The 71,113-nt window shown below is 48.9% G+C and overlaps 1 protein-coding gene across 2 annotated transcripts; it reads right to left on the bottom strand.

The window, feature by feature from the left end:
• Positions 1 to 12,882: 12,882 nt before the first annotated feature.
• ANXA6 (annexin A6) lies at positions 12,883 to 59,490 on the bottom strand. 2 transcript variants are annotated; one of them, XM_006041202.4, is made up of 26 exons: positions 59,342 to 59,490; positions 49,712 to 49,755; positions 44,737 to 44,827; positions 43,640 to 43,734; positions 43,030 to 43,143; positions 41,972 to 42,062; positions 40,977 to 41,056; positions 39,851 to 39,907; positions 38,968 to 39,061; positions 38,452 to 38,547; positions 37,140 to 37,198; positions 36,061 to 36,183; positions 34,682 to 34,740; positions 33,307 to 33,385; positions 31,538 to 31,619; positions 30,857 to 30,951; positions 30,273 to 30,386; positions 28,734 to 28,824; positions 27,862 to 27,941; positions 27,025 to 27,078; positions 22,517 to 22,534; positions 21,538 to 21,631; positions 20,321 to 20,416; positions 17,602 to 17,660; positions 16,151 to 16,273; positions 12,883 to 13,305 (listed from the first exon to the last, which is right to left on the bottom strand). In XM_006041202.4, the coding sequence occupies exons 2-26, from the start codon at positions 49,727 to 49,729 to the stop codon at positions 13,246 to 13,248; spliced, it is 2,022 nt and encodes a 673-aa protein (XP_006041264.1). In that variant the 5' UTR covers positions 49,730 to 49,755; positions 59,342 to 59,490; the 3' UTR covers positions 12,883 to 13,245. The 2 variants fall into 2 exon arrangements, with proteins under 2 accessions (XP_006041264.1, XP_006041265.1); XM_006041203.4 differs by lacking the exon at positions 22,517 to 22,534.
• Between the last annotated feature and the right edge of the window lie 11,623 nt (positions 59,491 to 71,113).

Here is a 71,113-nt window from a genome sequence, read left to right as displayed (position 1 = left end):
GATGACGGGGTCTGTGCAGCGGGGGCTGCCGCCTGAGAAGGCGCCTCGGCTCACTGTGCTTCTGCAGGAAGGAGAGCTGGGCCGGGCTGACTTTTAGGCAGGAGGGGAATTCCCCGAGATGGAGGCGCAGACAGCCCCACAAACTCAGCTGAGGCCCCATCCCGCCCCCTGGCAGAGCACAGGGCCCTCCTTTGTCAGTTCCCCACCTGTCACTTCCCAGACTGGCTGTCACTTGCTGTGAATTCCAGGGCGGGGAGGGGGCTCCGGGGGAGTGCCGGAAGCCTGATGATTCTGTGGCTGGGCCAGGAACAGGCATGGGGGCAGAGGCCACGGGGCCGGCCCACCCCGCCCCACCCCTGGGTTCTCCCAAGGATCTCGGTCTCTTCCTTTGCCTAAAATGGGGGATTCCAGTGCCCAGGGTCCTGAGGAAATCACCAGACACCCGACCCACATCCTCCTACCCACCCTCCAGCTCCCATCATCCCATCTGTTTCCACTCAGTTTCTGCGGCTTCTCCACAGGGAAGGGAAAAGCCCACTCCTTCCCTCTGGGCTGGATCTCACTGGGATGCTAAGTGGGGCCTTAGAGATCTACCCACCAATGAGCAACCCAGCTCTGCACTCAGTTATGAGACTCACTTCCCCATCTTGAGCCTCAGTGATCCTCTGCTATAAAACAGGATAATGAGTCCCACTTTGCCAGCCTCCTGCAATGGTAATTAAAATGAGAGTTTACAGACATTCTTTGTAAACTGTGTGACTACTTTACAAACACCACCCTTATGGCAGAAAGTGAAGAAGAACTAAAAAGTCTCTTGATGAAAGTGAAAGAGAAGAGTGAAAAAGTTGGCTTAAAACTCAACATGCAGAAAACTAAGATCATGGCATCCGGTCCCATCACTTCATGGCAAATAGATGGGGAAACAATGGAAACAGTGACAGAGTTTATTTTGGGGGGCTCCAAAATCCCTACAGATGGTGACTGCAGCCATGAAATTAAAAGATGCTTGCTCCTTGGAAGAAAAGATATGACCAACCTAGACAGCATATTAAAAAGCAGAGACATTACTTTGCCAACAAAGGTCTGTCTAGTCAAAGCTCTGGTTTTTCCAGTAGTCATGTATGGATATGAGAGTTGGACTATAAAGAAAGCTGAGCACTGAAGAATTGATGCTTTTGAACTGTGGTTTTGGAGAAGACTCTTGAGAGTCTCTTGGATTACAAGGAGATCCAACCAGTCAATCCTAAAGGAAATCAGTCCTGAATATTCATTGGAAGGACCAATGCTGAAGCTGAAACTCCAATACTTTGGCCACCTGATGCAAAGAACCGACTCATTGGAAAAGACCCTGATGCTGGGAAAGATTGAAGGCGGGAGGAGAAGGGGATGACAGAGGATGAGATGGCTGGATGGCATCACTGACTCTATGGACATGATTTTGAGTAAGTTCCAGGAGTTGGTGATGGACAGGGAAGCCTGGTGTGCTGAAGTTCATGGGGTCTCAAGGAACTGGACATGACCGAGTGACTGAACTGAACTGAACTTTACAAACAGGACGTCTCAGCTCATTATCTACTGAAAAGATGCCTGAGTGGGGGGATATTTGGGGACTGTCTGGATGAACTGACCTTTCTCCCAGTTCTGGAGTTTCTTCATTCTTATACAATATTCTAGACCACTGAAGACATAGGAATGGACAAGTCAGACCCACTTCCTGCCCACTCAGAGCTCACAGACTCTGGGCTGGCTGCCCTGTCCAGTACAATTGCCATTAACCATGCATAGCTGTTTAAATATAAATTAGTTGAAATTAATAAAATTAATAATCCTGTTCCTGCAATGTAGCACCAGCCACATTGTAGGTGTTCAGTAGCCATATATGGCCCCCACCTTAGACTGCACACGTATAGAACATTTCCATCATCATATGAAGTTCTACTGGATAGCATTGCTCTAGGGGCTGTAGGCAAATTAATAGGTAATTACAGTCAAGTGTGGTAGAGATGTATGTTGACAGGAGAAATACAGGGAGCTATATGAGCCTGGACAGTGGAGCATCTGGTCAGGATTTGGCATCTAGGAGGTCTTCTCAAAGGAAGGGACACCTTGGCTGAGGCCTAGAAGTAGCCAAGCAAGAGTATAAGGAAGGGTGTTCTCAGCAAAGAGAACAGAATATGCAAAGAGAAGAAAGAGAGTACATTCAGGGAACTGAAAATTGTTCACTCTCAGTGGAGTGAACCATTGTTGAAACCATGGAGTCTGAAGCATGCAAGGGGGATGTCACAGAGGTGGGTCTGGAGAAACACACAGGGCTGGATATCAGGGGGCCACGTCAGCCCTGGGCAGGGCACTGGGAGATGGGGGGACAGGGTGTGATGGAGTGGAGAGTCCACTGACTCTGATCCTCTACTGCTTCTGTGGCCTTCAGATTGGCACTGCCCAGGGAATGCCAGAGAGAACTCCTGGCCCAACAGCCTCACTTTACAGACGTGGAAGTAAAGAACAGACAAGGGGAAGTGATTTTCCATGTGAGTAAATCGAGGGACTTCCTGACTCCCAGTGCAGGACTCTTTCCCATACCACACTCAGGCTCCCACTTGCACAGGCCACGTTTTAAATATTTCAATAGCCACAGGTGGCAAGGAGCTACACTGACGAACCTCACAGAAAGTTCTACAGAATGAATGACACCAGTCCCTGAGCTAGGCTAGGCGCAAAGGATAATACGCTTGATATACATGAACTCTTTTCTCTTCGGGGAATAAAAATATACCTTCTCACGCCCTCGCTGTCAGATGCTCCATCTTTTCCCTCTGATACCAGATGGCAAGGCCTCCCTTACGTCCCCAACAGCTCAGGAACAAGCATTTGGGATGATGGCAGGACTCAGCATCAGGGAGAGAGATCTCCCTCGTGGCCTCCTTTATGAAGCCTGCTAGTGGCCCCGCATAAACCCCCTGAGTCAGCCAGAGCCTTCTGGGAACTTAGAGAATGTCCCTTCATCAAGGAAACGGAGTTTCAGATTCCTCATCAGGAGATTGTGTAATCCAGCCCTGATTCCTAGATTCTGATACTTCCCTCCTACATGGGATGTCCTCTACCAAGGCCGCAAAAATCATAGATCCTCTATGAATTCGCCCACCCAGGACTGGTTGGAGGGAACTTAAAGAGCTAACAAGGTTCAAGGAGCTAGACCCACCTGAGCTGGAATCTCCAATTTGAACACTTGGTTTGCACACCCTGTGGGAAGATTAGCTCTTGGCTTTCCCTGCCGAAATGCTGAAAGCAATCAGCTCCTCTCACCTTCTCTTCCCCATCTTCCTTCTTCCAGCCATAGATATCCTGAAATTGCCTTCTCTGTTTGGGTTAAGGGATAGACATTAAGGAAGAAGAGGCCCTGGGACTGGGCATCAGAAGACTTGAGTTTGAGTCCTGGCTCTGCTATGTGGCCTTGGGCAAATTCTATCACCTCTCTGGTCCTCAGCTTCCCCTCTCATAACAGGAAGGAATCAGATAGATGGTCACTAAGGGATCTTCCATTCTGATACTGTAAGGAAAGCTAAAAGTTCAGAGGAAGAAGAAATCAGAGCAGGCCAAGATAGTCAGGAAATAATAACACTAATTGCTAATACTTCAGATTAATGTGTACAGGCATGGTACTGCTGCTGCTGCTAAGTCGGTTCAGTCGTGTCTGACTCTGTGTGACCCCATAGACGGCAGCCCACCAGGCTCCCCCATCCCTGGGATTCTCCAGGCAAGAGCACTGGAGTGGGTTGCTGTTTCCTTCTCCAATGCATGAAAGTGAAAAGTGAAAGTGAAGTCGCTCAGTCGTGTCCGACTCCTAGCGACCCCATGGACTGCAGCCCACCAGGCTCTCAGTTCATGGGATTTTCCAGGCAAGAGTACTGGAGTGGGTTGCCATTGCCTTCTCCGAGGCATGGTACTAAGTGTTCTTAAATGCATTCCTCATCAGAACCCTGTGAGATTGGTACTGCTGTTTTACAAATGAGGAAACCGAGGCTTACAGTGGTCTAAGCCAACAGCTACTACATGGCATAGCTGGAGTTCAAACTCAGGTAATGAACATCTCCAGAGTTCACCTGAGGGAAATTAGACCTTTGCTGAACTTCAAAAGATGAGTGAAATGTGGGTATACAGGGGGATGCTCTCACAGAATAGGACGAATGACTTTGCTACTTAATTATCCCATGCCTCCCTCCTTAATTTCCTCTCCCGCCCTGACGTCTCTGGTCTGGTTGCTAATGTTGTGGGAATAGCATCGAGTCAGCCTCATACTTGTCAATCAGTATTTATTTAGAGAATGACTGGATTTGACTCTGTGGGTTTCCTGATTCACCAATTCTGTTGAAAGTTACCCCAATGCCATTGGAACCTAGCCCAGGACTTGGGGCAGATTTCTGGATCTCACCATGAACCTAAGATATCAGCCTCTCTGGGGGCTAGAGCCCTAGAGATGGCACTTTAAATAAGCTTTCAGGGGTGATCTTGGAACTTAGTAGAGTTTGAGAAGCCCAAGTTCCCTAAACTGGATCTTCCAACTCTGAAATGAGAATTGCCTGCTCAAATACAGGCAGCCAAGGAGAACTCACTGTCACAAACTAGTGGGAGGTACCAAGTGTGCGAGCACTTCTCTGGGTCACCCAGATGTCAAATCCATGACTTCTGCAAAAATGCTTTGAGTCCAGGGGCGCTCGGCATGGGCCTAGGATGCCAGGGGCGCTAGGCATCCACTAGGTGCTGGGCCCACTGCTGCTGCTGACTTGCTGTGTGACCACAGCAGACATTTCCTCTCTCTGTCTCTCACCTTCCTCATTTGGGAAAAGGAATCAATTCTCTTTGTCCACCTGTAACCCTGGGAAGAGCTGTGTGTATAGAAGGGGTGTCCATTAGGAGGATTTCATAAAGAATATCATAGGTCAGGGGTTTGTCAACTTGAGTGTCCGTCAGAATTATTTGGCCCATTTGGTCTTGGATGGGGGCTTCAGATCAGTCACTCTCAATCCAGGCAGTACATCAGAATCACCTTAGGAGCTTTGTGGAAATACAGATGTCCAGGCCCGACTTTACAGTAATAATAGAATCTCAGGGGGTGGGGTATGGCCTGGGATTGGTATTTTAATAGCTCCCCAGGTTAATCAAAGTCACAAGTTTGCCCACTGCTTTCAAGGGTCTTTTTTTTTAATATTCATTTATTTGGCTGTGGCTGTGTTTTTTTAAACATTCATTTATTTGGCTGCACCAGGTCTTAGTTGCAGCAGGCAGGATCTTCCATCTTTGTTGCAGCATGTGAGATCTAGTTCCCTTGACCAGGGATCAAACTCAGGCCCCCTGCATTGGGAGCATGGAGTCTTAGCCACAGGACCCCCAGGGAAGTCCCTCAAAGTTCTTTTCTAATGGCTGGTTCTGATGCAGGTGGTCGCAGGACCTCACTATTCCCCTTTCATGTATCAGGGAAGGTGTCTTTTCAGTGCCAGGGGGAGAGACCACAAGGAGGACGGGTCTGGAAGCTCTATTCCACTTCTGTGGGTCTCAGGACATCATACATGGTGAATGTGAAAGGAAACATTAAAACTCAAGCCAAGTCGGGGGAAGGAGGTGCATAGAATCCTGTAAACGTCTGAAAAATGGAATGTAGGGGTGTGTTTTGCAAAATTGTGTTTCCCAAGGAAACAGATACAGGGCAGTGTTGCAAGATTCAAGTCAAAGGAGGAAGATCCAAGGACAAATGTTGCAAGACTGTGCTGCTAAAGGAAGTGGCTTCTTAGCCTATCAGCTCTGGAACAAAGCTTTGAGATTATTCAGACCAACCCCCTGGCCGGAGAGAAGGAGAAACTAAGCCCCAGGTAGGGGAAGGCTTATGCCCAAAGTCACGTTAGCATTACAGTCCAGGTTTCCAGAATACCTCCTGCCTTTTGCCTTTTCCTGTATCCCTTGTAACTTGTTTTCATTCCAGATACCCAGCCCACCCTCTGCCCTCACACCCTCTTGGACACCACCCAGAATGAAAGGATGGGACTAAATCTGTGAGTCTGGATCTACAGCAGCCAGATAGAAGGGACCAAAGCCATCAGGAGGCTGGGGAGATCCGGAGAGGAAGAAGCGGGGTCTGATGATGCGGCCTGACCTCAGAAAGGAAGCCTGGTCACCAGGGGAATTTCCCCGGTGTGAGGTCTCATGTCTATGCAAATATTGCACTCCCATTAACCTGGACCCCAGGATGGGAGAAGGCCAGGGCAAGAGAAGGGACCCTGGGAGACGCAGGGAATTGGGAAGGCAGGCAATAGGGCCTGACCGTCCTGGGTACCTAGGCATTGTGCTAGGATCTGCGTGTACTTAATCTCATTTAGTTCCTGAAACATCCTCCTGAGGTCAGGAGCCTGAGACCCAGCAGGAGAAGTCACAAGCATACTCTCCAACCCCAGGAGGAGAGCAGGCTTCAGGCAGAGGGCACGATCATGCTGGATCTGGTACTGCAGCTGTTGACAAGGGTGACAGTAATGGGGCCCCAGGCCGGGAAGTCTGGCAAAGTTTCATTTTAGGTTTCCATCTCACTCACCTGGGGAGTTTTATCCTGGGAACAGCGAAAGGCATCAGGGCGAATCCCAGTGCTCAGGTTTTCCCAGGCCCAAGAGAAGGAGGTTGGGGAAGGGGGCAAGGGGCAGGTGGTGCTGTTAACCCTTTCACCACCAGCTTCTTCTAGAGCGGGCTAAGAAAAGTGAAGAACAGGATGGAGACTTTTGAAGGAAAATCTCTCTCTCTTCCTTCTGCAGCTTTATATTTCACTCACCTTGAGCCTCACTTCCTCCGGGAAAACTTCCCTGGGGATTCTCCTCCATTGCAAGGCTGATCCCCTTCCTCCAGGGAGCTCATCTTGCCTCCCCAGAGCTCAAGGCAGGGTGTGGTTAGGCCCAAAGTCTGTCCCCCAGACAGCCTGGCTGTTTCTCCTCCTATGGAGGAGTCTGTCCCCCAGACAGCCTGGCTGTTTCTCCTCCTATGGAGGAACAGAACAAAGAACATACACAGGAACAAGCAGGTCACAGGTTCCTAGAGTTGTGTGCTCTACACACAGGCTGGGTGCCAAGAAAAGTGTGAACTCATCTGTGCCCTAGCGAGAAATGTGTGTGAAAAGCAAGTGTGCCTACGTGCGTTAGGCCCTTCCCGGGTGGCCACCAGTGCGTCTATGGGCAGCGATGTCTGTCTTTCTGTTTGTGATCCTCTGTGGATTTGAGACCTAATTATTTTTCTCTCTGTGGTCAAGAATATGCATTTCTGAGTCTGGGTATACAGAGTGTGTACATCATGCGGCTATGCGTGGCTATGGTTTGGAATTGTGGTGGGGGGGTGGTTAGTAGTACTTATGAGCTTTGACTAGATGCCAGATGTAAGGGCAAGTGGAAGTGGAGATGGCTGGCCCAGCACAGGCTTGAGATTTCTGTCTCAGCCCCCACCCTCCTTGCTCTCCTGTCAGGCCCTCCCCTCCCTGCCCATGGCTGTCTCCAGGTCAAGGTCCATGGCATCTCAGTGGACTAGCCCCTCAGGGGTTCTGGTTACAGCTGGCAGCGTTGAGGGCAGGTGGTAGCTGGAGGAAGGAGTGGGACTATCCCACAGATGGAAGGAAGGGCCCGTTCCCAGATGGCTGTGGTCGAGGGCCTCTTCAGGCCTCACCTAGCTGAGAAGAGGGTGAAGGGATGGCTACACCAGGGTCCTTGGCTTCTTCTTGCCTTTAAAACACTTCCTGCTGCCTCTGGCTCCCAGGTGATGATGCCTGGCTTCACCTTGGCCTCCCTCTCTTGCTCCCCATAGCAGTTAGGGCAGTTTCCTTGGTTTCTTGCTCCCCCATGCATCCTTCTTTTCTCCATCTCTGCTTCCCCCATCCTGACTCGCATCCTCATCCCTCCACATCTGGGGAATTGCAAGCCTGTCCAATGGTCTTCCAGCTACCGGGCTGGTCTCCTCCTCCATGCTGATCTCCAGAAACAGTTTTCTAAGGATGTCTCTGATCTTACTACTCCCATCCCCAGTGCCTTCACGGGATGGCCAGGGCCCAGAGGGTACAGGCCAGACCCCAACCTGGAATCTCCATGACTCTCCTGAATGGTGTCCTCGTGCTGGGCGTGGGGCCAGGGCCCTCAGGAGCACACCCCACTGCCTCCACTTCCCACCTCTGTATCTTACCTCAAAGGACTCTCTCCTTCCTTCAATATCTTTTCTACCCATCTCTCGCCACCCCACCCCACCCCCTGCCCCCCTACCCCCAGCCATGCTACTTGGCTTTCGGGATGTTAGTTCCTCCGACCAGCAATCTAAGCTGCACCCCTTGCAGTGAAAGCTCAGCATCTGAATCACTGAATGGCCAGGGAATTCCCTCTCTATCCATCGAGGTGCTTCTCACATATCCACTTTCCAGGGAGTCTTTTTCTGGCCTGTCAGTGGTTCATCTGTGGCCTCTTGGTATCCCTTGCTACTGTGTGCCTGGTTGAATTCTTCATATAACATTTTCCCACTTAGCTTTCTCTGAGAGTAAGGAGCATAGTTGCAGGGACTCAGTGAATCATCAGAGGCTCTTGAAAGAGATTCCTTCTCTGTCTTTCTCTGCTCTGAAATGGAATCCAGCCTATTGATTAATAACAAAGAGTTGATATTTATTGAGTCCTTGCTGTGTCCCAGATAGTGTGCTCAGACATGCATTGTCTTATTTCATCTTCACAACAACCCCGTGAGATAGAAATCTTGGTCGTTCCCATTTTACAGATGAGGACGTCAAGACACAGAGAGGCCAAGTGACCTATCTACTTCCCAGTAGTTGGATGGCATTCAAATCCAGGCCGAACTGCTTGCCTCCGTCCATAGACCTGACTACTGAGTGGTGGACTCAGCAGAACCAGCATTTCCCACTCGTCTAAGTGCTGCTGTGAAGTGGGGGAAGTCTGACCTGGGAAACCTGAGGTCTGAAGGGTGCGGAGAGGCCCGTTGGAGTGGTGATTTACCGCTCTGGGTTCTGAACTGTGGGCCAGTCAACTCAACACTTCCCCATCTTGTTCTCAGCTCTGCTGTCAGCAGGAAGGGGAGTGTGCAGCAGAGAGAAGAGCCGGAATCAGGACAACTGGGCGCTGGTCACAGGGGTCACTCCAGGGCCGCAGTCCAGTTCTGGGGCCTCCATTTCCCAACTTGGGAAATAGGAGGGTTGGTTCGGACGATCTCGCAGACCATTTCCAGTTCAGTCCATCCATGACGTGTTGCCTCTGTCTTCAGATAATTTGCATCAGCACTTGGACTCCCGGTTAGTAGCATAGCTAGCCGTCTCGTTTGCCTAACAGCAGAGGACGACTGAGGAGGGGCTTCTCCAGTGGGATCACTCTGGCGGTGACTTGGCTCTCAGCAAAGCCGGCCACAGCAAATATCGGGGTCTTGTAAATAGCCCACACTTCCCACGGAGCTCTCCAACAGCAGGAAATAGGACAGTGGCAATCCCCAAGTCGTCACTCTCGGCTCAGGTCGAAAGGGCAATCTCCTGCCAACCAGCCACTTCCTTCACACACTTCCTTGTGGCCGTAAAGACTCGAGCACACCCCAGACCAGAGCTGCTGGGAAGTGTTTCTCTTGAGGGAAAAGGCAGGGGTCAGGCCTGGAGGGGACCAGTCGGGAGCTGGAGGGAGGCTGACTTTGGGCTGAAGCCCTCTAGGGAAGACTGAAGGAAGTGGAAGGACCTGCGGGGGTGTTGAGAAGTGCTGGACTGGGGTCAGGAGGCGCAGTTCCGGTTGTGTCTGCCACTGAAAGGCTCTGTGACCAAGGGCCTGTGAAGTGTCAGCTGTCTGTCTGGCTGAGAGGGAGGTGAGAATTTCTCAGGGCCCCTCCCACACTTAGGATGTCACGACCATCCTCCCGTGCTCCCACTTTGAGACAGCAGCGGTCTGGGTTCCGCTTTCTCTTTCCTTTCGTTTTTAATTTAGACCCCACCACTTCTCTCTGTTGAACTTTGGCCACAGAAACAAGCTCCAGTGTCGTGTGATACTATGTTTTGGAGAGAGGTGGGTGGGAGGGACACTGGAACAGAATCTCTTAAGGATGAGGACCACAAAGGTCTAACTTTTTTTATATCTTTAGTATCTTGCAAGTGGCATGGCACATAGGAGGCATTCGTAAGCACAAGCTGCATGAGTGGATGGTTGGATGAACGAGGTGTCTTGGATTCAGAACAGCGGTGACTCCTTCCTCTGTCACAGATCCGAGGAAAAAGCATGGTTTCTTCTGCAGGCACCTGGGACTTAGTGGGACTATTTTAATAGCCTTCCAACTGGTCTCTCTTCCTTCATAGCCTCTCCTTTTAAAAAAAAAAATTTTTTTTTTTGGCATGCTGTATGGCATGTGGGATCTTAGTTTCCCGAGCAGGGTTCGAACCCCTGCCCCCAACAGAGGAAGCACGGAGTCGTAACCACTGAACCACCAGAGAAGTCTCCCATAGGTTTTCCAAAGAACCTCCAAAGGCCAACCCTGGGTTATGATATAATCCTGACTTATAATCTCCTCTAATTGGATACCAATTCCCATTTCTAATCATGTCTGCTGCTGCTGCTAAGTCACTTCAGTCGTGTCCGACTCTGTGCGACCCCATAGACGCCAGGCCACCAGGCTCCCCCGTCCCTGGGATTCTCCAGGCAAGAACACTGGAGTGGGTTGCCGTTTCCTTCTCCAATACATGAAAGTGAAAAGTGAAAGTGAAGTGGCTTAGGCCTGTCCGACTCTGCGCGACCCCATGGACCGCAGCCTTCCAGGCCCCTCCATCCACGGGATTTTCCAGGCAAGAGTACTGGAGTGGGGTGCCATTGCCTTCTCCCCTCAAAACACTGAGAGGGGACTTTACTGATGGTCCAGTGGCTAAGACTCTGAAATCCCAATGCAGGGGGCCTGGGTTCTATTCCTGGTCAGGGAACTAGCTTCCACAAGCTGCCAACTAAGACCCTTTGCAGCCAAATAAATAAAACAAAAACAGCTGAGGGTCTCCCTCCTACTGCCGACCAATCTCAGAAGGCAACATCCCTTAACTGAGTAAACTGCTTGTCAAGAGTTTAGAGTGGTTAGTACACAGGTAGGACTTCCTGATTTCTAGGAATTCTAGAAATTCCTGGTTTCTCCACTTTTGTGTTCCTCCGGGCCTATGAGGCCTTCCAACATCTATTCCCTCAGACTCCATCACTCTTTCCCTTCCACCTCCAACCTATTCGTCCCTCAGTGCGTATTTTTAGGACCCTGTCGTATTTGTCTTGGGATGCCTCTGTGATCCACTGCTAACAAATTCTTGAAAGCAAAGCTCAGGAAACATCTTGGGAGCCGCCTCTCAGTTCTGACAGTGGCGCCTGGCTAAGGGTGGGTGGTCCCAGCCCCTTACTCTGGTCCAGGCAGCCCTGAACTTCCATAAACTATCTCATTTACTCCACAAAGGCTGTGCCGGAGGTAGGACTGGGCCCTGTCTTAGAGATGAGGCAACAGGCTCAGAGAGATAACATGCTCAGTCGGTGGCAAAGGTCTAACTCCACGGCTCTGAATCGCCGTGTTAATTTATCTATGGTAACAATTAAGTTGGGCAAATGCCCAAACAAGTCTCAGCTGACCCTCACAGGGTTTGGGCTCACAGCCTGGTGGAGGGAAGGAAGTGGGGAAGACACAAGGTAACTGCCTGACTTTCAGACTCATTACATTCAGATGGAGAGAGGGCTCTTCAAAACTGTTAGGTCCAACCCCTCACTGCACACATGAAGAGACCCAGAGAGGGCAGCGGCTGGTCCAAGGTCACACACAACCAGACCTGGGACTTCCCTGGTGGTCCAGGGGTTAAGACTCTGAGCTTTTGCTGCTGGGGGTACAGGTTCAATCCCTGATCACTGAACTAAGATTCCCCCATGCCACACAGTGCAGCTAGGAAAAAAAAAAAGACTAGACCAGCATGTTTCCCAACACCCCTCACCCCATTCCCTGATTAGTGAATAAACATACACTGAACTGCAGGAGAGGGCAGGTCAGCCGGGACAGGGAGCACAGCCCTCCAGCCCCTAGGCACCCACATGCCACAGTACTGGACAGTTTGAGATCTGAGTCCCAGAGCAGAGCCAGAGCTGAGGTAAGGGAGATGGAGAAAGTGCAGCTGACCTGTCGATCACTGATCTTCACAAAGAGGAAGCTTTGCACAGGCCTCCCCAGATCACGATCACATCTGGTGCCCCTGAAGAGTTCAAAAGAGGAAGTCTGGGCTCAGAGGTTAACAGATGAAGAGCTCACAGAGAAACATCCAGGCAGCAGAGGGGAGAGAAGGGACCTGAAACCTAGAGACAGCTGGGCCAGCCTTCCCAGTCTGGACCCAAGCTCTGACCCTCATTCGGGGTGGGAAGACAGAAGCCACTCCTGGGTAGCTTAACACCTTGGCTCTAATGGCGACAACTCAGGCTACAGGTTCTACATCAAAATCACAGATCCCCCTTGGAAATGCGATTATGCGCCTGTATGTGTCTGTTTATTTAAAGAGAGAAATGGAAAGGGAACGATTTGGAGGCACATCCTAGAATGTCAATGTTAGAAGAATAAGCCAAGATCTTTTTGTCGAACCCATATTTTGTGGATAAGAAAATAGAGACTCGGGGAGGGAAAGAGACTGGTGTAAGGTCACAAAGCAGGTGTGTGGCAGGTGCAAACTTGAACCCAGGTCTCCGTGCTCCTGGTTCAGTGCTCTAGCACCACAATCGGGATGAGGTGGCAGTGAAACAGTGGGAGGACTGCCAGCTGGCTCAGCACATTTCCTCCTCCCTCCCGCCCCCCAGAACTGGCACCTGCCACCACATCCCACCATAAAAGCACACACACATCACTCACTTCACAGACAGAGGCTCAGTATGTTTTTGGATTCGATAAAGCCCGGACCAGGGCAGGGGCTGTGACAAGAGATGGAAGCTGGGAAGGCGTGAGGAGGAGGAGGATGGGGAGTGGAGGTGGACGGGATCAATGGCTCCGGTTCTTCGGCCGCTCAGACGTGAGCAGGGGTGACCGTGCCGGGCCCTCAGTGGCTCATGGGAGTGGGAGTTTCCCCTAAACCCCAGCTGAAGACAAGCGCCCACCCTGACCCCTCCCCCCACCCTGTCCCTTCTTTAGTCTCTGAAGCTGGAGCATCAGGCTGGGTCGTGGCAGGTGGTGCTGCTGACCATCTCTCAGCAGAGGTGCCTGCGAGCACCAGTGGCCTCAGTCCTCGCCTCCACAGATGGCCAGCAAGGCCTTCAGGAAGTGCCCGGAGGTGTCACCCTGGCAGGGTCAGAGGGAGAGCAGAGTTGAGTGGAACAATACTGATGATCTCAAGGCCCCCTCCTCCCAGCTGCTCTCAGCCTGGATATCGCCCGCGACACATAAAGGCCCCCATGTCTCTTCTGTGGCTCCCCGTTATCCTCAGATGTCCAAGCTCTCAGCCTGGCCTCAAGGCCTTGTGTGGTCTGACCCTCATGAAGCTCTGTGGCTTCACCTCCCTCCTTTCCTTCTGGAAGCATCTTGAGCATCTTACTACCTAAACGCCTACCATTCCTCCATCCAGCATGCCCTCTGCACTGCCCCCAAATCCTGTCTGCCATCAGGTGCCCCCTCTGCTGTGATCACAGCCGTCTATTCTGGCCTCTTCCCTTGTACTCTGCTAATACTTTTCCCCCAAGATCATTAATACATGTGTTATGGGATTCCTTATTTGAACAAACATTATTGAGCACTTGCTGGGTACCAGCCCTTGCAGAAATTTATGTGAACATCATTAGGTTTATGTTGTATGTCTGGCATGTTAGGGAAATGGAAATGGAGGTAGCCTTATTTAGGCTTCAGAAGCAGGCCTCTGACTGACTCTGACCTTGCCTAGACTACGTGCCTGCCTGCAAGCACACAAGCAGCACTTTGGGTAAGAAAGGGGGTAGGTCTTGGAGGTTCTTGAGCCCCTGGAGGCCTGGCCAGCCCCCTAATATCGAAGAAGTCTTATGATCCACAAGGTGAAACAAAAAGCATTGTAAAAGTTATAGGAAAACCAGAGCTGCATGTTTGTGTACAAACTGATGATGTTACCAGTCTGTAGCCTGGGATTATAATCGGGAGCGCCCAGAGCTCACCTGTGGGGTGGATGCACCACCAGATACCTTTTTCCCATTGAGACTCCAGATAGCTTTTACTTGGAACTTTCAAGTAAAAGCGCTATTCAAGTCTGAATGTGGGTTTCGGCTCAGTTTGGTGATGTATATGCTATTAGCTTTCTCTATTGTTTCTATTTCTTTTCTTTTAATGACTGTACATGAAATTAAGTCAAATAATCCTCTATTAAATATTAAAATTGTTTATTGTGTGTGTAATGAGTGGTCTCTTTTGTTAATGAATCCTTCAAACCTAAAATGAAAGTAAAACTTTCAGCCAAACAGGCCATTATGGAAAAAGTATGGAGATTCCTCAAAAAATAAAAAATAGAACCACCATATGTTTTAGCGATTTCACTCCTGGGTGTTTATCCAAAGAAAACAAACATTACTTAGAAAAGATATATGCACCCCTATGTTCATAGCAGAATTATTTACAACAGCTAAGATGTGGAAGCAGCCCAAGTGCCCATCAACTGATGAGCAGATGAAGATGTGGTCTATACGTGCAATGGAATGTTACTCAGCCATAAAAATGAAATCTTGCCATTTGTAAGAATATAGGTGGCCCTAGAGATTATTGTGCTAAGTGAAATAAGTCAGAAAAATACTGTATAGTTTCATTTATACTCAGAATCTAACAAAATAAATGAACAAATGTAACAAAAAAGAAAGAGCTATAGATACAGAGAGCAAATACCAATTCCCAGAGGAAAGGGGATTGAGGGAGGAAAGAAAAAGGTGAGGGAGACTGGAGGTACAAACTTCTAGTTGCCAAATAAAATGAGTCATGGGTATGAAATGTACACTGTGGTCATTGACTGTAATACAGTCAATAACTAATACTTTTGTACGGTCACACATCGTAAGTAGACTTACTGTGGTGATCATTTTGAAATGTATAGAAAAAAAATCACTACATTGTATAATAGGAAACAACCCAGGGTTATAGATCAATTATAACTGAAAAACAAATAAACTCATAGAAACGGTTCAGATTTGTGGGTGGTGGGAGGAGGAACTGGATGATGTAGTCAAGAAGTACAAACTTCCAGTTATAAGTACTAGGGGTGCAACGTACAACGTGAAACATATAATTAACACTGCTGTAATATATAATATATAAAAATTATATAATAATATACAAAAGTTGAGAGTAAATCCTAAAAGTTCTCATTACATACACAAAACATTTTTCTACTTCTTTAATTTTGTTTCTATATAACATGATGGATGTTCACTAAAGTCATTGTGATAAGCATTTCCTGATTTTTATAAGTCAACCATTATGTTGTACCCTTAAACTTATATGGTGTTATATGTCAATTATATCTCAATAAAACTGGAAGAAAAAATAATAAAGATGTTCTACCAATTCACATCTCCACCAAGTCTGTATGAGACTGCCTGTGAGCCTCCCCATGGTCTTGTCAACCAAGTCCAGCATCAAGCTTTAAGATCTTGGTCAATCTCAATGTCAAAGAAATGGGCTTCATAAATGAAAAAAGTAGACATATTATACCTGATTCCATGTACATGAGATAATCAGAAAAGGCAAATTTTTAGAGACAGAAAGTCACTTGAAAGTTGTCTAGAGCCGGCAGTGGAGACAGGTACAAGGGACGGCAGTGGGGGGATGGAAACACTGAGCTGTGGAGAAGACTGTGCAATTTGTTCCATTTACTACAAACTACTGACTTATGCCCTTAAAACAGGTGAATTTTGTGGTCTGTAAATTATGATTCAATAAAATTGCTTTTAAAAAGCAAGAAAAGGGGCTCTTGTTTTATTTGGAAATCCTAAATTATAAGCCTGCGATCCATCTGGAATTTATTTTGGTATGAACAGTAAGTAAGGCGGATCTCCTCTCGTTTAGCAACGTCTTGGTTGTTCTAAGAGGTGACACTCTGGGAATAAAAAGAACTTCTATGTTGGAGCATCTGACACTGCCCCCTACCCCCTGACCTCTCATCCTGCTTGCCCCTCACCTCAATGGCTTGGTGGAGAGACTTGTCGTATTTCTCAACGAACTCCCGCCGGATGTTGAGCAGGTCGATCTCACTTCGTGAGACCATGATCCTGGTGAGGGTCTTCTCATCCGTGCCGGCACCCTGGTGGAGTCAGGTGACAGGGAGACACAGGCAGGAGAAGGAAGGGGCTAGGTCAGGTAGGAGCTCGTGGGTGTCCATCTATCTGCTCCGCTCCCTTTCCCCTGCAACCTGGGGTGGGACATCCTGCCTCTGTCTTCCATAAACATTCCTGACTCCAACTCCCCTGTGCCTAGCACTGGGCAGACAGAGGCAACAATTGCCTATTTGAGCTGAATAGCATGCTCCCTGAATTCATGTCCACCTGGAGCTTTACAAGGTGACCTACTTTGGAAATAGGGTCTTCGCACATGAAATTAGTAGAGGACATACTGCATTGGGGTGAGCCCAAGATCCAGTGACTGGTGTCCTTACATGAAGGACACGTGGACATACACACAGATAAAGGCAGAGACTGGAGGGACTCAGCCACAAGCCAGGAAACACGAGGGTTCCAGGCAACCATCGGAAGCTGGGGGAGAGGCATGGGAGAGCTTCTCCTTTAGGGCCTCCAGGAGGAACCCATCCTGCTAACACCTTCATTTTGGGCTCCTGGCCTCCAGAATCATGAAAGAATACACTGTTGTCACTCCATTTGTGACAGCAGCCCTGGGAAATTAATACAGGATCCAAGGAGCAGACACAGAACATGGAATAGATGGGCAGCCAAGGCCCACCTCTGCCCCCCAGGAAGCTCAGAACACCAGCTGAGGAGTCAGGGCTGCACATGGCCAGGGCTCAAGAGATGGTTGTCATGTTTGGGGACAGCAGGCTAAGAGGGGTCTCAGGCATGCTCCCACTAAACAGAATGTCCAGGCTCTGTCAGCAGCTGGGACTCCACTGTTGGGTTGGGAGGCTGGCCAGTGGCCTGGGTCTTCAGGAAGCCAGAGCTAGTCCCAGAGTTGAGCACTCGCTTCCTTTTGTGATCATTTGTCACAGGAGACTGTTTCACTTGCTAGAATGGGAGTGCCAAGGGGGCAGAGACTGTCCTTTTCAAGTTCCCAGAATAAGCTTGTCAACCTTGGCATCTGGGACCAGACCATTCTCTGCCGTGGGGGCTGTGTGAGCACTGGAGGATGTTCAGCAGCATTCCTGCTCTCTACCCACCAGATGCAAAAAGCAACACTCCCCAAGTTGTGACAACCAAATGCATCGAACATTGTCCAGTGTTCCCCAGGGGGCAACGTAACCCCTGGTGGAGAACTACTATCCTAGAACCAGACCTGGCACAAAGGCTGAGAAACATCAACCAGGTGGAAGCAACCCAATTCCTGACCCGGCGGGTGGTGCCCACCTGTGCACCAAAGTGGAAGTGCTCAAAGGGAAAGGAACACACAAGTAAGTTTTCTTACCTTCATGGATTTGTAAAGTTTGTCAGCAAAGAAGAGAGGCTTGTTCTTGACACTTTGAACTGGTAGGAAGAGGAAAGAGATGCAGGGTACTTGGTCAAAGGAGGTGTGGCCACACCATGGGCTGCTGATGCTGCTACTGAAGTAGCATATCCTATCCCAGCAACCTGTGCCCAAGGTCGTGGCCAAACCAGGCTCACCCCCAGGCCTGACACCTTCGCTCCCCCTTCCTGACACCTCCTCCTCTGTCTCATCCATGGACCTGGCTCTCACTCAGTTGCATCTCGTTTCCTGCTGAGGTGCTTGTAGCTAACCAAGGCTAGCAGAGGACTCAAAGGGAAGAAACCACTTGCGAAGCCACGGTACAGGGCCTCAGACTTCTAAGTGCAACAGAATCAAAGAACTTGAGGAAAACTCAGGTTTTAGGCTCCACCCTAGAGACTCAGATTCAAGAAATATTTCAAGCAGAGGTTCTCAAAGTTTAGTTCCTGGAAGTTGTCTGCATCATCTGGGAACCCAGTAGAAATGTGCGTTCTCGTGTCCCACCCCCGGGATGTGCTGAATCTGTACCTTGGAAGGTGGGTGACCAGCTCAGCCCACTTTGCCTGGGGCATTCCTGGTATTAGCACAAACCTGGCTGGTTGCCCACCTCACTGTGGCACAGCCTAATGTTTGAGAACTCCTGATTGAGAGAAACACCACACCAAAGAGAGACTGCCGGTGTAATTCAGGGCACTGACAATCCCTGGGGCTGGGTGTTGCCCCAGAGTCTGCGCATGTTTGCATCAACCTACCTAGCGCCACCCCAAATACTGCTTGCCTGATGTAACAACCTCCCACCTTCCAAGGCTGGGGAGGGTGGGTGGGTCTCTAGCCCTCAGCAGCTGCTGGATTCCAAGGCCCCAGAGCTCATAGGGATCAGAAGGGGTGTCTCAGGTAGCTTAAGGAGGAGGATTCAGATGCCAGAGCCAAAACGCTAGAATGACTCTGGATGTAAAAGTATCTCTGTGAGGAGGGCAGGGGCCGAGAGGCTGGAGCCGTGCATCCCAAGGGCACACTCATGCAGGAGACAGGCATATACCCTCCCCTGCAGCAGGTTCAGGACCCTGTGGGAAAGACTACATTATATACTGACCTTCCTGGGTCCTTATGTAGTTCCCTACCACCTCCTAAACAAAACCCAAACTCCTTCGACCTGAAAATCAAAGCTCCTGTCTCCCTTTGCTCTCTCATCTCTTCTGTTTCCCCAAGGTAAGGAGAAGTTTCCTGTCTGTCCTCCACTACTTTACCTCCCCAAATCTACATCCCCAGTCCTGTCACCTCCTCCAAGGAGACTGCCCTGACTGCAAGCGTGGGGCTCAGTCAGTGTGGTTAAGGAGGAGACTGGGCAGAAACTTCCATCCTCTATAACCAACCCAGAAAGCCTTGCCCGGAACCTGAAGCCCGCCCACCTGCCTCAGAGGACCCCGGGGCCTGCCATGGGATGGAGTGAAGTGGAGCGGAACATCTATGCACACACGTGCACATACACGTGTTCTAGGTGGGAAAAGGGGAAAGCGGGAGCAACATGGGCAGAGCAAAGTCTAGATGTGTCTCCACAGATCAGTTACTCTGGGATTAATACGAGTCTGGGCTTTGGGCTCAGATGGCCTCTGGTTCCAGCCCTGCTTCCACTACTGCTATGCAACCTTGCTGAACCCCAGCATCCCACTTTGTAAAATAAGCAGATAAAAGCACTCTGTGAGGATTCAAACAAAGCTGTGTGCAACTAACTTCACACAGGGCCTGACAGGAAATAACAATAGAAGCTAATATTTATCCAGTGCCTTTTATGTGCCAGGAGGCTGTTTTTTAAGTGTCGTATAATTAACTCCTTTAAATCTGGTACTATCATCACACCCCACTTTACAGAGGAGGACAACTGAGGCACAGGGTTCTCATGACCTGCGAAAGGATATAACTGCACAGCTGATAAGCAGCACAGATGGGACTCTACCTGGATTTACTACATTATTCTGTCTCCTAAGCGTTGCTCCCAGTTGGTAAAGATCCACTATAAATCAAATAATAACATCACGACAATAACACCTCTGCTTCCTATGTTCTAAAATAACTTTTCCTCGCATTTGAAGTCCCTAAAATCAACAGGCATCCTGTAATTGATGGCAATTATGTGAAAACCTTCCACTGATACCTCAAGGTAGGATTAAAAAAAAAAGTGCATCAATACAATGCATTGTATTGTAGTCATAAAATAAGATACTGCTAATCACTAACGCTAATAAAAACAAATCTGACCTTTGCTTGTATCTACTCAGTCATTTGTATACATGGAGAATTGAGATCCAAAAGGGGAGAGGTTTTTCAAAGGCAAGAGCTAATATTATGCAATAAGAGAGTAAAAAGAGATCCAGGTGCTGGGAGGAGGAAAAGGTGTGTGTGAATATACACATCCTAGACCTGCAGGACACTGCACCCTACCCAGCCCAGCCATCACCCCCCAGCCATGTCCCCAGAAAGAGCTCTTTCCTTACCCTACCCTGCCGCCTAGAACGAGTCCTCAGGTTACCCTGCCAATCACACGCTGATAGACCCCAAGAAGTGGCAGTGCTTATTTTCCAGAACTAGTAGTTTAAGAAGTTGCAAAGGCCACACTCATCCAGGGCCTCTGGACATGCTTCCTGTCCCTCCCCAGCCCTTGCTCTTGGTCCCCGCCAGTTACCAATGGCCACAAACACGTCTCGGACATCCCCAGACATCTCCTTCTTGATGGTGTGCTCCACGTCATAGTTGGTCATCTTGACGAACTCCTGGAAGACTGGCCCCCAGAGAAGCCCCCGAGGTGGGAGGTGAGCTCTGATGCGGGGTTTGGGGGGATATCATCCTTTCCCCTACCACCCAGCAGCAGCAGGCGTGGCTGCAGCCCAGACCTAAATCTACCGGGCAGGGCTGTTGTGGAAAGGACATTCTGACCTCAAGGCTGCCTTGAGCTCTGAGCCAAGCCTGTATCAAGTCAGACACTGCCCCAGAGCTTCAGGCAAGTTTCAGGAACTCAGGATGGGGTAGTAGAACGAGCATGCATGCTATTCACAGCTGTCCCCCAAGCTCACCGAAGGACCTTGGGTGAGCCCCTCTCCCTTTCTGGGCCCCCCTTTCCTCCCGAGTCAAGTTGGGATAGAGATTAATGCAAGTAATCACAATAATAACACTAAGAAGTTATCAGGTACCAAGCGCTTTGGTGCATTAATAATTATCTTTTGCATCCTCACAACAGTCATGTGAGGTAGAATTAAAATCCCGTATTTATAGGTAAGGGAACAAAGGCACAGATATTCAGTAACGTGCCCGGGGTCACATGACTGATAAGTGGGAGATTCGAATTAAGCCAGTCCAGCTCCCAAGTCCATTCTTTTAGTCACTGTGCTAAAGCCCCTTAAGTGCACATAAAAACGTCACTGTCTCAGTAGTCAGGGCCCCTCACAACCGCCTAATGTGAGGGTCGCCGCACACAGTGGCGCATGTGGCAGCCTGTGTGTGTCTAAGACATGCACGTGGTCTCTGTGTCATTACCACCCTTCACTGCCTTGCTCCTGGCAGATGTCACCAAAGAACCGTGACACAGAACCTTCAAATCCTTCTCAACACAGCATTCTAGGCAGCCACTACCAACCCCCTAGAGTTGGCCTTGGAGGCTAAAGCCACCTGCCATCCTTTTCCCAGGCATCACACGTGTTTGCCTAAGGAGGTGAGGCGAGTTGGCCCGAGGCTCAATGATGCCGTTAGCAGCACAGCCAGGACCAGACCCTGGGGTTCCTGAGTCCCCATCAGCCAACAAACTCCCTTGCTGGGGTAAGGGGCAGGTGGGTGGGCAGCTGGCTCCTCTTGTCAAGGGTTGGGGATCTTCCCACTGCCTTGGGAGGGGAGGGAGTTGGGTCTCACCTCTCCGGAGGTGCGGATAGCTCCGTGTGCAGAGGATCATCATGAATCGTGTCTCCAGGGAAGACTTGTCTCCGCTGGTTGTGTCTGCTATTTCCTGCAGAACCCATGTCGGGGCAGGAATGGGGAGGGGAGACACAAGAAAGCCTGGTTGTTTTTCACTTTCCTGTCTGCCTGGGTCGAGGGCGGTGAGAAGCTGGGCTAACCCAGCCACCCAAGGAGGCCCTTCCTCGGTCTCCACATCCCCTTTCCAGCTCCCAGGGACCGTGTGGACTCACCCAGAGGAGCTGAGCACAGAGCACTCCCACCTTAGCCTTGGGGACACAGGACTGGGCCCGGGGAAAGGGCAAGCGGGGACTGGGCATGGAGACTCAGATTCTTCTTTCATCTTTAAACCCCTCTGAAAGCCTCTCTGGGGAAGTGTCTGTGCATGTGTGCAAGGAAAAATGGCCTAGCCAGTGTTTCCCCAAGTGTGGTAAATAGGCAAATGTGTTTACACACCACATATTTATTTCCACAGTGATCTTTGGGTCAGTTCTATTTACATCAATATGAAATTTCCTTTAAAGTAACTCAATTTGGGACTTCCCTGGTGGTTCAGCAATCAAGACTCTGTGCTCCCACTGCAAGGGGCAAGGATTTGATCCCTGGCCAGGGAACTAGGATCCCACAGGCCACATGGTGCATCCAGAAAGTAAAAAATAAAACAACTCATTTGGGGTTAAAATGAGAGTCCATTTAAAGCACTATTCACAGTTGGTGGTATATAGCACCATTCTGGCAAGTGGTTGAGTGGTGAAGTTTGGGCAACACTTGCCCAGCCCATTTTTCATGCAGTGGGGTTCTTTGGAGGTCCTGAAGGGGAGAGAGAGAACCTGGGGGACAGGCCCCCAAATTGTGCCTGACTCTGCCCACTCAGCCCCACCCAGAGGCACAGCCAGACTCAGACCATTAAAATCCACGTGAAGAACAGGGCACTCACCAAGATCTCAGCAGCCACCTGAGAGCAGGGAGGAGAGAGAAGGGAGAGAGGGGAAGGCAAGAGTCAGAGGAGGCCCAGAGAGGGGGCCCTGGGGTGCAGGTGAGGTAGCCTGGATTGGCATCGGGGGACAGGGAGGGGCTGGGGAGACACCTTCCCCTGATCTCTGAGTTGGACTCAAAACGAGGACAGGTCTGAGAATTAACGATGGATGTGCTTACTGGAGGGATAACCAGAGGGTACAGGACAGGACCCCCTGCCCCTCACGCCTACCACCGAGAAGTTCAATGTGAGAAGTGCCCTGTTCCCTTCACCCTTTACCACGTCGGGGCTGAAGGGTCCTCCAGAGACCTGTCACCACCCTCTCGTGTTACAGACAGGACACAGGAAAGCTGAGGCCTGGGGGGTGGGGACATGCAGCCAATCAGGTGGGAAAATGCCAGCTGCCCCAGTCATCTTACAAGGGTGAACTTCCATCGTTGTATCATGCTGAGCACAAAGTTCTGAGGTTAGGACACTATTTTGTTAGGCAAATGGCTGTGACTTGCAGGGCCTGGGAACGAAATACAGTCAGCCCTGTGCACCCCCTGGATGGAGTTTTGCTTTTGTCTGTTTACCCAAAACTCTGCTGACTGATTTATTCTGTTGGGCAGACTGAAATCATCCTCTTTGTAAACTTCTCAATAGCCTTACTCTTTAGAAACCATTTTTGTTACATAAGTTTGGAATGTCTATCAAAATTCAAAATGCGCATGCCTTTGATCAAACAACTATGCTGCTAGGAATTTCTCTTGCAAATAAACTAGCCAACTATATCTTTGGAGATATACTACAAGGGTGCTCACTGGTAATAGAGAAAAACTGGAAACCATTACCAGATTGTTTGTTAATTGAGCTATGGTTCATTTAGCAATGGAAATCCACTCAGCTAGTAAAAAGAATGGGACTGGTACAGGACTGCTAAGGAGAGAGCTTCCATTTACATTAAGCAAGAAAGTACATTATGTTGCATATAAGTGTTTCTTTTACCTTGATAAGAAAAGATAAAGTGTGCCCACTCTTACATATTTACTGGGAAGTTGTGCTAGAGGGATAGTCAAGATACTGTTGACAGTGATTACCTTTAAAGAGAAGCACTGGGGGAAGAACTTTGGCATTGTATTTTTCCTGAAATTTTATGTTTATATTTTCTCAACATGCAAATACATTATTTTAATTTTTTAGAAAAAAGTTAAATAGGAGCTGTCAGAGCTACTAGGATTATGGGATGTTTCCGGGTTTTTTGTTGCTGTTTTGTTTGCTTTTTAAATTTATTTAGCTGCACCGTATCTTAGCTGTGGCATGTGGGATCTAGCTCTTTGACCAGGATGGAGCCCTGGCTCCCTGAATTGGGAGCATGGAGTCTCAGCCACTGGACCACCAGGGAAGTCCCTGCTTCCGGTTTTTATTTACACTTTCCCATATTAAAAACAACCTCGTTGGGACTTCCCTGACAGTCCAGTGGTTAGGACCCCTCGCTTCTACTGGAAGGAGCATGGGTCTGATCCCTAGTTGGGGAACTAGATCCTCCATGTGGAGCAGTACAGCCAAAATAGATAAATAAATAAAAGCTCTTAAAGAAAAAGATCTATTAAAAAAAAAACAAACCTGGTTGAACCTTGAAGACATTATGCTAAGTGAAATTAGTTAGAAAAGGACAAATACTATATGATTTCAAATATGTGAGGTACCTTGAGTAGTCAATTTCACGGAGATAAAAAGAACAGAACCTGTGGGGGCTGGGGGAAGAGAGGTTACTGTTTAATGAGTACAGACTTTGAGTTTTGTAGGATGAAGAGGTCAGTGGATGGATGGTGGAGATGGCTGCATAACAGCGTGAATGCACTTAACGCTGATGAACTACACTTTGAAAAGGTTAAGATGGTAAATTGTAAGATGTGTTAAATGTATTTTACCACAGTTTTTTCAAACGTTATGCAAAAAAGTCTAGGATTGCTATTTTAAAAAGAGGGAGATGTTTTAAAAAATTAAACAAAAAGGAACCTAAAGTGCCAAAGATTCTTCACTTTAGATCAGAGAACCCCCAGATGTATTTGTATTTTCAAAGCATGTTTAAGATCATAATATTTGTAATATGAGAAACGTAGCGAGCTACTATAATACTTTTCCAGATAGTCAACACAAGAGCTTTTCCCTATTAGCTCAGCTACTTCATGCCAAAATTAATCTGGGCGACTCCTCCAAAAGGTAAGCAGAGAGTTATCACACGACCCAGCAATGCTACTCCTGTACAACCAAGGGAAACGAAAGTATTCATGCACATACACACTTGTACATAAATGCTTATAGTAATATTCATAATTGTGAAAAGTAGAAACAACCCAAATATCTATTAGCTAATGGAGGTAAAATATATATATATATATATCCATGAAATGAAATATTATTTGGCAATGGAAAGGAATGAAGTATTGATATATGATATGATATGGATGAAAATATATAAAAATATTATAATAAAGTAAAAGAAGCTAGCCAGAAATGTCCAGAGTAGGCACATCTATATAAACAGACAGTAGATTAGTGGTTGCACAGGGCTGGGGGTTGGGAGGAAATGAAAAGGAACGCAATTTGTACAGGGTTTCTTTTTAGGGTGATGTAATGTTCTAAAATTACCACAGTGATGACTGCACAAGTCTGTGAAGATACAACCATTTAACTGTGTACTTTAAATGGGTCAGTAGTATGGTATGCAAATTATATTTCAATAAAGCTGTTGTATTAAAAAATAATCTGGAGATTGAATTATCTAAAAATGGCCACAACTCTTTATTTCACTCTGGGGCTATAATAATGAGATCATTTACATGATTTATTGCTCACATGGGAACACTAAGAGTAAAGAGGAAGCTATTTGCAATACTGTGGGGCAACAGGTAAACCCCGGACACATGTCACCTGATCATAACAGAGCCAGACTCCAAGAGCTTAGGCTGCTCTCAGTGTCCTGAGTGAGAGCATGGGAAGGAAGAGGTACAAAACCATCAAGCGTTAATGTCATTATTTTTCTGGGGAACCTTGGCTCTGCATATCAAATGCCTTCAATTTTTGTATACAATTTTCCTCTAGTATTCCCAACTCACCTCTAGAAATCTGTTCTAAGGAAAAAAAAAAAAATCATGAAGATGATGAGAGTTGGTTACTAGGGAAAGGGCTGGTTAAATAGTTCGGCAGATTCTTAGATGGAATAGTATTTAGCCATTAAATGATGCTGTTGATTTTTTAAAAATGACATATGGGATTTCCCTGACAGTCCAGCGGCTAAGATTCTGAACTTCTACTGCACAGGGCACAGGTCTGATGCCTGGTTGAGGAACTAAGATCCCACATGCTGTGTGGTGCAGCCAAAAAATAAAATTAAAAAAAAAAAAAAAAATGTAACCATATTCACAAAATATTCATTTTTTACTGTTATAAACCAGGAATCTATTTCTATAAATACATAAAGACAACTAGAATGATATGCTCCATTAACAATAGTTATTACTAGTAGCAGGTTATATAGGGTTTTGTTTTTGGTAGTTTCTAAAGTTTCTACAAAAGAATATGTATTACTTGAGAAACCAGTGTTTCTAGCTGTCAGACAGTGAGTCCACACTAAGATCAGGGTCCAGCATCTGTGAATCTGGAGAAGCAGCTGAGCTGGACAGGGCCTGGCTCTGGCTCCCTCAGTTGACTCCACCCAGGTTCTCTCTCCCGGCTTTTCTCCTGAAAAGGGGCTGCCAGGAAGGCCCACTATTGCCCCCTGCTGGCAGCAACTAGAAGCACAGCTTCCCAGGGAGACCCAAACCCCAAGCAGAATTCCCTGGAGGATGAATTTTGGGATAGAGGATGGATTTGGGGTGAGTTTTAAGGAGGAAGGGCTTCCCTGGTGGCTCAGGTGGTAAAGAATTTGCTTGCAATTCAGAAGACCTGGGTTGACCTTGATGAACTCCCTTTCGAGGGCTCCCAGGACATTCCCTTCGACCTGGATCCCATTTCAAAAATAATGACCCGAGACCTTTAGCACTCAAGCCCCCTTCCCAGTAAGCTCCAAGACCTGCTCAATCAGTGGCCCAATTCCACCTGGGCCACTGATTTGCTGTGTGAGTTTCAGGGGTCATTCACCCTCTCTGGGCCTCCATCTTCCAGTTATGAGTCTGACTCTGAGACACACCTTAAGTCCCTTCCAGATCTGAGGACCTAGGGCTCGAGTCCTCTTCTTCACACAGGAAACATCAGTAGAATGAGCACCACCCTCCCAGGTATCTCTCTGAAAGTTTTGGAAACTGTCAGTCTCACTTCTAAGAGTGGAGAGTTGCAAGGGGCCAAAAGTCTCAGTGTCAACCGGTCACACCAGCCCTGCCCTGCCAGGCACCCTCCTCACTCCCAGACAGCCAGGGCTGGCATGGACAAAAGCCAGCTGGAGTCACTGGGCAGGGGGAAGGGGGTGGTGGGATGGGGTGTCTCACCTGGGCATCTTCCCGGGCCCGTTCCCGATCTTCTCCTCCCTCCTCACGGTTCCCCTGCAGCAGGACCAGAGAGAAAGGTCAGCCTCCAAACATCCGCCCTCTCCATCCCTCAGCAGCCAGAGGGCAGTACTCAGCCACTCACCTCTCTGAACGCTCTCCCGCATCTGTAACACGGGGACAGCGATCCTGCCTCCCCAGGGTGGCAGTCTTGAACATGAACATGATCACTGGGAAGGCACTTAGCCCAAGGCCTGACTCACACACGGTGAGCTTGCCATAACTGTGCCTCAGGGTGTGGTACCCGGGTTGCGAGAATTCAAGAGATGGTAACAGCTGTTCCTTTTCCTCCCCTATTTATCTACTTTAATTTTTATTGGAGCATAGGTGCTTAGTTTCTACTGTACAGCAAAGTGAATCAGCTCTACATATACACGTATCCCTTCTTTTTTGGATTTCCTTCCCATTTAGGTCACCACAGAACACCAAGTAGAGTTCCCTGAACTATACAGTAGGTCCTCACTAACAGAAGCTCTTGGATGATGACACAGGGAAAGGTCACCCACAATGGCTCTGTCCTGTCAGCTGGGGGCCCAACAAGCCAGGCTAAGAGCAATCAGGGAGGGCTGCCTGGAGAAGGGGGCACTAAGTCAGCTTTGAAAAGTGAACAATGGAGAAGGTGTTGCCCAAGTAGCAACTGCCTCAGTGGTAAGAATCTTAGGAGGCAGCAGGGGAAGACATCCTCTTTTCATCAGGAGTGAACCCCCTGCCTCTTGTAGCAACCCTTATCCAACCTAGGGCCCCAGAGGGCCAAGCAGGTGGAGCCATGAATTCACCCACCGTGGCCAGAGAGATGAGGATCCTCTTGAAGTGGCCGGACGTGTCTGAGCTCAGAGCATCCTCCAGGGACTTGTGATAGTCTGAGACAGGAAAAAGAGGTGTGAGTGGCTGCTGGCCAAGAGTGGGGGAGGGGTCCAGGAAGCACAGATTTAAGCCAGAGCAGTGCTGGCAGGGTGGTGGGGATGAAGGAGTTTGTCGTTGGCCCCTGGGGGCCACCAGCCACCCTGCTGTTGATTTGCCATGGGTCCATCACCTCACTCTGCCCGTCCCTGCTGAGCGCTCAGTGCATCTCCCCTCTCCCAGACAACAGCCTCCCTGTCTTCACTCTCTCCTGCCTTCCCCACTGCACGGCAGTGGTTGAACCCAAAAGCACAGCTCTGATCAAGTCACTGCCCTGCTCAAAGACTCTACCATTTTAAAGCTGCTTAGAAGACAAAAACCTTAAACATTTTTGACTGATATTCAAGGTTCTTCAGACTAATACAGAAGCACTTATTGAAAAGTTATGAAGAATTGCAAGATGGTGATAGTTAAGCATGCAAACAGACACAGGGCCTTCTGAACACGGGGCCCTGTGTGAGTGCACAGGCCACACACCCGTGAAGCCGCCCTCCCCTCTCCAGGGGCCTGGGTGCTCTCTCTCCCACTCCCAGTCAAAACCCTCCTCTACCTCCAGGTCTTTGTCCTGCTGGGACTCTCTCTGGGGCACCTTCCCCAGACACAGGGCTGGGTGCACCCAGGGGGCTTATCACAGCCTTGTGGCCTGAGGTGGGCAGGCGGGGCAGGGCTAGAGGGTGAGGTCAGGAGCCGGGGGGCCTGGTTCTTCCCTGGGGCCTCCCTGCAGCACTGGGCCACAGGTCTCCCGCACTCACCCTCCTTGTAGGCCTCATTGATGGCCTGGATTTCGGCGTTGGTCCGAGTGGCCAGGATCTCGATGAGAGCCTTTTCATCTGTGCCAGCTCCCTAGAAGATCAAGGCAAAGAGGATCTGAAGCACAGCCCTGATGCCTGTGGAGAGGCCCAAGGGGCCCAGGTCAAGGAGACTCCTGTTCCAGGACACTGCAGGTCAACACTCAGATCAAGCCTCCCTCATGTCCTCTTTACCCCCTGACCAGCCCTTGGCACAATCAAAGGATTCCACCAGCTTGTAAAGATTTCCAGAACCTCCCATGAGAATTGCTTTGGACCAAAAATGTTTAAAAGCAAAGAATATAGCGTATATGGGTGTGTGTGTATAAAAACGCTTATATGCGCATATCTCAATATAAATACATAAAAAGGACAGAGGATACGCACCACAGTGTAACAGTGACCGTGGTCTCTGGGTGCATGAGGGAATCACAGATGATTTCAACATTCTTTTTTGCTCTGCTATATTTTCTCAGGTTTTCATGGTAAACACATATTTGTCAGAAGGAAAAAAGATGTTCTGTGCTTTAAGGAAAACCACCGGCAATATCTGTTTCCATCTGGATGGGATGGGTGACGCAGGGACTGAGGCAGCTGGGGAGCCCATCATGCTAAGGTCCTCACTTCGGGGGAGAGGAGGAAGCAGGCAAGACAGGCTGACTGACCGATGAGTTCAAGTATCTGCTAAACACCCATTATGTGCCAGTCACTGTGTCAGCTGCTGGAGCAATACTATAAAAATAAGACAAGTCTCTGTCTTGGGAGGTTACTGCCTAGGGGTCAGGCGTCCCTGAGTCCTCTGACCTGAAGGGTATCTTCATCAGTCTATTAAAAGTTGGTGTGGGGACTTCCCTGGCTGTTGAATTAAGACTCCACACTTCCAAGACAAAGGGCGTGGGTTCGATCCCTGGTTGGGAAACTAAGATCTTACGTGCTCGTGCGGTGTGGCCAAAAAGTTAAGAAATAACAAAAATAAAAGCTGATGTGTGCTGAGGACAGCCTGATCCTCGGAGTGTCCTAAGTTCCACAGTGCAGCCCTATCCTTCTCATTTTGTGTTTTTAAGTCATCCACTTTTCTGTCCAGGAATTTTCAAGACAATAATCTTAATTGGCTTTGCCCAGGGAAAGTCTGTTCTTCTCTTTATCTTCAAGGAGCCTAAAACTCTAGTGGATTGATTCATGCGGTTGTCAAATCAGGCTCTGGAGACAGACAAACTTGATCTGAATTCCAGCTCTGCTATTTTCTAGTGCTTTGACTCTGTGACCAAGTAACTTATGCTCTGAGCCTTAGCGTCCTCATCTATAAAATGGGGACAAAAGCAAAGCCTTACCTTGTGGGGTGACAAGACAAGGAACTACTAGCTAAGACACTGAGCCCAGGACAGGTGTGGGAGGGGCTCCACCAAGGAGTTACACCCACCCCACCTGGGCTCAGGAGGAGTGCCTGTGTCCCCTTAGCACCCACAGAGACTGGACCCCGTCCCTTTGGTGCCCACACTTTACCTCCATGGCTTTCTTCAACTGCTTGGCATCATAATGGGCCGGTGGCATCATGAGCCCCAGAATGAGCCTTGCCAGGTCTCCGGAGAGCTCAGACTTCAGGTCAGCCATCAAGTCCTGCAGAGGGCAGAGCCAAGGTCATGTCAACATCAGCAATGGCCCACACGTGACTCGGGACAGGTAGGAGACACGGAAGGAGGAGGCAGGCTCCAAGAGATATAGGAATAGTGGGCATCTGTGTCTGCTTTGGCTGATGCTGGGTTCAAAACCACCACCACCACCACCACAAAGAGGGTGGAGAAGACACCATGCAAGCGGGGGACTTGCCCACTCTCCCTGGAGGCAGGAGACAGGGAAGGAAAGTGGGTGGTACCATTTCCATCCTGGGAGAAACTAGTCAGCCAAAGCTAGATGCCACTAACACAGCTCACATCCCTGATCGTAGCCCTAAGGGGAGGCAGTCACAAGCATACTGCTGATCACAGGGAACGAGGGGTGCAGCGGGAAGGAGAGGCGTGTCTCCACGCCACGCTCCGTCAGAGGAGGATCGTGGACACAGGGCCCAGGGTCTAGGCTGAGGCCCTTACCCGGCCAAAGTGAGACTTGAAGGTCTGGCGGATCTGCTGCCGCTGGGCATTGCTGCGGTGGGCGATGATGTCGATGATGGTGTCCTCGTCAGTTCCTGAGACCCCAAAGCCACAGATCAGAGCAAGGCCGTGGTCTCCACCTCCCCCAGCGATGGGCCCCAGCGTCTTTGCTGGGGGAGAGGCCAGGCTAGCCAGCTTTATGCCCCTGCAGGAGCCTTGCTTCTGGCCCAATCACTAACTTCCCCTGGATTCCTTCTGCACTTTTCTGCTGGGTCACTAATCAAGATAAAAGAGAGCCCTGGGTTGAGGGTCAGGGCCTCTGAGTTCTAGTCCTGGGATACTGAGACCCCTAGATGGGTTATGGGACTTGCTCAAAGTCACATGGTGAGTTAGCAATAAAACCAGAGCAAAAACCCCACCTCATCACCTAGCACTTCTATACCAGGACCTGGGAGCACCTCGGTTTCTGGGAAGGTTCCTGAGAAAGCCCCTCACTACCCTCCTCTCTATACTTAAGGGAGCTGGAGGTTCCAGGGGGCTGGAGACTCAAGGCAAATAAAGTCCTCATCACCCTGCAGACTCCAGTCTGAAGCCTCAGCTCTTGCCCCTGCCGATCCCATTGCAGACCCGCTACCCTCCAATGCCCCAGAGCCTACCCAACCCCTTTCAGGTGCCCCTTACCAAGCCCCTTCATGGCTTTCCGCAAGGCTTTGGCGTCTGCATCAGGGTTGAAATCACCAGCTGGGCGCACGGTTCCTTTCAGCTGCAAGAGGCAGAAAGTGAGTCCGCAGGTGTCTGGAGGCCCCCAGGGGCCAGGCCAGGAGAGGAGCATGCGAGGGAGGGGAGGCTTTCCCCAAGAGCCCCAAACCAAGCAGCTTGGGGGAAAAGGCGGGGGTGAAGGCACAGCAGACAGACTCCTGCCCTAGAGCTGAGAGAGGGAGGAGGAGACAGACAGACCCAGGCTTGGGAGCAGGGCAAGTGCTGTCAAGGGCAGAGGGGCCGGGCTCCTGCCCCAAGAGCCAGCTCTGGCCCCGCCCCACTGGAAACCAGGCTCTCACAACCCAGCCCTGCTCCCAGGGTCCTCTCATTTCACAGAGCAACGCTCTCCCTGAAAAGGTAACTGAAATGTTCTGAAATACTGGAACAGAGCGCCCAGATTTCAGTCACCCCCGAATGATCTTCCCAATGTTTTCTGTATCTGCGCATGCCCTACACTATTTCTTAACATTTTAACTTAATTCAGCTACTTTTCTGTTTTACTTAAATGCATTCATTTTGAAGTGCACTGAATACTCCTAAAAGGCAAGGGTTTTGGTCCATTTCATTCTTTGATATAACGCGAGTACCTGACACAGGGGTAAGCACTCAAAAAATATCTGCTCAGTGAGTTAATGAATGAAAACAATTTTATATCACTATTATGAATAGAAAGTTGGTGTCATGTGTCGTAATCAGATAAGCCACAAAAATAAATGCCATAAAAACAAAAATATATGCTTTCAAATATCACCAAATTTAACAAGATACCATGGCTCGCCAAGAGCTCTGACCTTGAAGCTAGCTCTCTCAGCTCGTCATGAAAAGGGAACATTAGCGACTGTGGCACCAGACTGAGACTTCCTCCTTGACATTAACAATAATTGATTACTGATTTAATATTGGTTAAACCAAAGTGGAGTAGTTTCACACTGCATGAGGGTCAGTGTTATTTGATGCCATGCAGGTCTCTCCCCAACAAAAAAACACAATTCATTTCTCATATGACTTAAGATCATCTTCAATGACAGCTCTTGCCTTACAATTTGGGAAACACTGTCCTAGAGTATCCGTGCACAGGAGCCCTCGGAGGGCACCCAGACCGCCATGTCCAACAGCCTCTTTTTGGAGATAGAGACAGAGAGAGGCGGGGGCCTGCCAAAGGTAGCTAGCAAGTGAGCAATAGAGTCCAAGGTTCCAAATATTTTTGTAGGGGCCAAGTGCTATCTCGGGGCTGGTTTGCCCTGAGGACTTCTGTGAAACTTTTTATTTTTGCCCTGTGTAGACCCTGGGTCTGAGGATGCTCAGGACAACCAAGAATCCTCTAGTACACCCCGGGATGCCCATCTGTTCTCAGCTTCCATGCCTCCAAAATCCAACTATTGGACCCAGGATGGGATAGGCCCCTCCAAAGAACCAACCAAGTCTCCATTCAGCAAGATCTATACGTAGTTAGTGGGCCAGAAGGCTCCCCAGCGTGTTAGAGGTGAATGCAGGAATCAGATGCCAACACCAGAGTGCCCGCCCACCAATCCATCACTCTGCAGACAACAGGAAGCTTCAAGACGTGAGACTCAGTGTCTCTGGTTGGCCACCAGGGGGCAGCTGGGTGCCAACCAGAGCAGCAGGAAGGTGCGAGCAGAAGAGTGGAAGCTGTGGTCAAGAGGTCAAGCAGGAGGTGGGGAGGGTCTGACCTCTACTCGGGCCACTGCACTAAGTTCCCACATCTGATAGGCCACCTGCGCTGCCTCCGGGAAGAACTGGCCAGCAGCACTGGAATGGAGGGTGTTAGGGAGAGGACAGGAGGGAAGGTCATCGTGGGCACACTTCACACATACAACACACACACACACTTCAAGTAAACCCATCTGGCTTTACCCTCTCTCCAGCCTGGGCCTCACCCACTCACCAGAGCCCTCCCTTCACCTCTGAGAACCTTCTATCCTGTTTCGACTCCTGACAGGGCTAGCTCTGACCAGCAGCCTTCCTGGCCCCCACTCCCAGGCAGGAGAAGATTTCTCGAATCCCTCATCCTCCCCTTTCCCATATAAGTCTCCCATCTCAAACATGTCCATGACCAGCTTCGAGCCATGTCATCTCTACCTCTCCTTCTGCCAAGCACCTTGGTTTACCAGCTGCCAGGTAAATATCTGCTGAACTGAACCAGCTCCTAAGGCACCTACCAACGGTAAACAGGAGGCTCTTGTATTCCCTGTTTAACTGGATCCTTAGAAGTTCCGGATAAGGGAAATCAGAGTACCTGTAGATCCCTTCCCAGCAACCCAAATCTGGTCAAGTCATGCTCCAATTTAATCCTCCTCCAGTGGCTGGTTCTCTGCTCTCCTTAGGGGAGATTCATGTGCCAGGAAGAAGGCCCAGGCCCTGCCCACCTCTCAGCCTCATATCTTCCCAGCGCGATACAAAAGTGTGACCTCAGCTACATAAATGAGCCAGGTGGCACCTTCTCATCTCCAGGCTCTCTCTCCACCCCTAACACTCTCCCTCCAGGCCCTGTCTTCACCCCATCACCTTTCTCCTTGGATCTCAGCCTCATTATCTCCAGGAGCCTCCCCACCCCCACCTGGAGAGTGCACATAGACACGTACACTTCCCCACCAAGGACACATGCCCAGGTTTGTGTCCTTTCCTAGGCCAGAGGCTTCATCAGTGCTTCCCCTCAAGGCCTGCACGTGGAGAGTGCTTAATGCATAGGTGCTGAATAAACGAGCAGCCAGGGCAGGCATCTGTACTTTCTCCATTTAACAGATGATAAACCAGAGAAGCACCTGAGAAGTTAGTAGCAGGGCCTAGACCCTCATATTGTGATTGCTGATGCACATCCCTAGACTGCTTTCCAAGTTCACGAGCAGACATCTCCACGTATGGGAGACCACAATCATGTGTGCGTACATGGACGCTCAGACTTTCACCTGTGCGGTGTTCTGACCTTCAAGGAGTTCCCAAGTCCATCTAATCCATCCATCTATCCATCCATCCATCACGAAGAGGCCAAGAGAATCCTGACCAGCCACACCCACCCCTCCAGCCTGGGGCCAGGAGGCCACTTACTCATCATCTCCCCCACACAGCTTCAGCAGAGTCTTCTTATATTCGCCAGAGGTGTCGTTCTGGGGAGAAAGCCAGAGGGAAAGGTCACCTCTCACCCAGCCCTGGGATCCTCTCAGACAAGAAGGGGAGGTCCTGCATAGTCCCAAACAGGGGCAGGCTGACTATGTATTTACAGCAGCCCTCACTCTCAGCCTGTCTGGCGGTGACTTAGACCAAATAGTGGTGTGATGGTAAGCACTTACCAACTGGCTCTTTGGGAAAAAGAGTAAAAGTCCTGATTTGTAGTGTTTGCTAATTTCCTCTAATGGACAATCCCAAGCTACCAGTATGACTTCACTGCACGTGGAATTAAGAAAAGATGCTTTTGGGACTTCATTGGTAGTCCAGTGGCTAAGACTCTGCACTTCCAATGCAGGGGGCCTGGGTTCTATTTCTGGTCAGGGAACTAGATCCTACAGGCCTCAACTAAAGATCCCACATACCACAGCAAAGACCTGGAGTGCTGCAGCTAAGACCTGGTGCAGCCAAATAAATAAATATTTTTAAAATTAGAAAAAGAAGAAGCGATGCTTCCCAAGCCAGTGTGAGCTGGCCCCAGCACACCCCTGCCAGCAGATAACCCTAGCCCAGCCCTCCAATGTGAAATAGTCCATAAAATGGACTGAGCAAAAGCACTGGGAAATGCCAAAACCAAACAAACGTACGTTGGATAGACACGGCAGATTCTACATCTCTCTCGGGGCCTCACAGTGAACAAACTACAGTGAAGGCTGTGAGAAGTTCTTGGTAAAGAAGCAGACTTATTTTGCTTATTCTAGTTTCTCCCAGACGTTTCCCACGAGCTATTTTTGCACACAATGCCTATATAATTCTTCTTTAGAAACACACTTTAGGGAGCACAGCTTGAACTCCGAAAGCTTTATCCCACTCACCCAAAACAAGGAGAAACCATCCAGCTTTACATCTGTCTCTGGAGCGAGTCTCATGGGCTGGCCAGCCCAGAGCCATCACCTGGCCCAGGGCCTGCGAGTCCCCAGGGAAGCCTCCTCTGGGCTCACCTGGGACGCCTGCCTCTGGCCTCCCGCCTCGCGCTGCCTCTAGGAGGCTGGCCTCTCACCGCCCTAGTGAGGGAGCCTTCATCCCAGATTCAGCCTTGCCCCCGTCACGACCCAGTCCTGCCTTCCTCTAAAGAGGTGCCTCATGTCTTAGAAGCACCTTGCTTGTCAGGTGACACCTGCTTCTCTGGAGTCGCCTTCAACTCCCTGAAGGTGGCACAGGCAGGGCTCCTGCAATTCCCACGAGACTCCAGCTTTCTAGGATGACACCTTTTCTCCTGGGAGAGCACCCCAGCCCTCTCTGGAGCTCCAAGAGCACCTCACCTTGATCATACTGTACAGGGACTTCTCGTACTTGGTCCGGAATATCTCCCGGATGTCGAGCATGTCCAGCTCACTGCGGGAGACCATGATGCGGATCAGGGTGTTGTCCCGAGTCCCCAGGCCCTGCAAGATGAGTGGGTTTGGGGGGTGGGGAATTGAGAGGAGGCTAGACTGCTAAGAGTCCCCTGCTCAACTGAAAATACAATGTTTGTAATAAAACGTTAAAATTAAGAAGGAAAGAAGCCAGACATTGTCATTCCCTCTGAAGCTCCCTGATGTCCCTCCTGCTTTTGTCGTCTTCTTCCCCCACCTCATGTCATTTCCATCTTTGACTTCCTCATAACTCTAAGCAAGGTATGGTTTAGATTTGCACATTTTGGAGCTCTGTAAATATACCACTATGCATTATTTGTCTATCTACTCCTGACAGGCATTGGGTTGTTTCTAGTTTTTTCATGACATGGACCATACTGCTATGAATGTTTTTATGAACACATCATAAAAATGCTGGTCTCTGGACCCAGCTGGGTCCAGTATGGCGCTGGAAGACAGAGAATGGGCCACTTGCAGGGACTTTGGGCCTGTGGCCTCTGACAACAAATGACTGTGTTCATTTACCCTGGTGCACTATGAAGATATCACCACCTTCTGTGTTGTGTGTGTAAAGTCCTGGGAAAATCTGTTCTCAGTACTCGCCAGGAGCAGAATCCCTGAGTCCCTGGGATGAACATCACAAGTCTTGGCAGGCAATGCCAAAAATGTCTTTCACTTCCTATGTGCATTATATATAAACATTCTAGTTAATTAGCGTTTAGAAATAAAGCATGGGCTTCCAACCCAGTTGGCTGGCTGGACTGGGGGCATGATGCACCCCCTGAACAATCATGAGAATAGGGTAGGTATCTGGGTGGGAAGGTGTATGACCTGGGACCAAGTGCCATCACTTGGTTTTATGGCCAATGCCTTGAATGCTCTCTTTGGCTAATGGACTCCCAGGGATTTGCCAGAGTCCTGACAATCTTTTGGGGGTGCAAAGAGCCCCTCTCCCCAACCTCGGGCGCATCAACCCCACCACGCACCTTCATGGCCTTGAATAGCCTCTCAGCAAAATACTCTGCGGTGCTCCGGATACACTTCACTGAGAAGAGGAAGGAAGAGGTAGTTATTTTGGCTGCCTTGGAAGGGTGATGGGGCGGTCTGACCCCTTCTTTATTTCCATTCCTTGGGAGCCACCAAGTTCAAATCTGAGAAGAATCCTGCTTCCTGATCATCTGAAATCCCTGAGGACCCCAGGCCCACCACTTTTATCCCAGGGGACAGAGAAATCAGAACATGGGCCTGCTGTAATGTCGGGAGTGCAAAGACCCCCTTCACCTTTCTGGTCCTTTGGTGTTTCAAGGAACTGGGATGGGTGAGGAGGACCTGAGGTGGGGCTAGGCAAGGTGGTTCTTTACAGTCTGCTATGATAGAACATTACTGGCCCAACCTCTGGATCTTGCTGCCGAGCAGGGCCACAACCTGATTACCTGAGATAGGGCTGGTGGGGGACAGCTCTGGGCAAGAGGATGAGTGCTGGGCCTTAGCTCGTTCCCAAGAAACACACTCATGCAACCTACCCCAGGCTCAGACACAGTGACTCTTGGAACGTCTGGCTGGCAAACTGACATTCTGGTTTCCTCCTTCCCACCTCCGTACCATAGAGCTCTCCTTTCCATTCTTAGCCCTGTGTTCCTGGCCCCGAGTCCCAGAATGCCCTGGGAATGCGGTGTCAGGATGTGCCCACAGCCTCTGGGTCAGGCGGCTACTCCCCACCCCCATTTACCAGATGAGGAAATTGAGGCCCACTGAGCATAAGTGACTTTCTTCAAGTCAACAGCAGACTGAGAAGAAGCCTGAGTTTTGAATCTTGACTCCACCATTGACTAGTCAACTCCTGGCTTCCCCCATGCCCAGAGTACCTCAATTCATTACAAAACTACCCCTTGGCAAGAGATACAGCCTCTGTGAGCTGCGGTTTTCTCATCCGTGAAATGGAGACGATGACAGTGTCCATTCCTGGGTCATTTGTAAAGAGTAAACACTCAGTGGAGCACCAGGCCCACAGCAGATGCTCCACACAACCCGCTCTCCTGATCATGACTGCCTGACCCCTGACCCCATGTGCTTTTCAGCCCCATCACAAACATGGGAGGAGGGAGTGGGAGGCAGCAGTGTCCAAGGCTTGACCCCCAGCCCCCAGGCCTCGGCCACACGGCCCTAGCTAGACCTTTAGAATTTACCACCTGTCTGGTTTTCTCCTTCCCATCTCCATACCGTACAATCCCCATGTCCCCATTCAGGCCAGAGTCCCTGAATCCCTCAAAGGCCCTAGAAATGAAACCTCAGACATACCCACAGCCAGCATCAGCTTCTCAAAGTCCCCGGACAGCTCCCCTCGGATGCTGGCTTCAATCGGCTTCCCCGTGGTCTTCAGATACCCATCAAATACTGAGACAGAGAGACGGGGTGTCAAAGCCACCCTCGTAACACTGGAAGCATCAGGGACTTCGGGAGGGGAGATGCAGTGGCCAGGACCAGAGCGCCACCGTGAAGGCACGGCTGGCACTTAGGCAGGTGGCGGGAAGCTCGTGCGTGTCACCGGCCACCACGCAGCCTCACTGTGTCTGATGTGAGGGACTGTGTACACGTCCCGCTCCAACATGAAGACAGGGACTGTACTGAGACGGAGGGGCTGAACACCCTGTTAAGACCTCTCATAAGGGACCACAGAAGCCACGGTGTTAAAATCAGGACTAGTGTTTGGGTTGTGGTTGAAGCACTATCATGCTCCTTAGCAGAAAAGGAAATGAGAAAGGAAAGCTTGGCACAACCCCCAGGGGACAGCTGCAGGTCTTCTCTGGAGCTCACCCAACCGGAGATGCTGCTTGCTGCGATTTCCCAAAATGTAAATGAACTGGGCTTCATCTGTTCCCCATTTCAGTTCCCCTGCCTCATACAGGTCCTGGAGGGGAAGAAGTGGGACTTAATTAAGAGAAGAAACCTCAGGAAACAGCTTACCAGCCAAGCCACTCAGAACCACTGCCAGATCCTTGAACATGCTAGTAAATGCATACACCTCTTAGCATCTTTCCTTTCTTTCTGGGGAAACTCTTATTCAACCTTCAGGGCCCAGATTAAACATCCCATTTGTTTTCAAAGCACTTCCTGATGTCCCCAGGCAGAATTCTCTTTCCCTCACTCCCTTTTCTAGACTTTTGTGTCTTTATAGCTTTGATTCACTGTGTATTATAATACATAATATTTATATGCCTGGCTTCCCACTACAGCACCGACTCCTCAAGAATAGGAATTACATTCTACATTCTCTGTAGCTACCGACAGTATTACTGGCATATAGTGGGAGCTCAAAACACCTGGAATATATGGTGTATCCACAGAAAATGTGACTGTGTGATTGACGTATGTCTGATCCCCAGTACTGTTTGACTTTGCTCACTTGTGATTCCCCAATGCTTGGCATTCAGAATGATTGGCATATAGTAAGTGTTCGATAAATATTAATTAACTGAATGAAAAATGAACAAATAATGAAAGCTCCAAAATACATCTCACCAGCTTTACATATGCTAGGTACCTTTGAAAGGTAACTTCGACCCTTCAGTGAAGCGCTGTACAATGATGGCTGTAAGTCAGTTATTTCTGGTGTCTGGTGCAAATTACTTTGCCTCCACCCCTCCCCCTTCTCGGGCTGCCTGGCTGTGCCCAGCAATCGCCACTGGTGCTTATTTACCTGAACGTCCTGCTGCACCAAATCCTCGCTCACTACGTCATCCTCCTCCCTGGTACCCTGGGAAGAAAAACAAGGGACACTGGTTCAAATACCAGAGCCGGGAGAAAGCCTGGATGCCAATGGTGGAGACAGGGAGGACTAGGAAAACCGTGGTGGCCCGGGGTGTCCAGGGGAAGAGACTGACAGCTGCCTCCGGAACAAGACCGCAGCACCTGGGAATTCCCTGGTGGTTCGGTGGTTAGGACTCTGCACTCTCACTGCTTCAGGCCAGGGCTCAATCCTTGGATGGGGAACAAAAATCCCACAAGCTGCAGGGTGCGGCACACACACAGAGGACCACAGCAACTATTTTGCAGGGAATCACAGGGTCCCTACCACTGGATTCTCCCCTTATCATTTGGAGTGTGGACCAAACAAGGCAGTCCTGAGAATAAGCAGGCTTGCTGTTCCCAGAACTTTTCGATTATTCAAAACAATCCAGAGATATGATTTTGGAGCAAAATCTCTCTAGTTTTAAATGTTAGCAACTAACTCAAAGTGTAAAAAAAACCCACACACAAAGGAAAATGAACAAAGGAAAAAACAGAGCTTGAGCAGGTAGAATTCAGCTGTGACACCACTGTGCAGCCTCTTCATGTTCTTTTTTATGTTGTTATGTCATCCTTGGTTGGGAGGGAGCAGCAGGGCTGTTCTGTGGGGCATGCCACTCAGGGGGCTCAGAGAGGCCACATCCCTGCTGGCGCCCCTGCTGGGAAAGCCATGGCAAGAGAGGCTGGGGCATAGAGGAGGGGGTACGTGTGGAGAGAAAAAGCAAGACAGAGAAGCACAAGAGAGACAGGGTGTGTGAAAAGAAATGCAGGTCACCTGCCTGTGCAAACCACGGGGGACAGAACAGACCCTGGACGCTCAGCTTCTACACTCAGGCAAGCCAAAGAGACCATCTCAAGTTTGAGGGTAAGATGGGGAGAGGGGGAGAGGTGGCCAGAAAACACGAGGAGGACTTTACACCTGAGGAGCCACCAAGGAGCCTCTCATGAGCCACACTGTCTAGGGGAACAGGGATAAGGCGTTCCGAGCCCTCTGCATGCTGGGGGAGAGCTCGGGGAGGGCCCCAAGGTAAACCAACCTGCAGCAGAACCACGAGCATCTTCCGGAAGTGGCCAGAGGTGTCCCCAGTGATGTCAGCCTCCAGGTCTCGCTCGTAGGCTGCCAGGAAGGAACATAAGCTCTAGTCCCACCCCCAGGACATCCCGGGGAACCAGGATAGAGGTCCCCACTGCCCCTAAAATACTCAGATATTTGTTAAAAATCCCCAAATCCAGTCTCCACACTGGCCGTGCAAGACCCAGGCTGTATTTTCTCAATTCTTTGTGCTGACTCATGACATGGTGAGATGGAATCTGCGCACATCTCTCCATCCTCACCTGTGGTGTCCTACTCCAGACACTACTGTCGCTCACCTGCACAGCGGCTACAGCCTTCTGACTGTTCTTTCTGCTTCTCTGATCCAGAGCAACACGAGAGACTGTCTTAGAGCCCACACTCATCACGGGCTCCTCTGCTTCCCACTAGGTTTGGAATAAACCTTTGCCTTGGCCTGCACAGCCCTGTGTGACCCTGTCCCGCCCTCTGCTGTTCTAGCCTTGCACTGGACACCAGGCTTATTCAGCTTGGGGACCTTTGGACTTGTCCTTCCCGCTCCTGCCAGGGTCTTCTCCCCACTCTGTGTACAACTGGCTCCTGCTCGTCTCCTCCCAAGACAGGCTTCCCCAGCCACCTATCTGAAGCATGTCCTCTCCAGTTGGATGCTTGTTTTCTGTTTGTGTCCTTCTTAACTCTTTACCACATGTCATCATCCCATTTGTTTACCTGTTTATTATCTATATCCCTCATTATCTCATTAATACATAAGCTCTCAGGCAGGAGTGGTATGGATGCCCACCACCATATGCTGAGAACCCAGCAGAAAGTAGGTACTTACTAAATGAACAGATGGATGGACAGACAGATCAGAGGGAAGGAGGAAAAAAGGTGGACGGGTAGAGTCTTAGGGTCCCTGCTCTTGTGAGCACCTTCATCACACATCTGAAAACCTTGAAGGGCCCCTCTTGCCAATCTCACCATCTTTGTACGCTGCCACCAGCTGGTGGATCTGCTTGTTGGTCCGAGAAGCCAAGATCTCAATGAGGCACTTCTCATCGGTCCCAATGCCCTGGGAGAAAAGAAGGGGCATGTGAGTCAAGGGCTGAAACGGGAGGCCACCAGCCCCGAGTTGGGAACCTGGGGTGGTCAGAGCTGGGAAACTCCCAGCACTCAGGGTGTTCCTAACACAGGTCTTAGGCATTGATCCAGAGCTGCAGCCCTGAGAATCTAAAGACGGGGGTTCTAGTGCCGCCTCTCCCTGCAACTTGCTTTGTGATGGCTCATTAAAAAACTTCATCTTCCTGGGCCTTACTTTTCTCATCTTTAAAATGGAAATGATAGTAGTTGCTGCTGAACTCACGGAAAGAATGAGAATGTGATACTCTCTTACACTGCTAAGTTTACTAGCTTATGAAAACAAGTTCATATAGCTCATCTGAGACCAAGATCATAGCACTTCATAAAGTGCCGAGTTACACTCAAAGGCCTTTGAGCGTTCCCTGCTTTGTAGGGAGAAACCCTCCACCTCCACTAGACTGGGCTGACCCTCATATCCTGAACACACTTCCACAACCACTTACTCTCCAGCCTAGAATGACCTGCCCCTTCTGGTCAACCAAACCTTCTCCAGGCTTCAGGCCCAACTCGATCCCCTCATCTTCTATGATGCCCTCTCCAGCCACCCCAAGCCCAGGGCCTGTCCTTCTGATCTCCTTTACGATGCCCCCGGACTTTGGGTGTTGGACACAATCTGTTTCCACATCCCCATGTCCTGCTTCCTCAGGACTGTAAGCGACTGGGGTGGGGTGTGGGCCCAGGGCCCCCTTTCACAGGATGGGCCTCACACCAACACCTATGCCACCTCCATCCATCTGGAAGGACCATGGCACCCTCTGGGATAGGACTTTGGCTGCTGCCTCAAAGCAGGGCATATGTGTGGGGTGGGTGTAGGGCTCACTGAATTTCTGCTGTAGAAGCTGCAATCTCCCATGAACCACGCCCCCAACTCTCACACATGCACAGACCGTGCTTCTTACCGAGATGGCATCTTTAATTTCTTTGGCATCAGCATAGGCAGGTGGCCTCATAAGACCCACAATCAGGCGTTCAAACTTCCCTGTCAACTCATACTTCAAGTCTGCAATGAGGTCCTGGTTGGGGGAGGGGTGGAGGGAGGAGGAAATGGAAGAAGATGGGGAAGCGCAGTTATAATGATAAGAATTACACTGAATGAGCACTTACTCTGTACAGGCACTGAGCGAAGTAATCCAACTTAATCGTCACTCTGGGGATACATACTCTCATTGGCCTTCAGAAATGGGCTTAGAGACATCAGGTAACCTGCCCAGTCCGCAGCACAGTGCCCCTCCCTGCCGTTATGTGTTCACTTGCTCAGTGTCTCCCACTGTGAGCCCACAGGTTGACACCCTCGGGTCTTATTTATCTGGGTAGCCGTAACCCCTAGCACAGTGCCCAGCAGGTGCTCTAGATGCAATTACGGTTGGATGATCCCTGCCTGACTGAGAAGAAAAAAGGAGGGTAGAAGTGCCAGCATAGAAGCTGAGCAGGAGTAAAATACTCAGGAAAGGGCCTGGATGAATCAGAGTATGCCTCCTCCGCCCCCAACCCTCTGGTTGTCATGGTTACCTTGCCATAGAGGGACTTGTAGTTCTGGCAGATCTCCTGCCTCTGCCTGTTGCTCCGGGAAGTAATCAACTCCAGGATGGCCTCCTTGTCACTGCCTAGAAGAGGGGAGGCACCCGTCACCCTACCCAACCTGCCTCCAGGAAGCCCAACAGGAGTGCTCCCTGCAGTCCTCGGCATCAGCCTTCTGCTCACAAGAGGCAGTGGCATCAGACGGGGGCTCTGTGGGGACCTGATGAGCCCCCCTGAGAGAGATGCTAGCACATGTAGTATCTAAGTTCAGGTGGCCCATGATCTAGCTCCTCGTCACACACACGAGGAAACTGGGGCCCAGAGAGGAGCATGGAGTCCCCTGCGGTCTCCCAGTGAGCTTGGCTTAGAAAAACCCAGGTGTCCTAACGTCCAGGATGGGTTCTTTCACTGACAGGTAAAATAAAAGAAAATAATAAGCTGCAAATTGAGGGTAGTGCTTACCCGTAAGACAAAAGGCAAAGTGATGTTATCAGGAGGAGGACCTATCATGATGTTGCAGCTACGTGAGCAAGCAAGTGCCAGTTCTCAAGCTGGGTGGCAGGTCTACTGGTAAAGCTTCTTCTACTCATGAGACTGCTTTATTGGCCTGGAGTGTGCATGTGCGCCAAGTCGCTTAAGTCATGTCTGACTCTGCGACCCTGTGGATCATAGCCCACCAGGTTCCTCTGTCCATGGGATTCCCCAGGCAAGAAGACTGGAGTGGGTTGTCATGTCCTTCTCCAGGGGATCTTCCTAGGCCAGGGATTGAACCTGCATCTCTTATATCTCCTGTATTGGCAGGCGGGTTCTTTACCACTAGCACCATTGGAAGAGTCCATTATAAAATTGTAAAAAGAAGAGACAAGGGAATGCGCTGGCAGTCCACTGGTTAGGATTCTGCACTTCCACTGCAGGGGCCCAGGTTCAGTCACGGTTGGGGAACTTAGATCTCGCATGCCATGTATCGTGGCCAAAAAAGAGAGACAAAAGAATGACTGAATAACCAAAAGGGGGGGACACCCCCAAGCCTAGGTGAATCCTGCTTCCTTTCCTGCTGGTCCCTTTCCCCGCAGTGGCTGAGCACCCACCAAAGCCCTTCATGGCATTATACAGAGTCTCGGCATCCTGGCTGGGGTTGAAGTTGGGGAAGTCACGAATGGAGCCCCGGTACTTGGCACCCTGTGGAGAGACGAGCAGAGGGTGAGCTGCTGACCTGGCCCTGAATGGGGCTCCCAGCCCCAACCCAGCTTACCTCCCAACCCTGGCCATGGGATAAGAGTCCCTGCTGCTCCTAGAATGCTCAGATATTCATTACAAATCCCCAAACTCAGTCTCCATAACGGCATGGCAAGAGCCGGGGTGTGTTTTCACAGTCTTTGGACTGAACAAAGACGATGCGACAGAATCTGCCACGTCTCTCCATCTTCACCTGCACTGCCTCACCCCAGACGGCGACCGCTCCAGTGGTCAGCTGGAGGTTCAGTGGCTCAGCTCCCTGCCCCGAAAGTGGAGAGCTGGCTACAGAAAGCCGCAACCAGGGTAGGGAGGGCTCTCCCCGTACCTCCTGCCGCCACCTGCCCCAAGGACAGTGCCTTTTCCCCGTGGCAGGAAGGCTCAGCCAAGGCCCCAGCTCTGCACCACTTTCCCAGAACCTGGGAGAGATAAGAGCCCAGACTGAGTGCAGGGGGTGGGAATGGTTTCTGCAAAACAAACAAGAACCCCTCATGTGTTTATGTCTCTCTGCGGTGTAGAAAGCCCTTTCACCTTCATAAATGTGATTATTATAGCTTTTTATAGAAGCACTTAAGATGATCTCTGTCACAGAAACAAAGAAACCAAGCCCCACAAAGGGAAGCCACTTGCTGGGGTCACACAGAACCCACATCTCTGTCCAGTGACCCTTTGTCCTCCAGCTCCAGAAACCTTGCAGCTGCCAGCTTCCAGGGGGGAGAGGGGTGCCTTGGCCCAGAGTGGGAGGCCCAGAGTCACGCTCAGAATCTGCCCAGACGAGGTGCCGCTCCTCTGGGCCCAGTAAACTGAGCTGTGAGCTGGCATCTGAGGACAAGCTGGCTGGGTCGTTGGGGCAAAGGTGGGGAGCGAATCTTAGATGTTAAACCTGAATGCACAAAGGGCTGTTCACAGAGAAGTCAGATGTGGGTCAGACACACAGCCCTGAGAACCATGGGGCCTGGAGAGCAACCAAGAGCTGAGACAGTGGAGGATGCCAGAGCCTGGGGCTCTAGGCACACTGCCTGGTGACTGGGCACTTAGCCTGTGCCAGGCGCTACACGAAGGGTTGAAGATTATGGGAGAAAGAAGACCCAAGCCTGACTTTCATGAGCTTCCAACCCAGCGGAGGAGAGAGACTAGCCTACAAATTAGCATAGAGCTAGTAATAAATACTCCACTAGAGGGGCAAAGGAATGCTGGGAAACAGTGGAGGGAGATTCAAGCTGGACGAGGGGATCGGGACGGGTGGGGTGGCTCACATAATCCTGTTTGAAAAAATAAGAAGCGCATGGGAGCCCGTGAGCCTCCGGACCATCTCCTGGGTCTCCCAGCACCCGCACCACAGGGCCTGGCCAGGCGCACAGGGGCCCTGTGGTTTATGTCTGCCATTGCTGGCTCCTTCAAGGCATGCATGCGTGGGCACAGAAGTGCTATTTAAAGTTCTGGCAGAACGGACGATCAGAAAGGGACACGGCTCCCTTCCCGCCACCTGTGAACCCCCTGCAACCTAATCACACTGCTGGGCAGAGAAGGAAAGAGTAACACAGGCCAACTACCTGGACCAGAAAAGAGACACTCCCTTTTGAAAGCTCCACGAGAGTCTGTCTTGCCCACTTATGTCACCCCAGCACCTAGCTCAGGGCTTGGCACAACTAGGCACTCTACTGGCTTCTTAGGTAGACAGGTGTGCGGGCGGATATGTGACTGTGAATACACCCAGAGCAGATCAAAGAAGACTTCCTGGAAGGGAAGTCTAAGTCGAGTAGAGCGCTAAAGGATGAGCAACAGCTGGCCCAGGGGGAGGGAAGGAAAGGCTTCACACAGAGAAGCAGTATGGCAGAGGTCCAGAGCTAAGAGCAAGCAAGAGTACTCAGGGAGGCGGGCCCAGATTCTTCAGTGCTTATGCAGATGTCCAAAGCTGCCAAGATGGTGGGATTGTAAGTGGCCAGGAAGGAAGGAGAAGAGGGCAAGATGGCAGCAGAGCCCCCAGGAGGAAGAGTAGAGGTCCTGGCAGCAAGTTGCCACCTTCCCTCCAGGCCCTGCCCCTCCTCACCCCAGGGTGGGGACAGAGGCTGCAGCTGAAAGATGAGGCTGTATGGAACAGAGGAAGTCTAACTGCAGACACAGTTCAGTTCAGTTCAGTCGCTCAGTCATGTCCGACTCTTTGCGACCCCATGATTCGCAGCACGCCAGGCCTCCCTGTCCATCACCAACTCCCGGAGTTCACTCAGACTCACGTCCATTGAGTCAGTGATGCCACCCAGCCATCTCATCCTCCGTCGTCCCCTTCTCCTCCTGCCCCCAATCCCTCCCAGCATCAGAGTCTTTTTCCAATGAGTCAACTCTTCGCATGAGGTGGCCAAAGTACTGGAGTTTTAGCTTCAGCATCATTCCTTCCAAAGAAATCCCAGGGCTGATCTCCTTCAGAATGGACTGGTTGGATCTCCTTGCAGTGCAAGGGACTCTCAAGAGTCTTCTCCAACACCACAGTTCAAAAGCATCAATTCTTCGGCGCTCAGCCTTCTTCACAGTCCAACTCTCACATCCATACATGACCACAGGAAAAACCATAGCCTTGACTAGATGGACCTTTGTTGGCAAAGTAATGTCTCTGCTTTTGAATATGCTATCTAGGTTGGTCATAACTTTCCTTCCAAGGAGTAAGCATCTTTTAATTTCATGGCTGCAGTCACCATCTGCAGTGATTTTGGAGCCCCCAAAAATAAAGTCTGACACTATTTCCACTGTTTTCCCATCTATTTCCCATGAAGTGATGGGACCAGATGCCATGATCTTCGTTTTCTGAATGTTGAGCTTTAAGCCAACTTTTTCAGTCTCCTCTTTCACTTTCATCAAGAGGCTTTTGAGTTCCTCTTTACTTTCTGCCATAAAGGTGGTGTCACCTGCATATCTGAGGTGATTGATATTTCTCCCGGCAATCTTGATTCCAGCTTGTGTTTCTTCCAGTCCAGCATTTCTCATGATGTATTCTGCATATAAGTTAAATAAGCAGGGTGACAATATACAGCCTTGACATACTTCTTTTCCTATTTGGAACCAGTTTGTTGTTCCATGTCCAGTTTTAACTGTTGCTTCCTGACCTGCATACAGATTAGAGATACCAAGGGAACATTTCCTGCAAAGATGGGCTCGATAAAGGACAGAAATGGTATGGACCTAACAGAAGCAGAAGATATCAAGAAGAGGTGGCAAGAATACACAGAAAACTGTACAAAAAAGATCTTCACGACCCAGATAATCACAATGGTGTGATCACTCACCTAGAGCCAAACATCCTGGAATGTGAAGTCAAGTGGGCCTTAGGAAGCATCACTACGAACAAAGCTAGTGGAGGTGATGGAATTCCAGTGGAGCTATTTCAAATCCTGAAAGATGATGCTGTGAAAGTGCTGCACTCAATATGCCAGCAAATTTGGAAAACTCAGCAGTGGCCACAGGACTGGAAAAGGTCAGTTTTCATTCCGATCCCAAAGAAAGGCAATGCCAAAGAATGCTCAAACTACCGCACAATTGCACTCATCTCACATGCTAGTAAAGTAATGCTCAAAATTCTCCAAGCCAGGCTTCAGCAATATGTGAACTGTGAACTTCCTGATGTTCAAGCTGGTTTTAGAAAAGGCAGAGGAACCAGAGATCAAATTGCCAACATCCGCTGGATGATGGAAAAAGCAAGCGAGTTCCAGAAAAACATCTATTTCTGCTTTATTGACTATGCCAAAGCCTTTGACTGTGTGGATCACAATAAACTGTGGAAAATTCTTCAAGAGATGGGAATACCAGACCACCTGACCTGCCTCTTGAGAACTGCAGACACAGGGCCCAATCAAAAGGCTCCCTTAGCGGTGGGCTTGGCCTGCAGCCTGGCAGTCTTTCTCCCTCTGTGATCTTTGCACAATGATAATAAACAGCCTGCCAGCAGGATCACAGCCACTGGGAGAGGGGGGCGCCAGGGACCCCAGCACTGGTCACATTTAGACACGAAGGAACACTCCTTCAGATCACCCAGGTTTCCCACCATCAGTCATTCTCACACCAACCTGGTGAATTTGCCATTTCCAAGCGCCTCCTGCGTGGCCAACACTACTCCTTCACCTCACCCTGACTGCCTGCCACTCCCCCAGCAAACAGTTTCCTGGCCCTGTACCCCACAAAGGGAAGGGAGAGAGGAGGAGAAAGGACTTTCCACCCTGAAATATTCAGCAGGCCCTGAGGCCAGCTGATGAGCAGCTGGGACCCCGGGCTGCATGCAGGCTGCTGCTCGGGCAGGCATCCTGAGGCCTCTCAGAAGCTGAAGCGACGTGACTCAGTGAGATGGCTGCATGGCGGGGACTCCACCAGATCCAAGTTACCCAGGCCCAGCCAATGAAAACCAAACCCAGGACTTCCCCTGGAATCATGTGGTATAAATTATGTTGTTTCCTGCATGTTGCCCAGGAAGCAGAAGGGAAGCTTAGAGCTAGTATGAGAAATCAAGGAAGAATCTGTCCAAGAATGAAGCCACCCAGATGAGACCTAGTTCATGGAGGCAGAATCCTGACAATATCATGTGGGCCCCTGGATCCAGCCAGACCTGAAGCCCTGGGCTTCTCAGTCATGTGAGCCGATACACACACTTTGTGTTTAGGATGTTGTGTGTTCTCATTGGTCACTTACATCTGAAAGAGCTGTGACTTGTAATAGGAGCAAGCAAACCCTGAGACCCTCTTCAGCTCCTTTCAAACTGATGGTACCGGGGATCTGTATTGAAGCAAGTGACTCCAGGAAAAGCCCAGGCCCAGGGGAAGTACTACAGAAAGGGGAGAACTTCCTTACCTGTGCTGGTTTGGCCATGGTCTCAAGTTCTGCAGCAGAAAACACTGTGGAGGAAAAAGAAACGCCGTGAGATGCCTCTGCACTCTGACTCCCTCTATTCTCTCCCCCAGATTTCCCCTCCTTTCCTTCCTCCCAAGGGAGAATGTGCTCTGCCTGTTCTTTCTCAATTGCTTCCAGCCCTTCAGGTTAAATCACAGCCAAAGACGCGGCTCAGGACAGGCACATTTTTGGGAGGATAATAGATGGACTCTTCAGGGTCCAGGTTCTCACACCATGATGGGAAAGACTCCCAGAACTGGGAGAATTTGGAAGAGGAAGAGAGGACATGACCACTGACCAGAACGATTCCTCCAGGCCATGCAGGGCACTTTCCCAGATGCTGTCTCACCTAACCCTTCCAGCAATCCTTTCTGACACCAAAGTCCCTTTTCTCATAGAGGAGGAAACTGAGGATGGTGAGGTTAAACAATTTGTCCAAGATCATACAGGTTAAAACTGAATTACTACATACAAAACAGATAAACAAGGACCTACTATATAGTTAATATCTTGTGATAACACATAATGGAAAAGAATTTGAAAAAGAATATATAGATATGTCAGAGAAGGCAATGGCACCCCACTCCAGTACTCTTGCCTGGAAAATCCCATGGTTGGAGAAGCCTGGTAGGCTGCAGTCCATGGGGTCGCTAAGAGTCGGACACGACTGAGCGACTTCACTTTCACGAAAGTGGGTCACCTGCTGTCAATCCCCTTCAAGCGTTTGGAGGTATCATGAACCATGTTGCTACCTGAGGGCAGTGAGGTCAAGGAGCTCAGTGTGTCTAGTATGGTGGCAGGGAGTGGGGTGGGGACACTGGTAGGATGTGGCATCAAGGGACCAGTGCTTAAGGCTACTGTGAAGACTTTGGGTTTTTCTCTGATGGGACAGATCATGGGTGAGGGTGGAGAATGAACAAACAGGACACCCAATCTCATTGAAAGCGGTGTCAGGACACAGAATCTACAGGGGAGGAATAAGAAACAAACATATCTTACCCCAAAAGAAATGCAAAAGGGTGTGTTAACTGCTTTGGAAAGGGGAAGAGAAGGGTGGAGGGGCTGGGCTATGAAGCCCTCTTGGCAGATGGGCAGAGATGGAAGAGATGCAATCTTGGGATTAGAGAAGAAAGAAGGACTAGGCTTTCCATTTAATTGGGACTGTACAATTTGATCTTTTTAAATCAGGTCTATGTATTACTTTTTAAAAGTAAAAGTAACAAACTCTTATCAGACTTAAATTCAGTAAGACCCCACAGGGAGCTGAACCAGAAGAGAGGGTATAAACGAAGGAGATGCTTAACCTGCCTGCTTCCCAGGTCTTCACATACCATCACCCCCATCCTACACCCCCAGCCCCTGATCTCAGCGCATAATCCTGCTCTCACTCTGGGGCCACTGGAGACCTGCAAGAGAGTGGGAACACAGGTTTGGAGTCAGTCAGACAGACCCGGACTCAAGTCCGTTTTGTCACTTACTCGCCATGTGACTTTGAGCACATTGCTCATCTCTGAATTCAAGGTTATCTAAAGCACAAAACTGGGGCTTTCCCCTTCCTGCCTTGGGGAGTTGGAGGATGAGACTCAACTTATGTCAAGGCCAGGCAGAGATGTGTTCTCAGGAAGTGGTGGCCTTCAGTGTGCTGGGTGGTATGCTAAGGACAGGGCTCTGTCGTGTTTATCTATGTGTCCCTACTGCCTGAATTCAAGTCCCCCAAACCACAGTTAGCAGACAGACTTGAGTGAAGAGCAGAGGGCAGCGATTTGCCTATAACCGCAGAGAGCTCAGAGCGGAGCTTGAGGAAACCCTGCTGTTTCCCTGACAACCAGGGGCCCTCTGGTACAAAATTGAGCTCGCCTCAGGAAATGGAAACTCTCCCAGCGGGTAGGGAGCCCACATCTACCCCGAGGTTCGACCAGGAGCCAGCTCTGGGTTTCCCTAGGCCAGGGGGACAGTGTGGGCAAATGTGAGGGAGCACCAAGGTCAGCAGAGGAAAGGGACCACAGGAGGGGCAGGAAGTCACCTGCATCTCCAGCTTCAAAGCATTTTCCTTTGGCCTTGTTGCTGGAAACTTTAGCAGCTGGCGGCAGCCCAGGCCCATCTGGATGGCTCAGAAGAGGGGCCTCCAAGTCTTTGGGAAAATGCTCTGGGTTTTGAGAGCAGTTTGTGTGTGCCTCTAGCGAGTGTGTGTCTTATGTATACATAGAAAGCAAACATCGTCCAGAACTGCATGTTCTGAGTGCAGTTCAAGGGAGCTGAGCTTCGACAGCCCCTCCTCTGAGGGCTGGGGGAAGCTCTGGAGCTAATCACAGAGGCGCCATGGAGGCTTTACGAGGGGCTCTGATCCCTTCCAGGGCGACCCAGACCACACTTCTCAAGTTGCCTGAATAAATGTTTTACATCCAGTGTTTCAGAATCCCAGATCTAACAACCCACTGCTTCAAGTTCCTCACTTTCTAGACAAAGATAAAAGGCATGTCAGGCCCAAACAATGGCCCACCTCTCCGCCTCCCATATTCAGGTCATCACAAGCCTCCACATAGGAGTGAGCCCTCGCTGCAAGAGGACGTGAGGAAGAGGCCAAAGGAAAAGACCCAGGTTCGGTTCCCAGCCTGCCCCTTGTTCAGACAAGCTCAGACAAGCCAGGTTGCCTCTCTCAACCTCAGTTTCTTCATCAGCAAAATGTGGACAATGTTACTCCATCTTTGGGAAAACCGAAAGAGCGTGGGTGTGAGCGACTTTTGCAGATACCATCCAGGGATTCTCACAGCAAAATCTCAGAACATCAGTCCTAGGAGAGTTCTCCCCCAAGGCCACAGAACTCCTCTCTATCCCCATCCCACCCTCAATATGCAAGTTTCATCATCTTGGTTGAAATAGCTTATCAAGACTGGCAGGTATGGCCACTCTACACTGGTGCCTCTCTCCTCCCAGAAGCTCTGAATCTCTTCAGACATGGATTTCCATGAAGGTTCATCAGGACAGATCATTCCAGAAACCCATTCAAGGCAGACTGGCCTCCTGGCCTTGTGCTTCTGTGACTGCCTCCCGCCTTAGTCCTTCAGGCTGCCAGCAAACAGGACTGACTCCAGGAGGAACACTCCGGGGTACAGAATACCAGGGCTGGCTCGACCACCAACGCCCAACTATAGCATTGTGGAAACCGAGAACCAGACAGAAAGTCTCATCCAAGTCCTGCAATAGGCATGGGCTTGGAGGTCAGACTCAGTCACAGCTTTACCCCCTAGCAATTTATAACTTTGTAAGTTACCTAAACATGAATCTCAATTTCCACATCTACAAAATAAAGTCCCAAACATTTACAAAGGACACAGCGTGGCATTTTGTAATTAAGACTGCAGGCTTTGCAGTTACAGCCTACATTCAAATTCTAACTGCTCATGGCCATGGGTGAATTGCATCATTTCTCTCTTACTCAGTTTCTTCGTCTCTAAAATGATAATCTCATAAGGTTTTTGTGAATATTCAATAAAGTAAGGAAGGTAAAATACTTAGCATGGTGACGTGCAGAGTAAATGTTGAATTAGTGGTGCTAGCTTCTGGTAAGCGGACTTCCCTGGTGGCTCAGACGGTAGAGCGTCTGTCTACAATGCGGGAGACCCGGGTTCGGTCCCTGGGTCGGGAAGATCCGCTGGAGAAGGAAATGGCAATCCACTCCAGTACTATTGCCTGGAAAATGCCATGGACAGAGGAGCCTGGTAGGCTACAGCCCGTGGGGTCGCAAAGAGTCGGACACGACTGAGCGACTTCACCTGCTTAGCTTCTGTTAAAACAATCATTGTCATTAGAGCAGTGGTCTCCAAAGTGGGGTACCAGACACAACGATCCATTGGGGTGCAGGATGAGAATACTACAACTTACAACTTTTTAAATTGATCTTGGGACTTCCCTGGTGGTCCGGTGGCTATGAATCTGAGTTCCCAATGCAGGGGGCACAGGTTTAATCCTTGGTCATGGAACTAGATTCCACACGCTACAACTGAGAGTTCACAAGACGTAGCTAAAGATCCCGAGTGCCTCATCTAAGACCTGGCACAACTAAACAGACAGATAAAAATAACAAGTTGATCTTGTCCTTTCATGCTCCATTTTTATGTCTGCTATACATGAGCGGAGGAGCCTGGTGGGCTGCAGTCCATGGGGTCGCGAAGAGTCGGACACGACTGAGCCCGACTTCACTTTCCCTTTTCACTTTCATGCATTGGAGAAGGAAATGGCAACCCACTCCAGTGTTCTTGCCTGGAGAATCCCAGGGACGGGGGAGCCTGGTGGGCTGCCGTCTATGGGGTCGCACAGAGTCGGACACGACTGAAGTGACTTAGCAGCAGCCGCATGCACATATAAAGTTAAAGATGCATATTAGGGGTAGAGGCTGACAGAAGTACACAGTCAAGAATATGGACTCGATGGAATGAAGCAGAGGAAGGAGAAGAAAGAGGGGAGAAGAAGCACCAGCATGAGAAAAAGCACTTCTGTCTTCAAAATGCAGCCTGCCGGCTTTGGAGGACTTGAGTGCACTTTTGGGAGGAGAGAGATTTGAGTATTAGGATATGAGGTCAGGTGTGGAGGGTAAGGGCAAATTGAGGAAAAATTTATAAATAATCTGGAAACTCATGCAAAAAAACCACCCAAACCTCTGTACCCCAGGAGTGCCCAAGGGACTGCCCACTCATCTCCAAAGGCCTTCTTCAATGTAGGCCCTCTGAGCTCGGCATTCAAGGCCCTTGACATCCTTCCTGATTTGCTTGCCCTCCTCTTCCTCTTCACCCACCACCACACCCTTTTTCCCCCTAAACCAGCTTCCACTAGCACTTTCCACTTTCACTAGCACTTTCTAACCAGTCTTCTAGCGTCAAAATCAGTGTTTTTTCAATTCTGACTTCATTAATAACCTCCTGGGGAGTTTTTCAAACTTAGCAAAGCATAAGGCCACCTCTGGAGACTCAACAGGCCACAGATGAGGCCTGGGCTTTTGAAATTTTTGAAAACTTTCCTAAGTGACTCTAACTCTTCTAGGAAGCCAAGAGGGACTTTTCCCACCTTTGAACCACAGCGTGACTCTGAAACCATCTACTCGTGAGAGGCTTGGGTCAACCGCTGTGGATTTATCATTCCTCAATTAGATGGAGGCTGTTTATCTTCAAGGTATTACAAGGGGAAAAAAAATCTATAAAAACACAATTCTTAGAGACATGCTCATTCTGTCCTCTCTGATAAAAAGTTGGGTGGATTTCCCTCCCTTTCCCCTCCCCCACTTCTGGTGGAAAAACCTGTTTGCCTCCATTTGCACATTCCTTTTGCTATAAAAGCAACTACTTACTCTCTTCTGAGCTGGTTCTAACATCTGCCTGGTCCAGTCATTGATTATTGAATAGAATAAAATCTTTTGCACATGATCATTTTTATATCTGTGTGAGTGATATAAAGGTTGAATCACTTTACCTTTTTACCTTTTCCTGAAAATCATTGTGTATGTTTCCTTAATGCACCCCCTACTACCAAGGGTGGTTTATAAGGATTGTTGAGTGAAAGATACTGAATAATTTCCACGCTTTAGTGACTCCTTTGAAAAAAATCATAGAATAAAAAGAAATCATCTTGCCAATCAGTTTTCAGACTCATTATACAGCCAGGAGAGGAAACTACTTGAGGGGTTAAGCAACTTTCCCCGTTCATAAAAAACATTAGTGATTAAGCAGGGCCTCATTTTTCAAAACCTATATATTGAGTGCCTCCTGCATGCCCATCGGCAGGAGCTGGGGGGTAGAAAAGATGAAAGGACAGATGAATCTCCCACCTCGATGAAGCTGACAAATTTTTGTGCAGTGACCTGCATTTTTTTTTTTGACCACATATACCACCAGTAACAGAAGAAAAAAAAACATCATTCATTACGATAAACTGTTTGAGCATGAGATTAAAAACATATATAGTAAGAGGCCTAACAGTTTCCTCTGGCATCCCAGGAAATCATCTTTAGTGCTTCCCAGGGTCTGCGCACCCCTCTTGGAGGCCCCTGGGCTACAAAACCTAGATCCTCCCCTGTCTCCTTTCCTGATGGCTCCTCCCCACCACAGTCTGCAGGAAGACACCAAGGGCCGGCCCCTCCCCCTGCCAGGACCTGCCTTAATGAAGCCAGAATAAATGCCTTTCCTGGCCCTGTGCCCGGGCACACCCCCTAGCTCACAACACTCGGATTTCTTAGAGAGCAGTGTCTTCCCCTCTTGTGACCCAGAACCATTGATCCTCAGGCAGGATAAGGCCCCAGGAGACAATCTGGGATGGCCCAGGTTTGGAGTTGGACTGGCCTGGGTTTGAATCCCAGTTCAGGCCACTGTCGTGAGCAACAACAAAGCAGTGTCTCCCAGCACACAGGCAGGAGCCAGACTGCCCGAGACTGGAGCCTGATCTGCCGTTCAGGAGCTTGAGTGGCCTTGGGCATATACTTAGCTTCAAATGTAAAATAGGGGATAAAATAGTGCCTACCTCAGAGGAGTTGTGGTGAGCATGAAAAAAGTTAAGACATATCTAGAGCTTAGAAGGGGGCTTCCCAGGCGGCTCAGAGGTAAAGAATCCACCTGCACAGCAGAAGACACGGGTTTGATCCCTGGATAGGGAAGTCCCCTGGAGAAGGGAATGGCTACCCACTGCAGTCTTCTTGCCTGGGAAACCCAATGGACAGAGGAGCCTGGTGGGCTACAGTCCATAGGGTCACAAAAGAGTCGGACACAACTTAGTGACTAAAGAACAACAACAGTGCTTAGAAGACATCCTGGAACACAGGACACCCTATGTAAATGTTAGTGCTCTTTCTACCCTAAACATCTGATAACTGAGTTTCCACATATGCAGAAAGGGCATGGTAACAGCATCCAATATATCAAGGGTTCAGCCAAGACCTGGTAAGTTAGAAGGTTCAATAAATAATAGAAGTTACTATTTTATTATTATTTACAAAAGCACCCGTTTTGTAGATGAGGAACCCGAGGCTCAGGTCATCTGTTTCCTCAAGCACCACACCCTTCTGAGATTCTAGCAGAAGCACCTCATTCTCTGGACAGGGCGCTCTCAGTTTACAAAACACTTTTTCACATCTGCCATTTTATAATTGGAGAAGAAAATGGCAACCCACTCCAGTGTTCTTGCCTGGCGAATCCCAGCGACGGGGGAGCCTGGTGGGCTGCCGTCTATGGGGTCGCACAGAGTCAGACACGACTGAAGCGACTTAGCAGCAGCCATTTTATAATCTCGTGAGGGTGAATATCAACCTCATCCTCATTTTACAGATGGGGGATCTGAGGCTCAGAGAACCCAAGCTCAGGCATTCCTCCTTAGCCAGTCTCTGGGGAGAGCTTCTCAACCCCAAAATGAAAGGGAGTGTGGCTGGATTCCAAACCAACACGTTTTAAAGGATGAATAAAGGCTCCCTGACCCAAGACTTCTTCTCCTCTTTTGAGATGGAGCTAGAGGAACAGGCAAGTTGAAAATCAGGGTCGAGACCACACCCTGTGCTTTGTCCTCACCCAGGAAGCATCTTGGAGGGGTTGGGTGGGGTGAGGTTGGGGACATGACTGGACCTCTGTGGAAAATTCTAGAATGGTGCATGAAGAGCCAGCAGCTGCAAACCATTTGACCAGCAGGGTCCCCTGAGCACAGCTCTTATCCCTCTAAAGAGGAAGGGGACTAAGGCCCAGAGCGGTAGTAGTGTGCCTGGGGCCCCGCTGGCTAGTGCAAGGCAGAGGCTGGGGCTGGGTGTGGCTGGAGCGACTCTGGGTGCTGCAGTGCAGATGTTCCAGACACTGGCGGGCACCCAACACCGCAGAGCTCCCCGACCCCGTCTCAGGAATGAGCCCAACAGGCCAGGGGCTTCCCAGGGGCAGCCCCCTCTTCTGCACACTCCAAGACAGAGTCTGCTTCAGTAACAGCTGCGGCCCTTACCCAGAAACCACAAATACTTTCTGTATCCCAGCAGCCTGGGCCTCAGGAACAAAGAGTGGAAGGCAAAGAAAGATGGATGAGTGACTGTCACAGCTGCCCGGGGGGATGGGTGCCTCTGCCCCACCCTATTCCCCACAATCCTAAGGCTCAGAACAGTTGAATCCTAGACCACCAGCGCAGCAAGAGGCAGTCAGTCAGTTCAGCAGACTTTCCTATAGAAGGGTAACTAAGGCACAGAGCAGGAAGGGATTTGCCCAAGGACCCCGACCTGGAACTGTGACCCAACTTTTCACTGACCCCTAGGCCAGTGCCCTCTGCGTTGGTGCAGAGCTTGCCTGCCAGAAGGGCAGGGTCCATGACAACTGAAACTGGGAGGCCATTCACCTCCAAAGTGGAGGCTAAGCAGGTCAAGATAACAGGCTGGGTCAGTGCGGCCGGCAGTTTAAGGTGTGCTTTGGGTAGGGGAGGAAGAGGAAGTGAGAGGAAAGGAGAGAGCTCTTTTACAAACTCCGGGGCCTATGTCCAAATTTGGAATTGTCGGTGAATACCCACCAAGGTTGAGAGGAAAGGAAGGGGAGGGAGGAAGCAAAGGACCACACCCCGCCCCTTCCCCTTGCTAGGCCAAGCTGGGTAGGCCAAGCTTCCCAAGCTTGTAATCTGTCTTCCCAAGACTTCCCAAATCTGGCATCATTCTCTGCAGCTTACAAATCAATTTTCACAGCCATTGCTTTCCTCTGAGAGGGGCTGGGTTTTTCAATTCTGGACTTGGAGACAGAAACTGAGGCTCAGAAAGGGCATGCTAGGGCTTCAAGGTCACACTGCAAGCTGCTGGTGGAGCCAGGACTGGATTCAGGGAAAATCACACCCATGCTAGTATCTGAGGTGTCATCTGAGGCCCCCAAGCTTTGGAAAGGCCAACCCTGGACTGAGGGGATCAGGAGGAAGGGTGGGGCCTCCACGCCATCACAAGGCCCCTGGAGCCCAGCTGGGAGTCTCCTTTAGAAGAGAGGAGTGGTCCCTAGAGGGCGGGAGGGTCCAAGGGGCCCCGAATTGTGGACAGCCTGGCCCTCGTCGGTCAGCACACAAAGGGCCCTCCCTCGGGGACACACACAAGCCATTTCATGTGCAGCCGCAGGGTCTGATTCTTTTTGCCCAGTCTTCGGCTCCAGCCACACCCTTCCCTGCGGGCCCTTAAACCCCCACCCAGGTGCCTCCAACCCGGGGCCTTCAAAGTCTCTCAAGCCCCGCACGGCAGGGGTCCCGGGGCCCCCCGCCCCTCCTCCACACCTTCTGCAGAGCAGCACCCCCTGTCCCCTCCCTCCTCCTCTCCTTTTCTCCTTTCCAAGCCGCAGCCCGCGCGCCCTCCGCATCCGCTTTCCCGCCTGGGGCCGTGGATTTGCTCCACTACGCTGCCCCAGACACGCGCTGCCCGCGACCCTCTCGGGTTACCGCGCCCTCGAGTTCCCGGTCCCCGCTACCCTCCCCGGAGCCGGCGGCAGGCGTGTGTCAGCGATGACTGGGCGTTTACGGCTGCCCCTTCAAGTCCCTACAATCCCCGCCCCCCGCCTCCCGCAATGAGTTGGGTGGGGGGCTCCCCTGGAGCGATCCCGTTTCCAGCCTCAACCTACTCACCCCGCGGCGGAAGCCTCCCGTAGCGGACGGACAGACGGGCAGACCGACACGCGGACGCGGAGCTCGCTGGGTCAGAGCCCGTTAGCAGAGCTGTAGCAGCTGCAGCGCAGGGGCGGGCCAGGACAGTCTTCGGCTCCCGGGCCGGACACGTGGCGCGCGGGGGCCAATCGGGCTCGCCTTGCTTCCCCCACCCCCACCCTTCCCCCATCCCCAAACTCATTCGCTCCTGGAATCTTAGAATGTCACCAGCCGGGAGGGGCCTCTCCAGGAGAACCTCCGTACAAGCTCAGTCCCGGGACCCGCGCGACCTAGAGGGAAGGCGGACTTGGCCAAGGTCACTCGGCCATTCAGGACCAAAAGTCAGAGCTCCCGACTCCAGTTCTGTACGCTTTCCCCCAAATTCCTACTGCTCGCCCTAGCTTTGTTGAGAAACAGGACCTTGAAGCTTAACAAAGTTAAAACCAAGCATTTAATCTGCCTGATCAAATTCTATTCCTCAACAGCCCCATCAGGTCTGTGATATGACTTAGCCGCTTTCCAGAGGAGAGCCCAGAGAAGCTCAGTTTTTAAACGAAGGTCACACAGCTAGTAAGTTGTGGAGCGGGGATTCCAACCTGGGCCAGGTGATTCCGGAGGGTCGCTTGCTCCAGCTTTGCTCTGGGGAGCGCACAGTCCCCAGGAAAGGGAGACAGACTAGTAGTTATAATTCGGGGCTGTGGGGGGAAACCATAGAATAATTAGAAAAGGATAAACTTTGGGAATCCAGAGGAATTGAGAATGACTGTCCCCCAGAGGATTTGTAATGACTTCCTGCAGGAGGTGATGCTGCAGTAAAATCAGAAGTACTTCCCACCCTCACCCACCCCTTAGAAATTCTGCTTTGATGGGAAGATGGCAATCCTGGGCTGCTGAGTCTTCATAGGCAAGACTCTTAGATGCTCTGATTTTCAATTTGCTCAAAAAAAAGAGGGATCATCAAAGCTCCTTCCAAATGTTGTCTTCAATCTGTCACTAGTTTAGAGAACTCTAGCAAGGAGTATGTTCATCTATTGATTCCCCCAACATTTACTGAGCACCTGCTTCATGCTGGGCACTGAGCTGGAAGACCAGGAAACAAATAGTAAATGAAGCCCAGACCTGCCCTCAGGGAGCTTCTACTCTTATGGAAGACAGATGGTTAGGTCTTTGTTAATATAAAGATTATGTAGTTACAATCTGGCAGCAATAAAAGATGCTTTAATGGCAGATGGATCCCGCCTAACCTACATCTTTGAATGAGAGTGGTGTTAAATTGTGACCAAAAGATGAATGGAATCTAGTAGGAGACTAAGAAGAAATTAAAGTAATTAATGGTTTAAATAAGTAATTACATGATTAACTTAAGATGACATCTGCTCTTAGCAGAAGTGTTACCGGACACGGGTTCCTGCAGAATAACTCAAAGGTATTGCTATGTATATTCATTCAGGAGGACCAGGACCCTGCCTCAAGACTGCAGTATTTTCTCTTCACTGCTCCTCCTTTGTTTCTACACCCCCTCCCTTCCCCGATTAGCAACTGTTTGAACTTAACCCCCTTGGAACTCAGGGAAGGTCGTGGAGGCTGATGAAAGCCTGTTTTTCTACAAACAAGAAATGGGGATGCAGAAAGGATTTATATGTGGGAGCCCCACAGGGTCCTGCTTGGCTTCAGAAGCAACACCTTCCGAGATGGAAGGAGGCTGGCTGGCCCAAGCAAGGATGGAGGTGAGGTCATAACAGTATGGAGGTGAGGTCATAACAGTATGGAGGTGAGCATCATAACAGTATCTGCTATTTATTGAGAATTTTGTATGAGCCAGGCACCATTATAAATGCTTTACTTGCAATGCCACATTGAATCCTCACAATTCATTAGTAAATATTTATTCAGCACCTCCTCTGAAGCAGGCACTATTTTAAACTTTATCAGCAAACACAATGATCTCTGCCCTCATGGAATCTGCATTCCAGCAGAGGGGAGATAGATACACAGTAAGTAGTCATGACAGTATGTTAGAAGGTGATAAGTGCTTTGGACAAAAAGAAGAAAAAGCAGATGAAGTATCCCAGGCTGGTGGGGGAAGTTGCAATGTTGTACATAGGGTTTCAGCAGAGGAGACAGCTGGAACAAATGCTCCAGGGCTGGAGCAAGCCTGGAATGTTGAAGGAGCAGCAAGGAGGCCAGTGGAGTGGAGTGGGCCAGAGGGAGGGAGGGGCGGGAAGGTAGGGACAGGGATGGGCAGGGAGACGAGAAGATATAGCTTCTAACATCTATAAAGGCAGGAACAGAGAGATTTTCCAGCTCAAGAAGAGACAGTGAATTTGCCCTTCATTTGCCTTTTGTTCCATTAGGTCCCTCAATGGATTGGATGATTTCTACCCTATTGGTGAGGGCAAGCCTCTGCACTCAGTCTACTCAATCAAACACTTATCTCTTAGCTTATCAAATATTAACCCCAAAATAATCTTTTACTTAGCTCTCTGGGCAGCCCCCTTGTGAAAGGAAAATCCAAATGGACTTGGTATTTGTTCGAGCTCTCTAAATATGGAGCCTGGATGCCATTGAGAAAGTGTGACTTATGCTTATCTTAGCCTAGATGGAATCTGATGGAATTTGTTCTTGTCCAGAACAACTATTTTCATCCAGAGGCTAATACTCAGGTACTCATCAAACCCTTACCCTAAAAGAACTTAAAACAGCCATCCCTTAAGGACAAATGCTTACTTTCTTACGTTAGAGTCCAGCTTCATGGCTTTTTAATACAAGTGCAGTTTTTCTTTTTCTTTTTTTTTGCCACACTGCACAGCTTGGATGATCATGGTTCCCTAACCAGGGGTTGATCTTGGCCGTGAAAACACACAGTCCCAACTATTGGACTACCAGGGAATTCCCAGCTTCATGGCTTTTGCCTGTAATTATAAGCCCTTGACTCTTTCTCTTCTTTGGAACACTATTTCAGTTTTATTGGAATCTGTGTCTCCCAAGGAGAAGGCAATGGCACCCCACTCCAGTACTCTCGCCTGGAAAATCCCATGGATGGAGGAGCCTGGTGGGCTACATATAGTCCATGGGGTCACTAAGAGTCGGACATAACTGAGCGACTTCACTTTCACTTTTCACTTTTATGCATTGGAGAAGGAAATGGCAACCCACTCCAGTGTTCTTGCCTGGAGAATCCCAGGGATGGGGGAGCCTGGTGGGCTGCCGTCTGTCTATGGGGTTGCACAGAGTCAGACACGACTGAAGCGACTAGCAGCAGCAGCAGCAGCAGCAGTGTCTCCCAAATAGCAATTCGTAAGACCAAATAAACTCTTTTCTTATTTGCAGACTTCTGCACTTCTTTCTTTGACCTGGTCAGACAAATGGGATAGAGTGACATGCCTCTGCCCTCACTCCAGCATCACCGTGGATTGGAATAAAGCACCTACCAGAGTCCACTGTGCTCTGCTGTTTTCTTAGGTGGTTCTGGCTTGTGGTGCTAAGTCCTGTACCTGAACCTCCCTCCTTAGAAGAAGTTCTATTCTATTTCAGTGTCCTCTGTGCCAGTTTTCAGGACTTTGTTTCCCATTTTGGTGTGGTGAGTAATCACTCTTGGAAAAATGAAATTTTTCCTCTCTAAAGGTAAGGCTCCAGAGTTCTTGTGTAGAGAATCCCATGGACAGAGGAGCCTGGTGGGCTACAGTCCATGGGGTCGCAAGAGTTGGACACGACTTAGCAACTAAACCACCACCACCAAAGGTAAGTCTGTAGAGCAGCCTCCCTGGAACTCCTGTGTAAAAACTGTGTACTCCAGTCCTGCAAGTGTTTATTTTGCTGGACTATAATTACCTGGGATGATTTACAATTAAATCGGCCAACTTGGGGCTTATTGGAAATGCCTGGAGAATCCCAGGGACGGCAGAGCCTGGTGGGCTGCCGTCTATGGGGTCGCACAGAGTCGGACACGACTGAAGCGACTTAGCAGCAGTAGCAGCAGCACACAGTTAATTAGAAAAAGGATGTAAAACAACAAATAACAGGAACCCTATTTCAATTGGTATTGGGAACCTCCAAATATAATGAACCCACAACCACTTCCCTGGGAGAAACACAATTATCTCAGAGCATTTCCATATTGAAAAAATCTCTGAGGCTCCTGAGAGTGCTCTCTCTAGCTTCCTCTGCTCCTTCCTGTTCCTCTGAATGTCCACCACAATGTTCTCCTACCAGCTGTCCATCTATCTCTGAACTTCCTTTTTGTAACACTGAGATTTATCCCCTGCATACTGCCCTTTCTGTTATGACAATCCCCTTTAAAACCAGATATTATGCAGCTGGATGGGTGGATCAATCTACAATGTCATTTAAGTTACATCTTACAAATTTTTGCACAATTGTAAATGCAGCTCTAGAGGCAGTTCAGATTCTACCCATTCCTTTTCATGAATCCCAAAACCATCCCTATTAATCTCAAAAGGCTTGTAACCTCTCTGGGAACTCTTACCTAAGCCACCTCTGATTCCCAAGATGGGAGAAAAAAATTTTAAAAAAGGAAAAGGTATTTTTAAATTCAAATTGCCTAAAGGACTCTGTTGCTCAAATTACATCCTTAAAATTGCTTGTCAAAGGCATATATACCTATGGCTGATTCATGTTGAGGTTTGACAGAAAACAACAAAATTCTGTAAAGCAATTATCCTTCAGTTAAAAAATAAATGAAATTTTAAAAATTGCTTGTCAAGGACAAATACAGGTCTTAAAGATATTCTCCACAAATAATTAAAGACTTTATTTAGCTTTCTGAGTGACTAGACAATTTATTCCAATATTATTTTTTAAACTAATGAGGTTTTTTTTTTGTCTTTTTATTGACATATAGTTGATTTACCATTCAGTTCAGTTCAGTTCATTTCAGTTGCTCAGTCGTGTCCTACTCTTTGCGACCCCATGAATCGTAGCATGCCAGGCCTCCCTGTCCATCACCAACTCCCGGAGTTCACTCAGACTCACGTCCATCAAGTCAGTGATGCCATCCAGCCATCTCATCCTCTGTCGTCCCCTTCTCCTCCTGCCCCCAATCCCTCCCAGCATCAGAGTCTTTTCCAATGAGTCAACTCTTCGCATGAGGTGGCCAAAGTACTGGAGTTTCAGCTTTAGCATCATTCCTTCCAAAGAAATCCCAGGGCTGATCTCCTTCAGAATGGACTGGTTGGATCTCCATGCAGTCCAAGGGACTCTAGTTTCAAGCATATAGCAAAGTGATTCCGTTATATATTCTTTTTCAGATTCTGTTCCTTTATAGGTTATTACAAGTTATTGAATATAGTCCCTGTGCTATACAGTAGGTTCTTGTTGCTTATTTGTACCCATCTACCTACCTATCATTTTTTTGGACTGTGCAGAAAGTGTGGGATCTTAGATCCCCGACCAAGCATCGAAAGTCTTAACCACTGGATTGCCAGGGAAATCCCATTACCAATTTTGTACGCAGTAGCGTGTATATGTTAACCCCCAACTCCTGATTTATCTCCCGCCTCCTCCCTTTGATAACAATGAGATTATTTTCTCTGTCTGTGAGTCTGTTTTGTAAATGAGCTCATTTGTATCCTTTTTTATATTCTGCAAATAAGCAATATCATATATTTGTCTTCTGTCTGACTTACTTCACTTGGTATAATAATCTCTACAAACTAGTGAGTTTTGTATTATACCTGATTAAGGACTAAAGTTTTAAAATGAAAACTGTGAGATCTTTGTGTCTGTTTGTGTAGATATCTATGTATGTACATTATAAATATAGATATGGTATTTTTTTTCTACGTTCAGATGGTGTTGCTAAAAGTAATTTGTAAAAGAGCCCTATTTAATTGGCTTAAAACAAAAAAGCACTATATAAATTGAGTATATTCCCCGATATATAACAGAAACTAAGCCAAATGTTTTTCAGGTTCACATGATCTAGGATTAATCCACGGTAAATAAAGCTAATTTGTTTATTGGCTTATTCCTATTGGTCTGCTCTTGATAATAAGTGACTGTAAAAGGTAGAGCTTATTTTGCCAAAATTACACCTTATTTTCTACATTGTCTTTATCAGGTCTTTAGTCCTCCGGATATTAAAAAAGCTAAATTTTGCTCAGAACTATATAACCTGCTATGTTTGCCTATGAAGTCATTGTTATTATTATTTAAATGGATAACTAAGTATATTTTTGCAGTGACCTATGATCCTGTTTGACCAAGTGTTTTGCAAACTTTTGATATTTTTGACAAACTTTCCAAAATGAAATTCTCAACAAAGTCTTTTGGACTTAGAACTAACTCTGAGATTTCAAATATTTCATAGGCTCTCTCAAATGTACCAAAGATTTGTTTTCTCTCCTTGTAAAAAGGGAGATGTCAAACTAATTAGGCTTATTTGATATGTTACATTACACGGGAAGCACTGTTTCCTGTGCTGTGAAGAGCAGACTCGTTGGATTGTTGCGGGTACAGACTTGACTGGAATGGGCTGAGGATTACAGAATGGGCTGCTTATTCCAGGAGCTTTGCTGTAAAAGCCGGCAAAGATACGTGGCAGTTTCTGGCAGGGGGATGGGGTCAAGGGAGGGTTTTGGGGTTTTTATTTATTTATTTATTTTTTTTAATTAAATTTTATTTTATTTTATTTTTAAACTTTACATAACTGTATTAGTTTTGCCAAATATCAAAATGAATCCACCACAGGTATACATGTGTTCCCCAAGGGTTTTTTTTTTAATGATTGGAGGCATCACAGCATATTCACGTGCTGATGGGAATGATCAGATAGAGAGGGACAGCACAGATGATGGACAAAGAGTGGGAGCTAGGGGACTTCCGTAGTGGTTCAGTAGTTAAGACTTCAAGCTCCCAATGCAGGGGGCCTTAGTTTGATCCCTGGTCAGGGAATTAGAGCCCGCATGCTGCAACTAAAGTTCCCACATGCAACAACTAAGATCTTTATTTACTTGGTGCAGTCAAATAAATAATAATTTTTTAAAAAGAGTGGAATCTACTGTACAAGTGTAGGGATTTGCAGTAAGGTTAACTGAAGTTCGGAGAAATTATGGCCTTTGCCCAAAGTCAGCCCAAGGGACCGAGAGCAGGAGTGAAAGCCAGGTCCCCTTTAACTGCAGAGCCCAGGGCCTTATTCCCGGAGCTACAGAAAAAAGTCTAATATATCACTCATTCTTTCTGAGCCGATCATCTCATTTCTGGGAATTAATCCTAAGAAATTTTAGTCCAAAGGAAATAGTTTGAAATACAGAGAAAGCTTTTTTAGGCCCAACAGTGTATTTCTTAACTGCAAAAAAGGAAACAAGCCAAGCACGCAGGGACTGTGGAATAGCATATGTCACACAGCCTCCCTGGCTGGTGGATGCAAAGCCTGAAAGGAGACAAACAAAGGATTTCTGTGTTAGGAAGAGAGAGCAGGCTAAGATGACTGCATCTCTTTGGCACTGACCCAAGCCCCCTCCTCCACGGAGTGGCCCTTCCAAAAGTGTTAAGAGACGGTGTGGTGCTGTGACCCAGGTCAGAACAAGGGACTGGGATTCCAGACTTTCTCACTTCCCTTCGCTGGACTGTGGTTTCCCTGATTTAAGATGAGACAAGTTCAAGATCTGGTTGGTGACACTAGTTGTAAAGAACCCGCCTGCCAGTGCAGGAGAGGTAAGAGATGCAGGTTCCATCCTTGGGTGGTAAAGACCCCCTGTAGGGAGGCGTGGCAGCTCACTCCAGACACTGACAAGGAGCACAGGCATGCGTGCCCCCTGGGGAAGCTTGAGATAGTCAGATACTGCCACCTACTGGCAGTTCCTAGTTCTGCCTGCCTCCGTCCAGAGAGGTGAGCCACTGTTGGGTGGTCCCAGAGATGGGTCTCATTTTATTTTTTAAAAAATGTTTGGCTATACTACATAGCTTGTGGGGTCCCAGGTCCCCGACCAGGGATTTAACTTGGGTTCTCAGCGGTGGAAGTGTGGAGTCCTAACTACTGGACCACCAGGGAATTTCTGGGTCTATTTTATTTTATTATTTTTTATTTATATTTTTAGGCCACACTGCGCTGCATATGGGATATTGGTCCCCCGACCAGTGATCAAACCGCACACCCTGCATTGAAAGCACAGAGTCTTAACCACTGGAACACCAGAGAGGTCCCCCCAGGTTGCACTTTAAATTCATTTGAGAAACGCACCCCAGACTGCTCACATGGCCACCAGGAAGAACCTTTTCCTCCACCACTCCTCTAAAGGCCTGTTTCAGTGCCTGGCATTTCTCCATAGGACTCGAGGGTCACTTCTGTCTAAGGAAAAGCACATAAGGGGTTTCACTTGGCACAAAGCAGATTGTTTTTTGCTCTGGGGTCTTACGAGGACACTTAGTTTTGGGCAGGCAGCTCACTGAGAGGATAAAGAGATGGGGAAGCAGTGTACTAAAGGAAGACGGGCTTAAAAATCACAGACCCACTTTTCTCGTTGTTTCATTCCTCATTATAAAAGTAATGGGTATGCATTATAGATAATCAAAAGATGAAAAAAAAATTAAAGCCATGATTTTACAATCCAAAGATAGCCTATACATCATCACATCATTCTTTATCATAACACAACAGCAATAATAGCAACATTTACGGAGAATTTACATGCCACTGGAGAAGGGAATGGCAAACTTCTTCAGTATTCTTGCCTTGAAAAGCCCATGAACAGTATGAAAAGACAAAAAGATAGGACACTGAAAGACGAACTCCCCAGGTCGGTAGGTGCCCAGTATGCTACTGGAGATCAGTGGAGAAATAACTCCAGAAAGAATGAAGAGACGAAGCCAAAGCAAAAACAACACCCAGCTGTGGGTGCGACTGGTGATGGAAGCAAGGTCCGATGCTGTAAAGAACAATATTGCATAGGAACCTGGAATGTTAGGTCCATGAATCAAGGCAAATTGGAAGTGGTCAAACAGGAGATGGCAAGAGTGAATATCGACATTTTAGGAATCAGCAAAGTAAAATGGACTGGAATGGGTGAATTTAACTCAGATGACCATTATATCTACTGCTGTGGGCAAGAATCCCTTAGAAGAAATGGAGTAGCCATCATAGTCAACAAAAGAGTCCGAAATGCAGTACTTGGATGCAATCTCAAAAACGATAGAATGATCTCTGTTCATTTTCAAGGCAAACCATTCAATATCACAATAATCCAAGTCTATGCCCTAGCCAGTAACGCTGAAGAAGCTGAAGTTTAATGATTCTATGAAGACCTACAAGACCTTTTAGAACTAACACCCAAAAAAGATGTCCTTTTCATCGTAGGGGACTGGAATGCAAAAGTAGGAGGTCAAGAAACACCTGGCTGCTGCTGCTAAGTTGCTTCAGTCATGTTCGACTCTGTGTGACCCCATAGAGAGCAGCTCACCAGGCTCCCCTGTCCCTGGGATTCTCCAGGCAAGAACACTGGAGTGGGTTGCCATTTCTGGAGTAACAGGCAAATTTGGCCTTGGAGTACAGAATGAAGCAGGGCAAAGGCTAATAGTTTTGCCAATAGAACTCACTGGTCATAGCAAACAACCTCTTCCAACAACACAAGAGAAGACTCTACATATGGCCATCACCAGATTCTCAACACCGAAATTAGATTGATTATATTCTTTGCAGCCAAAGATGGAGGAGCTCTATACAGTCAGGAAAAACAAGACTGGGAGCTGACTGTGGCTCAGATCATGAACTCTTTATTGCCAAATTCAGACTTAAATTGAATAAAGTAGGGAAAACCACTAGACCATTCAGGTGTGACCTGAATCAGATCCCTTACAGTTATATACTGGAAGTGAGAAATAGATTTAAGGGACTAGATCTGATAGACAGAGTGCCTGAAGAACTATGGATGGAGGTTCATGACATTGTACAGGAGACAGGGATCAAGACTATCCCCAAGAAAAAGAAATGCAAAAAAAGCAAAATGGCTGTCTGGGGAGGCCTTCTAAATAGCTGTGAAAAGAAGAGAAGCGAAAAGCAAAGGAGAAAAGGAAAGATATACCCATTTGAATACAGAGTTCCAAAGAATAGCAAGGAGAGATAAGAAAGCCTTCCACAGTGATCAGTGCAAAGAAATAAAGCAAAACAATAGAATGGGAAAGACTCGAGATCTCGTCAAGAAAATTAGAGATACTGAGGGAATGTTTCATGCACAGGTGGGCTCAATAAAGGACAGAAATGGTATGGACCTAACAGAAGCAGAAGATATTAAGAAGAGGTGGCAAAAATACACAGAACTGTACAAAAAAGATCTTCACGACCCAGATAATCACAATGGTGTGATCACTCACCTAGAGCCAGACATCCTCGAATGTGAAGTCAAGCAGGCCTTAGGAAGCATCACTGTGAACAAAGCTAGGGGAGGGGATGGAATTCCAGTTGTGCTATTTCAAATCCTGAAAGATGATGCTGTGAAAGTGCTGCACTCAATATGCCAGCAAATTTGGAAAACTCAGCAGTGGCCACAGGACTGGAAAAGGTCAGTTTTCGTTCCAATCCGAAAGAAATGCAATGGCAAAGAATGCTCAAACTACCGCACAATTGCACTCATCTCAGTTCAGTTCAGTTGTTCAGTCGCTCAGTCGTGTCCGACTCTTTGAGACAGCATGAATTGCAGCACGCCAGGCCTCCCTGTCCATCACTAACTCCCAGAGTTCACTCCAGCCATCTCATCCTCTGTCGTCCCCTTCTCCTCCTGCCCCCAATCCCTCCCAGCATCAGAGTCTTATCCAATGAGTCAACTCTTCTCATGAGGCGGCCAAAGTACTGGAGTTTCAGTAGCATCATTCTTTCCAAAGAACACCCAGGACTGATCTCCTTTAGAATGGACTGGTTGGATCTCCATGCAGTCCAAGGGACTCTCAAGAGTCTTCTCCAACACCACCGTTCAAAAACATCAATTCTTTGGCGCTCAGCTTTCCTCACAGTCCAGCTCTCAGATCCGTACATGACTACTGGAAAAACCGTAGCCTTGACTAGATGGACCTTTGTTGGCAAAGTAATATCTCTGCTTTTGAATATGCTATCTAGGTTGGTCATAACTTTCCTTCCAGGGAGTAAGTGTCTTTTAATTTCATGGCTGCAATCACCATCCGCAGTGATTTTGGAGCCCCAAAAAATAAGGTCAGCCACTGTTTCCCCATCTATTTCTCATGAAGTGGTGGAACCAGATGCCATGCGCTAGTAAAGTAATGCTCAAAATTCTCCAAGCCAGGCTTCAACAATATGTGAACCGTGAACTTCCAGATGTTCAAGCTGGTTTTAGAAAAGGCAGAGGAATGAACCAGAGATCAAATTGCCAACATCCGCTGGATCATTGAAAAAGCAAGAGAGTTCCAGAAAAACATCTATTTCTGCTTTGTTGACTATGCCAAAGCCTTTGACTCTGTGGATCACAATAAACTGTGGAAAATTCTTTAAGAGATGGGAATACCAGACCACCTGACCTGCCTCTTGAGAAATTTGTATGCAGGTCAGGAAGCAACAGTTAGAACTGGACATGGAACAACAGACTGGTTCCAAATAGGAAAAGGAGTACATCAAGGCTGTATATTGTCATGAGAAATGCTGGGCTGGATGAAGCACAAACTGGAGTCAAGATTGCTGGAAGAAATATCAATAACCTCAGATATGCAGATGACACCACGCTTATGGCGGAAAGTGAAGAAGAACTAAAGAGCCTCTTGATGAAAGTGAAAGTGGAGAGTGAAAAAGTTGGC

This window comes from Bubalus bubalis, chromosome 9, assembly GCF_019923935.1.
Source record: "Bubalus bubalis isolate 160015118507 breed Murrah chromosome 9, NDDB_SH_1, whole genome shotgun sequence".
Taxonomy (NCBI): Eukaryota; Metazoa; Chordata; class Mammalia; order Artiodactyla; family Bovidae; genus Bubalus; species Bubalus bubalis.
The sequence above is the reverse complement of the archived record's forward strand: the minus strand, read 5'-3'. Positions and strand labels throughout refer to the sequence as shown.

Bases quoted from the DNA above. Each gene is read 5' to 3' on its own strand.
- ANXA6 (XM_006041202.4), bottom strand. The intron at 43,735-44,736 runs GTGGGTGCTCAG...CCCCTCTTCTAG, and splicing joins TAATGCCATGAAGGGCTTTG to GCAGTGACAAGGAGGCCATC. The intron at 28,825-30,272 runs GTAAAGTGTGGG...TTGATCTTCTAG, and splicing joins AGTTGAAGAAAGCCATGGAG to GGAGCTGGCACAGATGAAAA.